Source organism: Anomaloglossus baeobatrachus, chromosome 5 (assembly GCF_048569485.1).
Source record: "Anomaloglossus baeobatrachus isolate aAnoBae1 chromosome 5, aAnoBae1.hap1, whole genome shotgun sequence".
NCBI lineage: Eukaryota > Metazoa > Chordata > Amphibia > Anura > Aromobatidae > Anomaloglossus > Anomaloglossus baeobatrachus.
The window spans coordinates 13,332,118-13,403,292 of NC_134357.1; the positions used below are offsets into that span (position 1 = coordinate 13,332,118).

At 50.9% G+C, this 71,175-nt stretch overlaps 1 protein-coding gene across 3 annotated transcripts; it reads left to right on the top strand.

Moving 5' to 3' along the window:
• The first annotated feature begins 8,534 nt into the window (after nucleotides 1-8,534).
• On the top strand, nucleotides 8,535-52,600 carry XPNPEP1 (X-prolyl aminopeptidase 1). Of its 3 annotated transcripts, none has more exons than XM_075352184.1 (20): nucleotides 8,535-8,612; nucleotides 22,498-22,623; nucleotides 27,152-27,215; nucleotides 30,098-30,202; nucleotides 30,898-30,990; nucleotides 31,141-31,284; nucleotides 32,419-32,514; nucleotides 32,761-32,842; nucleotides 34,225-34,435; nucleotides 34,647-34,736; nucleotides 43,266-43,316; nucleotides 43,695-43,753; nucleotides 44,436-44,513; nucleotides 44,637-44,708; nucleotides 46,455-46,515; nucleotides 46,609-46,678; nucleotides 48,908-49,081; nucleotides 49,398-49,474; nucleotides 51,753-51,851; nucleotides 52,242-52,600. In XM_075352184.1, the coding sequence occupies exons 2-20, from the start codon at nucleotides 22,507-22,509 to the stop codon at nucleotides 52,368-52,370; spliced, it is 1,872 nt and encodes a 623-aa protein (XP_075208299.1). In that variant the 5' UTR covers nucleotides 8,535-8,612; nucleotides 22,498-22,506; the 3' UTR covers nucleotides 52,371-52,600. The 3 variants fall into 3 exon arrangements, with proteins under 3 accessions (XP_075208299.1, XP_075208300.1, XP_075208298.1); XM_075352185.1 differs by lacking the exon at nucleotides 8,535-8,612 and adding an exon at nucleotides 16,296-16,388; XM_075352183.1 differs by lacking the exon at nucleotides 8,535-8,612 and adding an exon at nucleotides 16,432-16,450.
• The last annotated feature ends 18,575 nt before the right edge of the window (nucleotides 52,601-71,175 follow it).

Genomic DNA, 71,175 nt, shown 5'->3' on the forward strand with positions numbered 1-71,175 from the left:
TGTGGGGAGGAGGAGGGGGGATACACCTGTGTGGGGAGGAGGAGGGGGGATACACCTGTGTTAGGAGGAGGAGGGGGATACGCCTGTGTGGGGAGGAGGAGGGGGACACACCTGTGTGGGGAGGAGGAAATACACCTGTGTGGGGAGGAGGAGGAGGATACACCTGTGTGGGGAGGAGGCGGGGGATATACCTGTGCGGGGAGGAGGAGGGGATACGCCTATGTGGGGAGGAGGGAGACACACCTGTGTGGGGGAGGAGGGGGACACACCTGTGTGGGGAGGAGGAGGTGGACACACATGTGTGGGGAGGAGGAGGGGATACACCTGTGTGGGGAGGAGGAGGGGATACACCTGTGTGGGGAGGAGGAGGGGATACACCTGTGTGGGGAGGAGGAGGGGATACACCTGTGTGGGGAGGAGGAGGGGGATACACCTGTGTGGGGAGGAGGAGGGGATACACCTGTGTGGGGAGGAGGAGGGGATACACCTGTGTGGGGAGGAGGAGGGGATACACCTGTGTGGGAGGAGGAGGGGGATACACCTGTGTAGGGAGGAGGAGGGGGACACACCTGTGTGGGGAGGAGGAGGGGGATACACCTGTGTGGGGAGGCAGATACACCTGTGTGGGGAGGAGGAGGGGGACACACCTGTGTGGGGAGGAGGAGGGGGATACACCTGTGTGGGGAGGAGGAGGGGGATACACCTGTGTGGGGAGGAGGAGGGGGACACACCTGTGTGGGGAGGAGGGGATACACCTGTGTGGGGAGGAGGAGGGGGATACACCTGTGTGGGGAGGAGGAGGGGGATACACCTGTGTGGGGAGGAGGAGGGGGATACACCTGTGTGGGGAGGAGGAGGGGGACACACCTGTGTGGGGAGGAGGAGGGGGATACACCTGTGTGGGTAGGAGGAGGGGATACACCTGTGTGGGGAGGAGGAGGGGGATACACCTGTGTGGGGAGGAGGAGGGGGATACACCTGTGTGGGGAGGAGGAGGGGGATACACCTGTGTGGGGAGGAGGAGGGGGATACACCTGTGTGGGTAGGAGGAGGGGGATACACCTGTGTGGGGAGGAGGAGGGGGGATACACCTGTGTGGGGAGGAGGAGGGGGACACACCTGTGTGGGGAGGAGGAGGGGGATACACCTGTGTGGGTAGGAGGAGGGGATACACCTGTGTGGGGAGGAGGAGGGGGATACACCTGTGTGGGGAGGAGGAGGGGGATACACCTGTGTGGGGAGGAGGAGGGGGATACACCTGTGTGGGGAGGAGGAGGGGGATACACCTGTGTGGGTAGGAGGAGGGGATACACCTGTGTGGGGAGGAGGAGGGGGATACACCTGTGTGGGGAGGAGGAGGGGGACACACCTGTGTGGGGAGGAGGAGGGGGATACACCTGTGTGGGGAGGAGGAGGGGATACACCTGTGTGGGGAGGAGGAGGGGGACACACCTGTGTGGGGAGGAGGAGGGGGACACACCTGTGTGGGGAGGAGGAGGGGGATACACCTGTGTGGGGAGGAGGAGGGGGATACACCTGTGTGGGGAGGAGGAGGGGGATACACCTGTGTGGGGAGGAGGAGGGGGACACACCTGTGTGGGGAGGAGGAGGGGGATACAGCTGTGTGGGGAGGAGGAGGGGGACACACCTGTGTGGGGAGGAGGAGGGGGATACACCTGTGTGGGGAGGAGGAGGGGGATACACCTGTGTGGGGAGGAGGAGGGGGACACACCTGTGTGGGGAGGAGGAGGGGGACACACCTGTGTGGGGAGGAGGAGGGGGATACACCTGTGTGGGTAGGAGGAGGGGATACACCTGTGTGGGGAGGAGGAGGGGGATACACCTGTGTGGGGAGGAGGAGGGGGATACAGCTGTGTGGGGAGGAGGAGGGGGACACACCTGTGTGGGGAGGAGGAGGGGGATACACCTGTGTGGGGAGGAGGAGGGGGACACACCTGTGTGGGGAGGACTGCGCTGCCACAACCAAAGTAACCGCAACTTTCTAATGTTCATTGTGTTTCAATTTCTCTCCATTTACAAGATCTCTCTTATACTTCTCCCGGCCGAGGGTTTGATGCTATCACATCTGCAGTCGTTACAGTGTATCGGTGCAGGTGAGGCGTGGATACTTTCTGTGCTCGGTACACCGCCCTATTATAGAGGGGCTTTACATGGTGTTACATATCCACCGTAGTACTGGTGACGGGGGGGGACACTGCCCCTTTGTGTGGAGCCCCCACAAGTCCACCCTCATCACACACATGATGGCTGCCGCCGCCGTCCCCAGATACCTGCTGAAACGTGTATTATAAGGGCACAGCGGCCCCTCCCGGATAATCCCCAAATCCTCCCCGCACCCGCCCCCCGCCCCCCGCCATTGTTATTATTAAGTCACTGTAACCAGAGAAGAGAATTATTGTAACAATATAATATATCACACCTGGGCTCAGATACAGCAGCTCAGCAGACAGTATCACACCTGGGCTCAGATACAGCAGCTCAGCAGACAGTATCCCACCTGGGCTCAGATACAGCAGCTCAGCAGACAGTATCACACCTGGGCTCAGATACAGCAGCTCAGCAGACAGTATCACACCTGGGCTCAGATACAGCAGCTCAGCAGACAGTATCCCACCTGGGCTCAGATACAGCAGCTCAGCAGACAGTATCACACCTGAGCTCAGATACAGCAGCTCAGCAGACAGTGTCACACCTGGGCTCAGATACAGCAGCTCAGCAGACAGTGTCACACCTGAGCTCAGATACAGCAGCTCAGCAGACAGTATCACACCTGAGCTCAGATACAGCAGCTCAGCAGACAGTATCACACCTGAGCTCAGATACAGCAGCTCAGCAGACAGTGTCACACCAGAGCTCAGATACAGCAGCTCAGCAGACAGTATCACACCTGAGCTCAGATACAGCAGCTCAGCAGACAGTATCCCACCTGGGCTCAGATACAGCAGCTCAGCAGACAGTATCACACCTGAGCTCAGATACAGCAGCTCAGCAGACAGTATCACACCTGAGCTCAGATACAGCATCACACCTGGGCTCAGATACAGCAGCTCAGCAGACAGTATCACACCTGAGCTCAGATACAGCAGCTCAGCAGACAGTGTCACACCTGGGCTCAGATACAGCAGCTCAGCAGACAGTGTCACACCTGAGCTCAGATACAGCAGCTCAGCAGACAGTATCACACCTGAGCTCAGATACAGCAGCTCAGCAGACAGTATCACACCTGAGCTCAGATACAGCAGCTCAGAAGACAGTGTCACACCAGAGCTCAGATACAGCAGCTCAGCAGACAGTATCACACCTGAGCTCAGATACAGCAGCTCAGCAGACAGTATCCCACCTGGGCTCAGATACAGCAGCTCAGCAGACAGTATCACACCTGAGCTCAGATACAGCAGCTCAGCAGACAGTGTCACACCTGGGCTCAGATACAGCAGCTCAGCAGACAGTATCACACCTGAGCTCAGATACAGCAGCTCAGCAGACAGTGTCACACCTGGGCTCAGATACAGCAGCTCAGCAGACAGTGTCACACCTGAGCTCAGATACAGCAGCTCAGCAGACAGTATCACACCTGAGCTCAGATACAGCAGCTCAGCAGACAGTATCACACCTGAGCTCAGATACAGCAGCTCAGCAGACAGTGTCACACCAGAGCTCAGATACAGCAGCTCAGCAGACAGTATCACACCTGAGCTCAGATACAGCAGCTCAGCAGACAGTATCCCACCTGGGCTCAGATACAGCAGCTCAGCAGACAGTATCACACCTGAGCTCAGATACAGCAGCTCAGCAGACAGTGTCACACCTGGGCTCAGATACAGCAGCTCAGCAGACAGTGTCACACCTGAGCTCAGATACAGCAGCTCAGCAGACAGTATCACACCTGAGCTCAGATACAGCAGCTCAGCAGACAGTATCACACCTGAGCTCAGATACAGCAGCTCAGCAGACAGTGTCACACCAGAGCTCAGATACAGCAGCTCAGCAGACAGTATCACACCTGAGCTCAGATACAGCAGCTCAGCAGACAGTATCCCACCTGGGCTCAGATACAGCAGCTCAGCAGACAGTATCACACCTGAGCTCAGATACAGCAGCTCAGCAGACAGTATCACACCTGAGCTCAGATACAGCATCACACCTGGGCTCAGATACAGCAGCTCAGCAGACAGTATCACACCTGAGCTCAGATACAGCAGCTCAGCAGACAGTGTCACACCTGGGCTCAGATACAGCAGCTCAGCAGACAGTGTCACACCTGAGCTCAGATACAGCAGCTCAGCAGACAGTATCACACCTGAGCTCAGATACAGCAGCTCAGCAGACAGTATCACACCTGAGCTCAGATACAGCAGCTCAGAAGACAGTGTCACACCAGAGCTCAGATACAGCAGCTCAGCAGACAGTATCACACCTGAGCTCAGATACAGCAGCTCAGCAGACAGTGTCACACCTGGGCTCAGATACAGCAGCTCAGCAGACAGTATCACACCTGAGCTCAGATACAGCAGCTCAGCAGACAGTGTCACACCTGAGCTCAGATACAGCAGCTCAGCAGACAGTATCACACCTGGGCTCAGATACAGCAGCTCAGCAGCCAGTATCACACCTGGGCTCAGATACAGCAGCTCAGCAGACAGTATCACACCTGGGCTCAGATACAACAGCTCAGCAGACAGTATCACGCCTGGGCTCAGATACAGCAGCTCAGCAGATGGTGTCATACCTGGGCTCAGATGAGGAGGAGGGGGATACACCTGTGTGGGGAGGAGGAGGGGATACACCTGTGTGGGGAGGAGGAGGGGATACACCTGTGTGGGGAGGAGGAGGGGATACACCTGTGTGGGAGGAGGAGGGGGATACACCTGTGTGGGGAGCAGCTCAGCAGACAGTGTCACACCTGAGCTCAGATACAGCAGCTCAGCAGATAGTGTCCCACCTGGGCTCAGATACAGCAACTCAGCAGACGGTGTCACACCTGGGCTCAGATACAGCAGCTCAGCACAGAGTATCACACCTGAGCTCAGATACAGCAGCTCAGCACACAGTATCACACCTGGGATCAGATACAGCAGCTCAGCACAGAGTATCACACCTGAGCTCAGATACAGCAGCTCAGCAGACAGTATCACACCTGGGATCAGATACAGCAGCTCAGCAGACAATGTCACACCTGAGCTCAGATACAGCAGCTCAGCAGACAGTATCACACCTGGGCTCAGATACAGCAGCTCAGCAGACAGTGTCACACCTGGGCATAGATACAACAGCTCAACAAAGCAACAATTGCACCTACATAGTATCACACCAAGGATTAGATACACAGCTCAGCACACAGTATCACACTAGATACAGCATCTCAACATAGCAACAATTGCACCTACATTGTATCACACCAAGGATTAGATACACAGCTCAGCAGACAGTGTCACACCAAGGATTAGATACACAGCTCAGCAGACAGTATCACACATGGGCTCAGATACAGCAGCTCAGCAGACAGTATTCCACAGTGTAGGCTTAGATGCAGTGAACACTTTGTGTACATGTTGTGTATCCAGTATTTCTGCAGGCCCCATTCTTAGTCCAGGGCCTGGTTTTCGGGGCCTCGTCCTTGTGTCGCCATCACTGCCGCTCCGCGCTCCTCTCCGCGCTCCTCTCCGCGCTCCTCTCCGCGCTTCTCTCCGCGCTTCTCTCCGCGCTCCTCTCCGCGCTCCTCCCCGCGCTCCTCCCCGCGCTCCTCCCCGCGCTCCTCTCCGCGCTCCTCTCCGCGCTTCTCTCCGCGCTCCTCTCCGCGCTCCTCTCCGCGCTCCTCCCCGCGCTCCTCCCCGCGCTCTGCTCCGCGCTCCTCCCCGCGCTCCTCCCCGCGCTCCGCGCTCCTCTCCGCGCTCCTCCCCGCGCTCCTCCCCGCGCTCTGCTCCGCGCTCCTCTCCGCGCTTCTCTCCGCGCTCCTCTCCGCGCTCCTCTCCGCGCTCCTCTCCGCGCTCCTCTCCGCGCTCCTCTCCGCGCTCCTCTCCGCGCTCCTCTCGCTGTTTTCATTCTTTCTGTAGTTTCACAGTCGTGGGAATTCAGAGATTTTTCCCCAATGAAAATTAAAAGCAGCTTCAGCAGTTTCCTGTTTGGATGAGGATGGATCAATGTGACAGGAGCATCCGCGGCCCTCATCCAGCACCGCCACATAGTGACCACACATAGTGCTGATATATGGACCCGAGAGGAAGCACAAAGAAATAATACCGACATGTGGAGAACGCCCAGAGACCGGAGACAGAGGTGCAGGAGCATCTGTGAGAACCCGAGGGTAGTGCAAGACCCCAACATACCCCCCTATACAGCACACAGAGGAGGCAAGCGCTATACCAGTAAACATAGGGGCAGTATTATAAGTTATGTTCTTGTACATAGGAGCAGTATTATAGTAGTTATATACTTGTACATAGGGGCAGTATTATAGTAGTTATATTCTTGTATATAGGGGCAGTATTATAGTAGTTATATTCTTGTATATAGGGGCAGTATTATAGTAGTTATATTCTTGTATATAGGGGCAGTATTATAGTAGTTATATTCTTGTACATAGGAGGCAGTATTATAGTAGTTATATTCTTCTACATAGGCGGCAGTATTATAGTAGTTATATTCTTGTATATAGGGGCAGTATTATAGTAGTTATATTCTTGTATATAGGGGCAGTATTATAGTAGTTATATTCTTGTACATAGGGGGCAGTATTATAGTAGTTATATTCTTGTATATAGGGGCAGTATTATAGTAGTTATATTCTTGTACATAGGGGCAGTATTATAGTAGTTCTATTCTTGTACATAGGGGGCAGTATTATAGTAGTTATATTCTTGTACATAGGAGCAGTATTATAGTAGCTATATTCTTGTACATAGGGGGCAGTATTATAGTAGTTATATTCTTGTACATAGGAGCAGTATTATAGTAGCTATATTCTTGTACATAGGAGGCAGTATTATAGTAGTTATATTCTTGTACATAGGGAGCAGTATTATAGTAGTTATATTCTTGTACATAGGGGCATTATTATAGTAGTTATATTCTTGTACATAGGGAGCAGTATTATAGTAGTTATATTCTTGTACATAGGGGCATTATTATAGTAGTTATATTCTTGTACATAGGGACAGTATTATAGTAGTTATATTCTTGTACATACGGGGCAGTATTACAGTAGTTATATTCTTGTACATAGGGGCAGTATTATAGTAGTTATATTCTTGTACATAGGGGCAGTATTCCAGTAGTTATATTCTTGTACATAGGGGCAGTATATAGTAGTTATATTCTTGTATATAGGGGCAGTATTATAGTAGTTATATTCTTGTATATAGGGGCAGTATTATAGTAGTTATATTCTTGTACATGGGGGCAGTATTACAGTAGTTATATTCTTGTACATAGGAGCAGTATTATAGTAGTTATATTCTTGTACATAGGGGGCAGTATTATATTAGTTATATTCTTGTACATAGGGTCAGTATTATAGTAGTTATATTCTTGTACACAGGGGCAGTATTATAGCAGTTATATTCTTGTACATAGGGGCAGTATTATAGTAGTTATATTCTTGTACATAGGGGCAGTATTATAGTAGTTATATTCTTGTACATGGGGGCAGTATTACAGTAGTTATATTCTTGTACATAGGGGGCAGTATTATAGTAGTTATATTCTTGTACATAGGGGGCAGTATTATATTAGTTATATTCTTGTACATAGGGTCAGTATTATAGTAGTTATATTCTTGTACACAGGGGCAGTATTATAGTAGTTATATTCTTGTACATAGGGTCAGTATTATAGTAGTTATATTCTTGTACACAGGGGCAGTATTATAGTAGTTATATTCTTGTACATAGGAGCAGTATTATAGCAGTTATATTCTTGTACATAGGGGCAGTATTACAGTAGTCATATCAGGGATCAGTCCTAGTTCAGGGATGGATTTTTTTCACGCACCATGTTCTCTGAGTTTTATGATGATCAGTTCCTCGGGTGTTTATGGGTTTCCATGATTTGTGTTTATGGTTCTGAGCCTCTTCGTTTCCTTAAATTCGGTTGTCACTAATATTATGTTGAATATGAGTTTGTTCTGTAAATTTGGTGACACTGGAGCAGCGCAGAATGTACAGAGGATCCTGCTCTCTACCAGACCTCTGCAGGAAAGTGGTGATATAATGACACTGCGTATACTGTATAGTATCAGGCATCTATGCATTGCTTTATGCTGCCCCCTAGTGTTTGCTCCTGGAGTACACGCTTTCCAGCACTTTTTCTTATTTATAGGCTCCCATTCATCACCAGGAGAGAGGCCAATCTGTGACAACATCCCCTCAGTGGCTGTAAGGTTTCAGCTTTTTGGGGATTCCCGTCCCCCTTTCCTCTCCGTCACTTCTTTGTCACCTAGAATGAGCGGAGACGTCTTTATCACCATAAGGTTATATAAAGTTATGGAAGAAATCTTCAGTCGTGTCCAAGGGTCAGTGCAGCAGCAGAAGACGGGTAAAGTCCAGTCACTGGTGAAGTGAACGCCGAGGATCGGGGACGCGGCTCTTATAGGGGTGAGAATTATCCTCTCGGTTTATATTGATCACATCTGTCCTCAGAAATCCCAGAAGAGCGACCCTACAAAGCGAACCCTCCCATGATGGAAAGTTCTGCACCTTTAGGACAGTTTCTATTTATAACCATTTTCTAGATCTCTGCTTGCTGTCAATGAAAAGGAGCATGCTAGATTATATTCTCAAACTGAAATCCCTTAGTGACGATACTTCTCACAGCTGAGGGTTCGTTACAGTGTACACAATTCCAGGCACACGCGCCTTTGTCTCATTTTACATTGTGTTTTTGCATAGGAAATCTTTTGCTGTATACGATAAAAACTCATCTATGTGACCCACCAGCCCAGAAAATGACAAAAAGAGGCCGTGCTGTATAGACAGGGCATAGACGGGGCAGGGGGCATAGACGGGGCATAGACGGGGCAGGGAGCATAGACGGGGCAGGGGGCATAGATGGGGCATAGACGGGGCAGGGGGCATAGACGGGGCAGGGGGCATAGGCGGGGAAGGGGGCATAGATGGGGCATAGACGGGGCAGGGGGCATAGATGGGGCATAGACGGCGCAGGGGGCATAGATGGGGCATAGACGGGGCAGGGGGCATAGACGGGGCATAGACAGGGCAGGGGGCATAGATGGGGCAGGGGGCATAGGCGGGGAAGGGGGCATAGATGGGGCATAGACGGGGCAGGGGGCATAGATGGGGCATAGACGGGGCAGGGGGCATAGATGGGGCATAGACGGGGCAGGGGGCATAGATGGGGCATAGACAGGGCAGGGGGCATAGATGGGGCATAGATGGGGCAGGGGGCATAGACGGGGCATAGACGGGGCAGGGGTCATAGGCGGGGCAGGGGGCATAGATGGGGCATAGACGGGTCAGGGGGCATAGATGGGTCAGGGGGCATAGACGGGGCAGGGGCATAGACGGGGCAGGGGGCATCAAGAAAGCTCTTTTTTCCCAATTTATAGGTTACTGTGGTTTATTATTTCTACACCCTGCATTGGGCATAGACGGGGCAGGGGGCATAGACGGGGCATAGACGGGGCAGGGGGCATAGATAGGGCATAGACGGGGCAGGGGGCATAGACGGGGCATAGACGGGGCAGGGGGCATAGACGGGGCAGGGGCATAGACGGGGCATAGACAGGGCATAGACGGGGCAGGGGGCATCAAGAAATCTCTTTTTTTCCCATTTTTTAGGTAACTGTGGTTTATTATTTCTTCACCCTGCATTGGGCACAGTTATTTATTGCGCAGTAGTTTTTTTTTCCATAGGAGGTAAATGGTTGACTTATTGGACTATACAGAGGCGACAGGTTCAGATAAATACTGCAGACATACAGTGCACATAAAAAAAAAGTAAACCAAGACTTACCCGCACTGATACAAAGTAACAAACATGTACACTATAGTTCAAAAGTTTGTTCTCCTCCAGACAATTAAGGCTAAGTTCACACTTCAGTTGTTTTGCATCAGTCACAATCCGTAGCCTTGAGGAATTACGGAATCCTGCAAAATATTTTGCAGGAATCCTGTATTTCCCCATAGACTTCTATTAGTGACGGATTGCGACTGATGACCCTGCGTTGCATCCGCTGCGTCGCGGTCCGTCGTTTTTGACTGACCGCCGAGCGGGGAGCAACGCAGAATGTAACGTTTTTCGGGCCGTCAAAATTAACGCGCCGCGCAGGAATCCGTCGCCATCCGTCAAGCTTGTAATGTATGTCTATGGTGCTGGATTCCGTCATGCTCTACTGAGCATGCCCAGCATGTTTGGCACGCCCACTGGGCTGTCCCAAACACAGACGGATCATGACTGATCCGTCAAAAAACGGACGCACAGCGGATGTAACGGACACAACTGATCCGTTTTTTCACAGGATTCCTGTGAAAGGAATCCTGTGAAAAACACATCAGTTGCATCAGTTGACATCTAAAAAACAACTGATCCGTTGCTGACGGACCTGACGGATTGAAAACAACTGAAGTGTGAACTTATAGTCTTTTCCATGAATAATCCTACTTTTATTTACAAATAAGTTGCATAATGAGTAGAGAATATCGTCCAGACAGTGATGAGGTCAGACATAATGATTGTTACATGTAATAATAATTTTCTCTTCACACTTTGCTTTCGGCACAGAACGCTCCTTTGCAGAAATTCCAGCTTTGCAGAGCTCTGGCATTCTAGCTGTTAATTTGCGGAGGTAATCTGGAGATATTTCCCCCCATACTACCCCCCCACAAGTTGGATTGGCTTGATGGGCACTTTTTGCTGCTCCCACAACAGCTCTATAGGGTTGAGGTCTGGTGACTGGGCCCCTCCATTACAGATAGATACCAGCTGCCGGCTTCTTCCCTAAATAGTTCATGCATAATTTGGAGGTTGCTTTACGTCATTGTCCTGTTGTAGGATGAAATTGGCTCCAATCACGCACTGTCCATAGAGTCCATGGCGTTGTAAAATGGAGAGATAGCCTTCCTTATTCACAATCCCTTTTACCTTGTACAAATCTCCCACTTTACCAGCATCAAAGCAACCCCAGACCATCACACTACCTCCACCATGCTTGACAGATGGCATCAGGCAGTCTTCCAGCATCTTTTCAGTAGTTCTGTGTCTCACAAATGCTCTTCTGTGAGATCCAAACACCTCAAACTTCGATTCTTCTGTCCATATCACTTTTTTCCAATCTTCCTCTGTCCAATGTCTGTGTTCTTTTGCCCATATTAATCTTTTCCTGTTATTAGCCAGTCTCAGATATGGCTTTTTCTTTGCCCCTCTGCCCTGAAGGCCGGCATCCCGGAGTCGCCTCTTCACTGTAGATGGTGACACTGGCGTTTTGTGGGTACTATGTAATGAAGCTGCCAGTTGAGGACCTGTGAGGCGTGGATTTCTCACACTAGAGACTGTAATGTACTTGTCCTGTTGCTCAGTTGTGCAGCGCGGCCTCCACTTCTCTCTACTCTGGTTACAGCCTGTTTGTGCTCTCCTCTGAAGGGAGTAGTACACCCCGCTGTAGGAAATCTTCTTGGCAATTTCTCGCATGGAATATCCTTCATTTCTAAGAACAAGAATAGACTGTCGAGTTTCACATTAAGGCTATGTGCCCACGCTAGAATGTCCCTGCGGATTTTTTTGCCTGAAAATCCGCGACTTTCGCGGCAAATCCGCACCCGCGGATTTGCCGCGGATTTTGATGCGGATTTTTTTTTTTTTTTTTTTCCCCATTCAAAGCCAAAAATCCGCACCAAATCTGCACCAAACAATTGACATGCTGCAGATTTTTCCGGATCAAAATCCGCGGCAAATCCGCCGCGGAAAAATCCGCAGCATGGGCACAGCATTTCCAAAATGCCATTGAAATGGCTTGGAAGTGCTGCTGCTGCAGATTTTCGGCAAATCCGCGGTAAATCCGCGGCAAAATCCGCGGTAAATCCTGTAGCGTGGGCACATAGCCTTAAGTTCTCTTTTTCTGTCCATTTTGAGAGTTTAATAGAACCAGCAAATGTAATGCTCCCGATTCTAAACTAGCTCAAAGGTCAGTTTTATAGCTTCTCTAATCAGCAAAACTGTTTTCAGCTGTGCTAACATACTTGCATAAGGGTTTTCAAGGGATTTATAAACATCTATTAGCCTTCTAACACAGTTAGCAAACACAATGATCCATTAGACACTGGAGTGGTGGTTGTTGGATATGGGATTCTATACACCTAAGTAGATATTGCATTAAAAACGAGACGTCTGCAGCCAGAATAGTCATTTACCACATAACAATGTATAGAGGGGATTTCTGTTTAATTTAATGTTTGCTTCATTGAAAAAAATATGGAAATATTTAAGTGACTTCAAACTTTTGAACTGTAATGTAAATATCTAGTATATACAGTACTGTGCAAAAGTCTTAGACAGGGGTTGTCCAATGCTGCAGAGTAAGAAGCTTCTCCGTCTTCAGTATTCAGTGACCGCCCGTCTCCTCCATCCTCAGTATTCAGTGACCGCCCATTTCCTCCATCCTCAGTATTCAGTGACCGCCCGTCTCCTCCATCCTCAGTATTCAGTGACCACCCGTCTCCTCCATCCTCGGTATTCAGTGACCGCCCGTCTCCTCCATCCTCAGTATTCAGTGACCGCCCGTCTCCTCCATCCTCAGTATTCAGTGACCACCCGTCTCCTCCGTCCTCAGTATTCAGTGACCGCTCGTCTCCACCATCCTCAGTATTCAGTGACCACCCGTCTCCTCCATCCTCAGTATTCAGTGACCGCCCGTCTCCTCCATCCTCAGTATTCAGTGACCACCCGTCTCCTCCGTCCTCAGTATTCAGTGACCGCTCGTCTCCACCATCCTCAGTATTCAGTGACCGCCTGTCTCCTCCGTCCTCAGTATTCAGTGACCGCCTGTCTCCCCAGTCCTCAGTATTCAATGACCTCCCGTCTCCTCCGTCCTCAGTATTCCGTGACCGCTCGTCTCCTCCGTCCTCACTATTCAGTGACCGCCCGTCTCCTCAGTATTCAGTGATCGTCCGTCTCCTCCATCCTCAGTATTCAGTGAACGCCCATCTCCTCCATCCTCAGTATTCAGTGACCATCCGTCTCCTCCATCCTCAATATTCAGTGACCACCCGTCTCCTCCATCCTCAGTATTCAGTGACCGATCGTCTCCTCCGTCCTCAGTATTCAGTGACCGCCCGTCTCCTCCATCCTCAGTATTCAGTGACTGCCCGTCTCCTCCATCCTCAGTATTCAGTGACCACTCGTCTCCTCCATCCTCAGTATTCAGTGACTGCCCATCTCCTCCATCCTCAGTATTCAGTGACTGCCCGTCTCCTCCATCCTCAGTATTCAGTGACCGCCCGTCTCCTCTATCCTCAGTATTCAGTGACCGCCCGTCTCCTCTATCCTCAGTATTCAGTGACCGCCCGTCTCCTCCATTCTCAGTATTCAGTGACCGCCCGTCTCCTCCGTCCTCAGTATTAAGTGACCGCCCGTCTCCTCCATTCTCAGTATTCCGTGACCGCCCGTCTCCTCCATCCTCAGTATTCGGTGACCGCCCTTCGCCTCCATCCTCAGTATTCAGTGACCGCCCGTCTCCTCTATCCTCAGTATTCGGTGACCGCCCGTCTCCTCTATACTCAGTGTTCGGTGACCGCCCGTCTCCTCCGTCCTCAGTATTCAGTGACCGCCCGTCTCCTCCATCCTCAGTATTCAGTGACCGCCCGTCTCCTCCGTCCTCAGTATTCAGTGACCGCCCGTCTCCTCCGTCCTCAGTATTCAGTGACCGCCCGTCTCCTCCGTCCTCAGTATTCAGTGACCGCCCGTCTCCTCTATCCTCAGTATTCAGTGACCGCCCGTCTCCTCCATTCTCAGTATTCAGTGACCGCCCGTCTCCTCCGTCCTCAGTATTAAGTGACCGCCCGTCTCCTCCATTCTCAGTATTCAGTGACCGCCCGTCTCCTCCATCCTCAGTATTCAGTGACCACCCGTCTCCTCCATCCTCAGTATTCGGTGACCGCCCTTCGCCTCCATCCTCAGTATTCAGTGACCGCCCGTCTCCTCTATCCTCAGTATTCGGTGACCGCCCGTCTCCTCTATACTCAGTGTTCGGTGACCGCCCGTCTCCTCCGTCCTCAGTATTCAGTGACCGCCCGTCTCCTCCGTCCTCAGTATGCGGTGCTGCACTAAGTTTCCTCGGCCGATCACTGTGCCTGTGGTCTTCAATGTTGCCCATTTCTTGGTACCTCTTCACAAGAGCTTGAAGAACTCGGCTTGAGACCCCAATCTGCTATAAATTGTTGTCCTGGGAGACTGCTCGCTGATGCACTATAACTACCTTGTGTCTTGTTGCTGTACTCCGTCTCTCCAAAGTGTGTTATCTGTGAAATTAAACTGTCTTCCACGCCCTCACCTTTGTTGTAGAGTTTGGCTGCCACTCACCCAGTTTTAAGCCTCCTACACAGCTGTTTCTGTTTCAGTTAATGACTGACTTTTTTTTTTTACTGCACTATTCTAAGTCCTGTTGTGTATAAATATGTGACTCTTCAGATTTTGTGTTATACCATGCCTGATGAAGAGACCTGAGTAGTCTCGAAAGCTTGCAATTATTACCATCTTTTCAGTTAGCCATTAAAAGGTATCAACCACTGAGGACTCTCTGTTCTTTTAAACAATTTTTTTGACTTTACACCTACATATGAAAAATGATCATCTCCTGTTTGGTAGCATTGATTACATATATACATGGCTATGATCCTACATCTGTGACTGCAAGTGATGAAGCTGACGGGCGGTCACTGAATACTGATGGGATTTACATTTCTCCGTCGACCCTGCAGATTATTGCGCTCGAGGGTGTAATGTGGCGTTTCTCCAGTATTCAGTCGCTCGCTCACAGACCTGTAATCAGGTGCAGAGCGCCGGCTCGATGATGCTTTATTTCCTGCTCTTCCTGGAAGGATGAAGTGAAGGTTTTATTATGGGGGATATGTGGCGGTACATGTGTATGCCGCGTCCAGCAGCCCGTGAACCGCCCGCACGTAGCACTATGGAGTGATTCAGGATCAGTGATAACAAGCTTGTGCTGATTCAGGAGACTGATGTAGAGGCTGAGACCCTGATTCCTGTGATGTGTCACTTTCTGTCATTTCCATACAGATGTAGCAGAGTTCAGAATGCTGAGCCCTGTATAACTCTGCCCACACCACTGATAGGCAACATTCTCTGTACAATGTGCATAGGCAGAAAACTGCCAGTCAGTGCTGGGGTGGGGTATATAGAGATACCAAGTCCTGAAGTGATAATCTCCTGCTGATAAAACTCTGATTTTATTAAACCAGCAGCACATAGCCCAGTAAATGACACACCGCTGGAATCAGGGTCTCTGCCCCTACAATCTGCTGCTTTCGGATTACATAGCAAAAACCTGGTGATGGATTCCCTTTAATCCGCCTGGAAATGTCATAAAAAAACACAGCTACGTCCATGTTTCTTTCCTGATCCATGACATATATATTGTATATGTATCCACCATGGGCAGGTGCGTAGCGCAGGCTGTCGTTGCCATGGCAGCCGTAGCCCAACTCCCCCGTTCCGCCCCATAGTCTTCGCCATATTGGTACAGCTGGGGCCGAGATTTTGATTACTTACCGCAGAAAATAAAATAGTAAAAAAAATAAATAAATAAAAAAAAACTTTTTTTCACTGTTAAAAATACAAAAATACTCCCTAAAATAAAAATAAAATGTTTAAAAGATAAAAAAAAGTTAAAAAAAATACAAAAAAAGTTTTTAAACACAAATAAAAGTTGTTTGTTTAAAAAAATGAATAAATAACACAAGACAAATAATGAATCCCCCTCTTATAAGAGTAAAAAAACCAAAAAACATCAATAGAAAAAAAAATATAAAAACAAAACCTCTGTAAGGAAAATAAAAAGGGGCAAAATGGTCAAGAGGGGGTTAATCCGTCCGCACGCGGAATAATGACGCCCCTCCCGGGCTCGCTGAGGCTTGTAGTTCCCCAGCAGCCGGTGTGCGAGGCCCCGGGTATCTCAGCTCCCGGGCAGCAGTCGGTCCCGGCCATAGTCCGCCGCAAACAAGTGACAGGACACGCGGGCGCGATGCACGCCGGGACCTGTAGTTCCGCCTCCTCATTGGTAGATAGCAGTAAGCGGGGAGGAAGATGTACCCGGACTACAGCTCCCGGCAGCCACCGCGATACCGGCCGCGCATAGAGCGGCTCCACTGAGCAGGAGGAAGTCGGGGTGTCGGTGCAGGGTGAGGAGCCGGGGGGCTGCGGACGGGTCACGTGACTGGGGGGGGCTGTACTTTGACATATGGTGGGTGTTAGGGCGGCCTGGTCTATGACTGATATATTTTTGGGGGCCAGTGGACTGACATTTGGGGTCCCATAATGCCTCTTCATTATTAGGAGCCATTGGAAATAATTTGCGCCGTGTCCTCCGCGGAACACGACGTTATCGCTGGAATATGGCCGCCACAGGACGGGCCGCCGGCGGTGTGCGCTGTCACCCTTCCGTATCAGGGGATATGTATATTTTGAGGGATTGTTTTGGAATTTTTTTTTTCTTTTATCCGGCGCCCGGTCGTCTGGGGTTTTCGGTTCGGCCGACGCTCTGGTTCCTGCGCCGGGTTGATGACACTTTCCGTTTGGAGAAAACAAATCTCCAGAAACCGAGTCGAAATCTGTAGCGAAAGACGTCATCTGCCGACCACAGAGCGTCCACAATGGCCGCCATAAGGGCTTCATCCGTCCACAGCCGCTTCAGAGGAAGCACATGAGCTGAGCAGCTTTTAGAGGATCTTTTGGCTGCGTTCACACTCGGCTTTTTAGAGGATCTTTTGGCTGCGTTCACACTTGGCTTTTTAGAGGATCTTTTGGCTGCGTTCACACTTGGCTTTTTAGAGGATCTTTTGGCTGCGTTCACACTCTTGCTTTTTAGAGGATCTTTTGGCTGCGTTCACACTCGGCTTTTTAGAGGATCTTTTGGCTGCGTTCACACTTGGCTTTTTAGAGGATCTTTTGCCTGCGTTCACACTCGGCTTTTTAGAGGATCTTTTGGCTGCGTTGACACTTGGCTTTTTAGAGGATCTTTTGGCTGCGTCCACACTCTGCTTTTTAGAGGATCTTTTCCATGCGTTCACACTCGGCTTTTTTTTAGGAGCTCCTCAGAAACTCCTCAGAAACGCCGGGGAAAACTTTTCCAATTAATTTTGATAACAAAACACATTTGCTCTTCATATGAGTAAGCTTGTATTTTTTCTCCTTTAGAGGTTTTTTAGAAACTGCTGGTGAAAGGAAAAAAACAAAACAAAAGTGTCGGTCACTGCTAGAAAGCGGCACCTCATGGAATCTGCTCCAAACCATGCGCTATCCAATCAGAAGGCTGCAAAAAAAAAAATGAACAAAATGCTTCAAAAAACTTCTCCAAGGATAGAAGCGTTTCCGGATGGAAAAACTCACGGTGTTTGAACGTCTTAATATATTTAGTTTGCACTTAGTCTTTCAAGGAGAAAAAAAAATAAAAAATCTCATATGAACTGCAGAGGTGATAATGTAGAGTTTTCCAAGGATTTTTGAAGCAGCTTCTGATGAGGATTTTGTAAAGAATCCGGGCCCAAAAACTCTAGCCATACGGAGTGTTCACACATTTTGAGCTGAAAGTTTCCAAAAAGCACGAGTTGTGATAGAGTTGGAGAATTTCTGCTCTAAAAACGCCGCAAAAACCCTACAACTCAGCAAAAAAACCCTGAAACTCAGCAAAAAATTCCCAAACAAACAAAACTCAACGACTTCAGGGAGTGAGCACAGGATTATTGAAGCTGTCAAAGCAAGTTTTCTACTGGAAACCGCTCCAGGAAAGGCTCCTTCTCTGGGAGGTTTTGAAGAGTTTTTCAAGTTTTGTGGCACTTTGTTCTGATCTTAAACTCTGTTTTCTTTACACTTTTTTTTGCACAGAAAATCTTCATTTATTGCAAAGTGCATGCAATTGTATGGAAACTCCATTCTTCTGCGCCATGGAAAAGTGCGTCTTTTTTGGTTTTTATTACTCCTATGAGCTTCTCTGTAGAGTCTGGAAAAACACCGATAAGAAAAGCCGTTTCTGTTGCAAAATGCACCGAAAAACACACAAAGAAAAGCTGCTTCATATCTGCAGCAAAAATTCATAAAAACCCCACAATAACTGAAGAAGATCGCTATTACATGCAGAAATGAAAATGCTGGAAATAAGGACCTGGAAGGATTTTTTTTAAGGGCAGGTTTGCAGCTCTCTGATTGGACAGCACCCAGTTTGATGGGATTTCCTTCAGGATCTGCTTCAGAGAAGTGACGTCAACTTTCTTTTTTTCTACCGAGAATTTTTCAGGACTTTCAGCAAAGAAAAAAATTAGCTCAGAAGAGCATACGTTAGGACCAGGGAGGTGGTTTTACAATTGAAATATAAAGGAAGAGTCTAAGTGTTTTTCAGGTGTGTTTTTGTTTTTTTTTGGGTTGGACCTGTGAGAACGAAGAGCGAACGCGAAGCTCTGCGTCCTGATATTGCTGTGCATTATTTTCATTCTTTGTAGATTTTTTTTTGTTTGTGGGTTTCAGGCAAAATCAGCTTGAAAAACAGATTCTGCTCCAAAATCCACATGAAAACCTGTTCAGATCTTCCATATGCTTAGAATAAGCTTCTAATTTTAAATATAAATTAAAATTTTAAATTTTTCTCCACTTGGAAAATGGATTTTCTGCTTTTCAAAACATTTCAAATTTGACTTCTGAATCCATTAGGGAAAAAAAGATCCTCATACACAACAAACGTATAAAAAAAATCCGCTCCCCCAATTTTTTTTTTTTTTTTAGACCAGGCGTTTTTTTTTTTTTTTTTTGTATATGGAGTTTTTCACTCTGAAAAAATCACGACAGAAAACCCTTACGTTTTTTTTAGGTTTTTTTTGAGAATGTTCTGAAAGTGAATCATCTCCAAAATCCTCCTCAGCGACTGCTTCCAAAACTCTTGAAAATCTCTTCCTACTCCTCTCTTTGGGGATTTCACTTTGCTGTTTATGTAATGTCTTTTATTTTTTTTTCCTAAGGTGTTTTGGAAAAACTCCTGGTGGGGAAAAAAAAAGAAAGTGTCGTCACTTTGAGAGGGTCCTGATAGAACTCGCTCCAGGCAGTATCCAATCAAAAGGCTACAAGAAAAAAAAATCTCTTCCAAAACGCTTCAAAACCCAAATATGTTCACATTTAATTTTTTGCAGATTTTTTTTCAGTTCTTAGAGAAGTTTTGCGTTTTTGAAGAGTTTCTGTTCCAGAAAGGCTCAGTGAGGACATCCCCCAAGGATTGATGTTCCCTGAACCATTTTCCACTTAAACTCGTCATTATTGAACCCTTCATAAACTCTCTTATTCCAGCCTTAATTCTGACAATCTTTTTCAAAATCCATTTGAGGAAATGTTACTTTTTTCTTTTGTTTTCTTGGGAAGTGATTTTTGAAAAGTTTTTGAAGCATTTTTTTTCCAGTCTTTATTTTGCAGCTTTTTGAATTCAGAGTCAATTTTGGAGTCCATGCCAAAACGTCATCGAATAAAACCCCCAAATATTTCTATTGTAAAGAATTCATGAAGTTTTTGATGTGATTTTTGGACTGAATCCATATTAAAATCCTTCTGAAATTATCCACATAATCTCATAAACTTGCTGCACCTTTGGGCCGCCTGTGCAATTTCTACCCCCTCCCGTAATTTCCCTCTGTGCAAAAAAACAATATATATAAATAAATGCTCACCAGCTATGGAGCCGATAGGTTCATCTCCGGTGTGCATTTTTTAGAAAAGGTTCCATCAACATTTTGCGGATTTTGGGTATAAATTCCACTTAATTTCCGAGACCTTCTTGCAGTCGCTGAATGTGCATTTTTTTTGCACCTTCTTTCATTCATAAACATCTGGAGGATAAAACCCTGTACAGACCTAATACTGTACTTCTGACAGCTGAGGGTTTGTTGCAATTGTATGTGGGGTAGAATGTGCTCATATTTCCAGGAGCAGTGGAATCTCTCATCTCCTGATAGTTTGTTACATTGTATCAACCTGGAGCAGTGGAATCTTTTGTGTTCTGATAGTTGTTACATTGTATCGGCCTGGAGCAGCAGAATCTCTCGTCTCCTGATAGTGGTTACATTGTATCGTCCTGGAGCAGCAGAATCTCTCGTCTCCTGATCGTTTGTACATTGTATTGTTCTGGAGCAGCAGAATCTCTCGTCTCCTGATCGTTTGTACATTGTATTGTTCTGGAGCAGCAGAATCTCTCGTCTCCTGATCGTTTGTACATTGTATCGGTCTGGAGCAGCAGAATCTCTCGTCTCCTGATATTTGTTACATTGTATCGGTCTGGAGCAGCAGAATCTCTCGTCTCCTGATAGTTGTTACATTGTATCGTTCTGGAGCAGCAGAATCTCTCGTCTCCTGATAGTTGTTACATTGTATCGTTCTGGAGCAGCAGAATCTCTCGTCTCCTGATAGTTGTTACATTGTATCGTTCTGGAGCAGCAGAATCTCTCGTCTCCTGATCGTTTGTACATTGTATCGGTCTGGAGCAGCAGAATCTCTCATCTCCTGATAGTTGTTACATTGTATCATTCTGGAGCAGCAGAATCTCTCGTCTCCTGATAGTTGTTACATTGTATCTGTCTGGAGCAGCAGAATCTCTCGTCTCCTGATCGTTTGTACATTGTATTGTTCTGGAGCAGCAGAATCTCTCATCTCCTGATAGTGGTTACATTGTATCTGTCTGGAGCAGCAGAATCTCTCGTCTCCTGATCGTTTGTACATTGTATTGTTCTGGAGCAGCAGAATCTCTCATCTCCTGATAGTGGTTACATTGTATCATTCTGGAGCAGCAGAATCTCTCGTCTCCTGATAGTGGTTACATTGTATCATTCTGGAGCAGCAGAATCTCTCGTCTCCTGATAGTTGTTACATTGTATCATTCTGGAGCAGCAGAATCTCTCGTCTCCTGATAGTGGTTACATTGTATCGTTCTGGAGCAGCAGAATCTCTCGTCTCCTGATAGTTGTTACATTGTATCGTTCTGGAGCAGCAGAATCTCTCGTCTCCTGATAGTTGTTACATTGTATCGTTCTGGAGCAGCAGAATCTCTCGTCTCCTGATAGTTGTTACATTGTATCGGTCTGGAGCAGCAGAATCTTTCGTCTCCTGATAGTGGTTACATTGTATCGTCCTGGAGCAGCAGAATCTCTCGTCTCCTGATAGTTGTTACATTGTATCGTTCTGGAGCAGCAGAATCTCTCGTCTCCTGATAGTTGTTACATTGTATTGTTCTGGAGCAGCAGAATCTCTCATCTCCTGATAGTTGTTACATTGTATCGTTCTGGAGCAGCAGAATCTCTCGTCTCCTGATAGTTGTTACATTGTATCGTTCTGGAGCATATACAAGAATCAGAGAAATTCAGATAAAAGAATAAGTCTTTATTGAAACAAAGTAAAACCAGGGCAGGGGTGTAATTACATAACAGTGCAAAAGGTGACGCCCCCCTGACGAAGGCTAGCGCCGAAACGTGCGTAGGCGGGACCTGGCGTCATTTCAGCGGTGAGTGTAAATGTTGTCCGGTGATATACCTCTCTTTATATATTAGTTCCTTGAGGGATACTACCCACCATGGGGTGCACAATCTAGCTTATCCCTGGTACTGGGCTCCCTTGAGGCTATAGTGAGCTGATTGTTTATACATTTAACCGGACATTAGGATTTTCCTCACTGCTCATGCACGCCACCTTTTGCACTGTTATGTAATTACACCCCTGCCCTGGTTTTACTTTGTTTCAATAAAGACTTATTCTTTTATCTGAATTTCTCTGATTCTTGTGTGTGAATCGGTTCTATAATCATTCGAGTCAGTTTTATATCCATTTACTGTAATCAGGGTGGTGGTACTATTTTGTACTTTGATGGACCATAAAATTTTCCCTCTTTGATTACCCTTTGCTGGTTGTAAATTTGTATCGTTCTGGAGCAGCAGAATCTCTCGTCTCCTGATAGTTGTTACATTGTATCGTTCTGGAGCAGCAGAATCTCTCATCTCCTGATAGTTGTTACATTGTATCATTCTGGCGTTTGCTTGCCCTCGTCGGTTTTTCTTATTTTCTTGGGCTCCTCTGTGTTTCTGGCGATATTCCGGTAATCCAGCACGGTTGGATCTGATTATACAACTTCTGAATTATTGGAAGCGGGTGACCTGTCAATCCGTCATGGACAGATGAGCAGGATTTGTTGCCGGATTATAGGAATTTCACCGGATCAGCGGACGGATTTGCTTACACTCCTTTTATAGAAACGTTTTTTCTTTATTTCAGGCATTAAGAATGGCGCCAAAGATAACGACCGAGCTCCTGCGCCTGCTGCGCCAGACCATGAAGTCCCCCAGGAGCGCTGCCGAGCCCATCCAGGCCTACATCGTGCCATCCGGGGACGCACACCAGGTACTGGCCCCCTGCGCCTCGTTTCTGCGGCCTGTGAATTTAAAGGGACCTTTTTACCAAACTAAAGGCTACTTTACATGCTGCGACATCGCTAGCGATCTCATTAGCGATGTGAAATTCTAGAGCGCAAGTGCGATCTTTCGAGATCATACATAGGTCATTTTACGCCTGTGCGATCTCGACAGGTCGCACTTGCGATCTAGAATTTCACATCGCTAATGAGATCGCTAGCGATGTCGCAGCATGTAAAGTAGCCTTAAAACAACCCCCCCCCCCCCCACCCTCCCGTGTGCTGTTATGATAAAAATGCAATACTGCTGCACGGTTATAACTCAACCTTTTCCATGCTCCTGAATGGCAGCGCTTTTCACTTAGACATGCCCAGCTACTAAATCAACAGTAACTAGGCTGATTTACCATTCAGTTTCCTGGGAAAGCTGGGTGGTAACCTCCTATGAAAGCTGTACTGTAACTAACTTTGCATTATTTCTCAGCTTGTACAAGCTCCTGAGTAGCAAATTGTCTGGCATAAAATAGTAAATGTGCAAGTATAACATTCAGGAGTCTGGGAAAGCTGAGTGAAAACCCCAGTGCAAGCTCTATAGCATCTACTTTGGATGCCACCCAGCTCTACAAGATTCCTGCAGCCTTCTTAGTTGTAATGCAGGGAGATGAAGGTCTGCCTTGCAACAATGGCATTCAGGGGTCTGGGAAAGATGTGTGACGACCCTTGTGGGAGGATTACCATTAGGCTTATTCATTGTCAAACAACTTTTCCAAACTTCTAGGCATAATCTTATTTTGGATAAACTGTTTGACATTCAGGGGTCTTGGAAAGCTGATCCGCAGCCCATAAGGAAGCTATATAGGCTATCACTGTGATTTTTCACCCAGCTTTTCCTAAGCCTTGGACCTGATTACTTATGCAGTGAGGTGTGAGTATAATTATCACTGCCGGGTTCATAAGATTTCATATTCAAGAGCCTTGAAAAGCTGGGTGACAACCAATATGGACACCATGACTACAACGAGGATGGTCATCCAGCTTTCCCTGACTCCTGAATGTGAATTCTTCTTAGTTATGCTCGCTCTCCTTCATTGCCCAAGTATCACTGTACACACACAGTACAGACCAAAAGTTTGGACACACCTCATTCAAAGAGTTTTCTTTATTTTCATTACTCTGAAAATTGTAGATTCACATTGAAGGCATCAAAACTATGAAGTATCACATGTGGAATGAAATACTTAACAAAAAAGGGTGAAACAACTGAAAATCTGTCTTATATTCTAGGCTCTTCAGTAGCCGCCTTTTGCTTTGATTACTGCTTTGCACACTCTTGGCATTCTCTTGATGAGCTTCAAGAGGCAGTCACCGGAAATGGTCTTCACTTCACAGGTGTGCCCTGTCAGGGTTAATAAGTAGGATTTCTTGCCTTATAAATGGGGTTGGGACCATCCGTTGTGTTGTGCAGAAGTCTGGTGGATACACAGCTGATAGTCCTACTGAATAGACTGTTAGCTGTTTTTTTTCTTGCCATAATACAAATTCTAAGAAAAACGAGTGGCCATCATTACTTTAAGAAATGAAGGTCAGTCAGTCCGAAAAAATTGGGAAAACGTTGAAAGTTTCCCCAAGTGCAGTGGCAAAAACCATCAAACGCTACAAAGAAACTGGCTCCATGAGGACTGCCCCAGGAAAGGAACACCAAGAGTCACCTCTGCTGCGGAGGATAAGTTTATCCGAGTTACCAGCCTCAGAAATCACAGCTTAACAGTAGCTCAGATTAGAGACCTGGTCAATGCTACACGGGGTTCTAGCAGCAGACACATCTCTACAACAACTGTTAAGAGGAGACTTTGTGCAGCAGCCTTCATGGTAAAATAGCTGCTAGGAAACCACTGCTAAGGACAGGCAACAAGCAGAAGAGACTTGTTTGGTCTAAAGAACACAAGGAATGGACATTAGACCAGTGGAAATCTGTGCTTTGGTCTGATAAGTCCAAATTTGAGATCTTTGGATCCAACCACCGTGTCTTTGTAGAAAAGGTGAACGGATGGACTCTACATGGCTGGTTCCCACCGTGAAGCATGGAGGAGGAGGTGTGATGGTGTGGGGGGGCTTTGCTGGTGACACTGTTGGGGATTTATTCAAAATTGAAGGCATACTGAACCAGCATGGCTACCACAGCATCTTGCAGCGGCGTGCTATTCCATCCGGTTCGCGTTTAGTTGGACCATCATTTATTTTTCACAGGACAATGACCCCAAACACACCTCTATGCTGTGTAAGGGCTATGTGACTAAGAAGGAGAGTGATGGGGTGCTACGCCAGATGACCTGGCCTCCACAGTCACCAGACCTGAACCCAATTGAGATGGTTTAGGGTGAGCTGGACCGCAGAGTGAAGGCAAAAGGGCCAACAAGTGCTAAGTACTGGGAACTCCTTCAAGACTGTTGGAAGACCATTTCCGGTGACTACCTCTTGAAGCTCATCAAGAGAATGCCAAGAGTGTGCAAAGCAGTAATCAAAGCAAAAGGTGGCGACTGTGAAGAACCTAGAATATAAGACATATTTTCAGTTGTTTCACACTTTTTTGTTATGTATTTCATTCCACAATCTGTGAATCTACAATTTTCAGAGTCCTGAAAATAAAGAAAACTCTTTGAATGAGGTGTGTCCAAACTTTTGCTCGGTACTGTAGGATTTTTGGAAAGCTGGGTGAATACGAGTACGGATGTCACAATTCCAGGCTTCTCCAGACTCCCGAGTGTGAAATCTTAGTTATGGAGTGATGCTGCTGCTCGCACGCCTTGCACACTTAGGGGTCTGAAAAACTAGGTGATGACCCCTATTGGAGTTGTGGCGGCTAAAATAGCGGTCACCCAGCTTTTCCAGAAAGACGACCTGGAGAGTTCTTAGATTTTTTTTTTTTTTTATATTTACTTTTACATTTCCTAGAAAGATCATTATTATCCTCCTCATCGTCAGCGTCCGGTTACACACCGGTAAAGTTGTCCGAATAAATTAAAGAACCAGTAAAACCAGTATGTGGATCGGGGATATTGCCAGGTTCTCCGGGGCGGGGAGAGCGCAAGGTTTCTGCCAATTTTTGCATTTTTTTTTTATATTTTGCATAAAAATGATAAGGGCTTGTAGGGGGGGCCCTGATAATCTGGCATCCGGGGGCCGGTCCGGGGCGGGAGGATGGGAGATTCTGTAATCTTCTATATATACTTGTGTTTATGGGATTTTCTTCTATTTCTGACACATTTGCAATGACGTTGTATAAGTAATGGCGCCCTGCGCGTCTCTTTATACTGAACTCCTCTTTTCTGATTTGTGACCGCATTAAATTCTTCAGAAGAGAAGCGAGTTACAGACCCTCCCCCCCCCAGAATAAGCTCACTGACGGGGTCTTAGTTACCTCGATGTGCAAGGAAATTAACAGTCCGTAAAAGCAGAAGGGGTAAAATATGTCATAAAACCCAACAGCAAAAAGTATTGTTAGCCCAAGATACAAGCACTTAAGGGATTGTGCATTACTAGAGAGGATCTTATCAATGGCTCCAGGGGATAAATGGAGTAAGAAACCGTAGACTGACCTCCTGCACATAATCCGTATCATGTACCTGCATTGTCTGAGAGTGGCGCCACTGCATGAGGTGCGTATGGGGACCGCTAGCGAGGCGCTGTTTCTGGTTGAAGACCATTGGCCTGTTGCTCTTCCCGATGTGGACTGCTAGCCTGCGCTCTTCCGCTTGGTGACTGCTGGCCCGACGCTCCTCCTTTTTGTTGGGGGCCGCTGGCCCGACGCTCCTCCTTTTTGTTGGGGGCCACTGGCCCGACGCTCCTCCCTTTTGTTAGGGGCCGCTGGCCCGACGCTCCTCCCTTTGTTGGGGGCCGCTGGCCTGACGCTCCTCCCTTTGTTGGGGGCCGCTGGCCTGACGCTCCTCCCTTTGTTGGGGGCCGCTGGCCTGACGCTCCTCCCTTTGTTGGGGGCCACTGGCCCGACGCTCCTCCCTTTGTTGGGGACCGCTGGCCCGACGCTCCTCCCTTTGTTGGGGGCCGCTGGCCCGACGCTCCTCCCTTTGTTGGGGGCCGCTGGCCCGACGCTCCTCCCTTTGTTGGGGACCGCTGGCCCGACGCTCCTCCTTTTGTTGAGGGCCGCTGGCCCGATGCTCCACTGGTTGGGGACCGCTGGCCCGACACTCCTCTCTTTGTTGGGGACCGCTGGCCCGACGCTCCTCCCTTTGTTGGGGGCCGCTGGCCCGACGCTCCTCCCTTTGTTGGGGGCCGCTGGCCCGACGCTCCTCCTTTTTGTTGGGGGCCGCTGGCCCGACGCTCCTCCTTTTTGTTGGGGGCCGCTGGCCCGATGCTCCACTGCTTGGGGACCGCTGGCCCGACACTCCTTTCTTTGTTGGGGGCCGCTGGCCCGGCGCTCCTCCTGGTTGGGGACCATTACTCCGGTCGGTCCGGGATGTCGCAGGGCGCGCAGTCTTATCTCTCGCTTTCTCCTCTTTGCAGAGTGAATACATCGCCCCCTGTGACTGCAGGCGGGAATTCATCTCCGGGTTCGATGGTTCGGCAGGTGAGTGCAGTGCATGATGGGAAAAACTGGGGTTTCGTTTAATGGAGTTTTTATAGTAAACATTTCTGTAATCCGGTTGTTCGTCCTGTGCAATAGACCCAGAAATGCCCGATAATCCGGAAAGGCTGTAGTGACCCTCAGCATCCCCCCCTTCTCCGATATTACACTCACAGGCGTCCTGGAAGCTGAGCTATGCAGAGCGCTCTATCCTTACAATATACAGCCTGGAAGCTGAGCTATGCAGAGCTCTCTGTATACAGCCTGGAAGCTGAGCTATGCAGAGCTCTCTGTATACAGCCTGGAAGCTGAGCTATGCAGAGCGCTCTATCCTTACAATATACAGCCTGCAAGCTGAGCTATGCAGAGCTCTCTGTATACAGCCTGGAAGCTGAGCTATGCAGAGCTCTCTGTATACAGCCTGGAAGCTGAGCTATGCAGAGCTCTCTGTATACAGCCTGGAAGCTGAGCTATGCAGAGCGCTCTATCCTTACAATATACAGCCTGGAAGCTGAGCTATGCAGAGCTCTCTGTATACAGCCTGGAAGCTGAGCTATGCAGAGCTCTCTGTATACAGCCTGGAAGCTGAGCTATGCAGAGCTCTCTGTATACAGCCTGGAAGCTGAGCTATGCAGAGCTCTCTGTATACAGCCTGGAAGCTGAGCTATGCAGAGCGCTCTATCCTTACAATATACAGCCTGGAAGCTGAGCTATGCAGAGCTCTCTGTATACAGCCTGGAAGCTGAGCTATGCAGAGCTCTCTGTATACAGCCTGGAAGCTGAGCTATGCAGAGCTCTCTGTATACAGCCTGGAAGCTGAGCTATGCAGAGCTCTCTGTATACAGCCTGGAAGCTGAGCTATGCAGAGCTCTCTGTATACAGCCTGGAAGCTGAGCTATGCAGAGCTCTCTGTATACAGCCTGGAAGCTGAGCTATGCAGAGCTCTCTGTATACAGCCTGGAAGCTGAGCTATGCAGAGCTCTCTGTATACAGCCTGGAAGCTGAGCTATGCAGAGCTCTCTGTATACAGCCTGGAAGCTGAGCTATGCAGAGCTCTCTGTATACAGCCTGGAAGCTGAGCTATGCAGAGCTCTCTGTATACAGCCTGGAAGCTGAGCTATGCAGAGCTCTCTGTATACAGCCTGGAAGCTGAGCTATGCAGAGCTCTCTGTATACAGCCTGGAAGCTGAGCTATGCAGAGCTCTCTGTATACAGCCTGGAAGCTGAGCTATGCAGAGCTCTCTGTATACAGCCTGGAAGCTGAGCTATGCAGAGCTCTCTGTATACAGCCTGGAAGCTGAGCTATGCAGAGCTCTCTGTATACAGCCTGGAAGCTGAGCTATGCAGAGCTCTCTGTATACAGCCTGGAAGCTGAGCTATGCAGAGCTCTCTGTATACAGCCTGGAAGCTGAGCTATGCAGAGCTCTCTGTATACAGCCTGGAAGCTGAGCTATGCAGAGCTCTCTGTATACAGCCTGGAAGCTGAGCTATGCAGAGCTCTCTGTATACAGCCTGGAAGCTGAGCTATGCAGAGCTCTCTGTATACAGCCTGGAAGCTGAGCTATGCAGAGCTCTCTGTATACAGCCTGGAAGCTGAGCTATGCAGAGCTCTCTGTATACAGCCTGGAAGCTGAGCTATGCAGAGCTCTCTGTATACAGCCTGGAAGCTGAGCTATGCAGAGCTCTCTGTATACAGCCTGGAAGCTGAGCTATGCAGAGCTCTCTGTATACAGCCTGGAAGCTGAGCTATGCAGAGCTCTCTGTATACAGCCTGGAAGCTGAGCTATGCAGAGCTCTCTGTATACAGCCTGGAAGCTGAGCTATGCAGAGCTCTCTGTATACAGCCTGGAAGCTGAGCTATGCAGAGCTCTCTGTATACAGCCTGGAAGCTGAGCTATGCAGAGCTCTCTGTATACAGCCTGGAAGCTGAGCTATGCAGAGCTCTCTGTATACAGCCTGGAAGCTGAGCTATGCAGAGCTCTCTGTATACAGCCTGGAAGCTGAGCTATGCAGAGCTCTCTGTATACAGCCTGGAAGCTGAGCTATGCAGAGCTCTCTGTATACAGCCTGGAAGCTGAGCTATGCAGAGCTCTCTGTATACAGCCTGGAAGCTGAGCTATGCAGAGCTCTCTGTATACAGCCTGGAAGCTGAGCTATGCAGAGCTCTCTGTATACAGCCTGGAAGCTGAGCTATGCAGAGCTCTCTGTATACAGCCTGGAAGCTGAGCTATGCAGAGCTCTCTGTATACAGCCTGGAAGCTGAGCTATGCAGAGCTCTCTGTATACAGCCTGGAAGCTGAGCTATGCAGAGCTCTCTGTATACAGCCTGGAAGCTGAGCTATGCAGAGCTCTCTGTATACAGCCTGGAAGCTGAGCTATGCAGAGCTCTCTGTATACAGCCTGGAAGCTGAGCTATGCAGAGCTCTCTGTATACAGCCTGGAAGCTGAGCTATGCAGAGCTCTCTGTATACAGCCTGGAAGCTGAGCTATGCAGAGCTCTCTGTATACAGCCTGGAAGCTGAGCTATGCAGAGCTCTCTGTATACAGCCTGGAAGCTGAGCTATGCAGAGCTCTCTGTATACAGCCTGGAAGCTGAGCTATGCAGAGCTCTCTGTATACAGCCTGGAAGCTGAGCTATGCAGAGCTCTCTGTCCTTACAGTATACAGCCTGGAAGCGGAGCTATGCGGAGCAGTTTGTGGAGTCGCCTCGCTGTAACATTAGGGAGCAGAGTAGGCGCTCACCCCCCATGCGGCCGTCCTCCCCGTCACAGCTGCCCCGCATCTCTGCTTCCTTCTGCGTATTATACCACCTTATTCCTTACATTTGATGCCTTTTGCTCTTGGAGGAGATGATCTGACGGGTGTTGTTTTGTCGGGGAAAACAGGCACCGCAATAATTACAGAACAGAACGCAGCGATGTGGACGGACGGACGCTACTTCCTGCAGGCGGCTCAGCAGATGGACAACAACTGGACGCTGATGAAGATGGGTGAGGTGCATCGTCAGCCGCTCTGCCCCATCCGGGGGGTGTCTTTATGGATTAGGAGTATTGCTATTATATCAGTGGGAATATGACCCTCCCCCCGAACCCCCCAGTGTGGCTCATTGCCTCTGGTCTCCCACCTCCCCTCCACCAGACCCCCGGAATCCCTCCAGTGTGGCTCATTGACTCTGGTCTCCCACCTCCCCTCCGCCAGACCCCCAATGTGGCTCATTGCCTCTGGTCTCCCACCTCCCCTCAACCAGACCCCCGGAATCCCCCCAGTGTGGCTCATTGCCTCTGGTCTCCCACCTCCCCTCAGCCAGACCCCCAGTGTGGCTCATTGCCTCTGGTCTCCCACCTCCCCTCCGCCAGACCCCCAATGTGGCTCATTGCCTCTGGTCTCCCACCTCCCCTCCACCAGACCCCCGGAATCCCCCCAGTGTGGCTCATTGCCTCTGGTCTCCCACCTCCCCTCCGCCAGACCCCCAGTGTGGCTCATTGCCTCTGGTCTCCCACCTTTCCTCCGCCAGAGCCCCAGAATCCCCCAGTGTGGCTCAGACCCTCAGCAATCCAACATGTCAGGGAAGTCTTCCTCCGGAGCCCCCTTTAATATCTCCCGCTCTCATTCCTGTCCTCTGTAACGTTCGGATTATTTTTTCCATTTTGTATCTGGATTATAATCTCATTGTTACCAATTTCAGGCCTGAAGGAGACCCCGACGCAGGAGGACTGGCTGGTCAGTGTGCTCCCCGAGGGCTCGCGGGTCGGGGTCGACCCATTTATCATACAAACCGGTAATAATATAGCGGTCTCGGCCCGGTGTTATCCGGCAGTTGTCTGTTAGCACAACCCCCGGCTCAGCGAGGGGCGGCCCACCCCCGACTGAGCACTATTTAGCTGGACAACCCCTTTAAGACTTTAGAATGTGATTTCTTTCCCTGCAGATCAGTGGAAGAGCATGTCCCTGGCCCTGAAGAACGCCGGCCACCTCCTGGTACCGGTCCAAGAAAACCTGATTGATGCCATATGGAGCGACCGTCCCGAGAGGCCCTGTCTGCCGCTGATCACGCTGGGGCTCCACTACACGGGTTTGTATACGCCGCCGTCCCCTCGGGTTCTGTTCACACAAACATGGCGGCTGCCGTCCATATCCAAGTCACTATAATGGCCGGCCGATCCCACTAACTTTTATAGGAAACGCCGAGCACCCACGTACACATCTGTATTCTGCTCACTTCTCAAGATCTCTGCTTGCTGTCTGAAAATTAAATCAATCTGGGGCTGATAATATTTATTTCCTCCATAAAACTCTCTCCTGTGTTCTGAGTGTTTTGCTACAATGTATCAGTCTGGAGCGCAGCACAGGAGGATTGTGTGGACTGGGGATAATTGGAGGAAACCCTTTTAAGGCCAGGATGAGCCTTTTGATGAAAAAAAAAAAATAAAAATAAAATACAAATTGTTTGTCTTTACTGACAGCAAGCAGAGATATTGAAAATAGTGAGAAAACGAAACACAAAGGGCTCAAGTCATAATTTAAGGGTTTTTTTTTGTTGTTGGTGACAATTTGACTCTTTTTGCTTCAAATTCTTCAAAATGACGCACGAGGTTCGTGAATTTTGTGCAAACTCAAAAATGCTCTTTTTACACTTTTTTTTTTTTTTTAATCGCAATTATTCGCATGTTGTGCTAAAAATGAAAAAAAAAAGTTGAAGTCACTCTTGGGGTGAGGACTGGAGAACATCTATCTCGCCAAAAATGTTGCGACTTCTTTTTTTAAAAAAAAAGTTGCAATTTATGAATCGGCTGCAAACGTCTGAGTAAAAAACCCCCGCCAACAATAAAAACAAACAAACATTCCAAGACATAAAAGAGATTTGGAAAAAAAAAAGCGCAAATTATATAAAAAAAATGCGCAAATTATAAGAAAAAATTTTTTGTAAATCAAACACAGGAAAAACAACACTCAGTAAGTTAAAAAAAAAAAAGGAACAAACGCAGCAATGAGTCAAACAAAAAACCCCACTAAAAGCTACAGTGAAAAAAAGCAACAAAAATCTACTTTTTATGATTCAGCTTCGTCTACATAACACTAGGACCCCTCCTTACAGAGATTGTGGCCCCTGCAGGTGTCGGGGCCCCCGGTTGGGTCCATCCTGCGATTCAGACCCTGGGGGTTTAAATTCTCTAACAATGTAATGCATATTGTCCTGTATCCGCAGGGATCTCGTGGCAGGACAAGATTGTGGCGCTCCGAGCTAAGATGGCGGAGAGGAGAGCCGCGTGGATCGTCCTGACGGCGTTGGACGAGGTTGCGTGTAAGCGGTGATATTACGTTACTGAGTTATATTCTGTGTATTCTTATATATAAAGCATGACGGGTAAATCCTTTTATTTTTCTCATTATTTGCACATTTTTTTCCTTATTGTTTAGTTAAAAAACAAAGTTACAAAAATGAATGAAACATCCCGCGAATTCCTCCAAATGCCCCCTCTCTATATGTCCTTACAGTGAATAGTAAACTAAAGGGAGTTTAATCTTTTAGCTTCTCCTTTTTGTTCAGGGCTCTTTAACCTCCGAGGCTCGGACGTGGAATATAATCCGGTCTTCTTTGCTTACGCCATAATAGGGACGGATACGATCAGGTGAGATTCCGCTACAGACCGCGCTGCTGATTATCTTGGGGATGTTAATTCACGTGAGATTTTTAAGGTTTGGAAATTGAAGAAAACTTATATTTAACATGTTAAAAAAAAAAAAGCAAAACAAAAAACGGTTCGGGACCGGAATTAATTCCAGATATCTGCCCAGACATCAATCCCCATATAAGTCTATGGGGACCTGATTCATGCACTTTAAAATGGTGATAGAAGGGGATAGAGGGATTAGAGCAGGTGCATTATACTTACCAGTCTCTGTAAGGCTACTTCTGGGACCGCTCATTATCCTTCATACATATTCACTGCTTCCCCCACCCACCAGCAGTTCTGGTGTCTGTGATTGGTTGTAGTCAGACGCGCCCCCACCTTGTGTGACAGCGCATCTGACTGCTTTGAATCACAGGCACTGTGTGCATCTCTATAGTGCTGTAAAAATAAATAAATTGGCATAGGGTTCCACCATATTATGATACCCAGCACAGATAAAGTATACAGCTATAGGCTGCAGCCCCCAGCCGTGCACTTATCTTGGCTGTGTATCAAAATAAGAGGCACTGCATGTGGCTTTTTTTTTTTAACTATTTAAATAAATATTGTGTGCAGTCCCCCTCCCCCAATTTTGATAGCCAGCCATGATAAAGCGGACAGCTGGGGGCTGGTATTCTCAGGCTGGGGAGACCCATGTCTATTGGGCCCCACCAGCCTAAAAATAGCAGTGACTATGTATGAGTGTAATGAGCGGCCCCGGAAGCAGTGTTACAGCCACGTGGGAGACTTGATAAATATAACGCGCCTGCTTATTCTTACTTCTTTTTTTTTTTTAAATTTATCCGGGTGGTCGAATCTGGATAATTACACGGAGTTCCCTGAGTCCTCCGGGTCCGGGGTTGGCGCACTCATTCCAGGTATCCTGCGCGGATCCAGATTTTACAGTCCGGGTTCGCCCATCACTAGTCATAAATATAAACCCGCTCCCCAGGCTGCGACTCCTTCCTTTGCGTCCGTGTTTGCCACACGTTCCTGATGATCTTTTTATCACAACTGCTTTTGCTCATTTTATTTAGTGCATTCTTTTCCTAATGTATTCACCCCTTCATGTAAAGTGTGTGCTGAACAAGCCGTGCTGCAGTGTAAAGCAAGGGGGAGACAGATGGCATGAGCCATTGACGATTTGTATTCCATTAGTAATAGACATTATAATGAGCCGGTTGCTGGATAATATCGCTCTTTGGGTGATCGGGATGCTCCTTCAGTAAGATTTGTGGATGATTAGGACTGAACCCACGCGTTTCACCTGATGAGATAACATTTTGGTAACTTTTTTCCTAATGTCAGATATAATAAATCTCCCTCTTCCCCACATTTAGGTTGTTCTTATCAGGCGAGCGGGTGCGGGATCCGGTGCTCAGACATCACCTCCTCCTGGACTATTCTCCTCCCTCCGAGTTTAGCATCCAGCTGGATCCGTATGAGTCCGTACTGAGCGCCCTCCAGGGTATATGTGCTGCGCTGCCCCCGAAGGAGAAAGTGTGGATCAGCGACAAGGCCAGCTACGCGCTGTCCGAGACCATTCCCAAGGTACAAATGATCGGACGCTGAGACCCCGGTACTGGGGGTCCCCACATTCTAACCCTACCGGAAATGGTGTCACCCACCAGTGACAGTGCACAGGAAATAGTTTCCATTCACTTCTATGGAGAGGTTTCTGAGCACCTACAGCCAGCAGCGGGTGCCTCCTTGTTTAGATGCACGTTTTGTATTATTTCTGTATGTTTTTCTCTGTGCACAGATGCAGCGGTACCTGTCTCCATACACACCTGTATGTCTCTCCAAAGCTGTGAAAAACGCCAGAGAGGTGGACGGCATGAGGCGGGCGCACGTGAGTACAGCAAGGGTGCAGCGTGAGTGCTGGGAGGGGTCCACGTGAGTGTAGGGAGGGGTCCACGTGAGTACAGCAAGGGTGTAACATGAGTGCAGGGAGGGGTCCATGTGAGTACAGCAAGGGTGCGGCGTGAGTGCAGGGAGGAGGCCCCGCGTGAGTGCAGGGAGGAGGCCCCGCGTGAGTGCAGGGAGGAGGCCCCGCGTGAGTGCAGGGAGGAGGCCCCGCGTGAGTGCAGGGAGGAGGCCCCGCGTGAGTGCAGGGAGGAGGCCCCGCGTGAGTGCAGGGAGGAGGCCCCGCGTGAGTGCAGGGAGGAGGCCCCGCGTGAGTGCAGGGAGGAGGCCCCGCGTGAGTGCAGGGAGGAGGCCCCGCGTGAGTGCAGGGAGGAGGCCCCGCGTGAGTGCAGGGAGGAGGCCCCGCGTGAGTGCAGGGAGGAGGCCCCGCGTGAGTGCAGGGAGGAGGCCCCGCGTGAGTGCAGGGAGGAGGCCCCGCGTGAGTACAGCAAGGGTGCAGTGTGAGCGCCGGGAGGGGTCCACGTGAGTACAGCAAGGGTGCGGCGTGAGTGCAGGGAGGAGGCCCCGCGTGAGTGCAGGGAGGAGGCCCCGCGTGAGTGCAGGGAGGAGGCCCCGCGTGAGTGCAGGGAGGAGGCCCCGCGTGAGTGCAGGGAGGAGGCCCCGCGTGAGTGCAGGGAGGAGGCCCCGCGTGAGTGCAGGGAGGAGGCCCCGCGTGAGTGCAGGGAGGAGGCCCCGCGTGAGTACAGCAAGGGTGCAGCGTGAGTGCAGGGAGGAGGCCCGCGTGAGTACAGCAAGGGTGCAGCGTGAGCGCCGGGAGAGGTCCACGTGAGTACAGCAAGGGTGCAGCGTGAGTGCAGGGAGGAGGCCCGCGTGAGTACAGCAAGGGTGCAGCGTGAGCGCCGGGAGAGGTCCACGTGAGTACAGCAAGGGTGCAACATGAGTGCAGGGAGGAGGCCCCGCGTGAGTGCAGGGAGGAGGCCCCGCGTGAGTGCAGGGAGGAGGCCCCGCGTGAGTGCAGGGAGGAGGCCCCGCGTGAGTGCAGGGAGGAGGCCCCGCGTGAGTGCAGGGAGGAGGCCCCGCGTGAGTGCAGGGAGGAGGCCCCGCGTGAGTGCAGGGAGGAGGCCCCGCGTGAGTGCAGGGAGGAGGCCCCGCGTGAGTGCAGGGAGGAGGCCCCGCGTGAGTGCAGGGAGGAGGCCCCGCGTGAGTGCAGGGAGGAGGCCCCGCGTGAGTGCAGGGAGGAGGCCCCGCGTGAGTGCAGGGAGGAGGCCCCGCGTGAGTGCAGGGAGGAGGCCCCGCGTGAGTGCAGGGAGGAGGCCCCGCGTGAGTGCAGGGAGGAGGCCCCGCGTGAGTGCAGGGAGGAGGCCCCGCGTGAGTGCAGGGAGGAGGCCCCGCGTGAGTGCAGGGAGGAGGCCCCGCGTGAGTGCAGGGAGGAGGCCCCGCGTGAGTGCAGGGAGGAGGCCCCGCGTGAGTGCAGCAAGGGTGCAGTGTGAGCGCCGGGAGGGGTCCACGTGAGTACAGCAAGGGTGCGGCGTGAGTGCAGGGAGGAGGCCCCGCGTGAGTGCAGGGAGGAGGCCCCGCGTGAGTGCAGGGAGGAGGCCCCGCGTGAGTGCAGGGAGGAGGCCCCGCGTGAGTGCAGGGAGGAGGCCCCGCGTGAGTGCAGGGAGGAGGCCCCGCGTGAGTGCAGGGAGGAGGCCCCGCGTGAGTACAGCAAGGGTGCAGCGTGAGTGCAGGGAGGAGGCCCGCGTGAGTACAGCAAGGGTGCAGCGTGAGCGCCGGGAGAGGTCCACGTGAGTACAGCAAGGGTGCAACATGAGTGCCGGGAGGGGTCCCGCGTGAGTGCTCTAATGGTGTTACATCAGGACAACCTCATCAGTGTGCGTAATTATAGCCAACATTGGGGTCTCTGTGTAATGAGACCACCCCCAGGTGTCGGGGCTTCTTAACCTCACTTATTTCTTTTCCTTCCCGATTGGCTCACAATGGCGGCCGTTACGTGGGAGGAGGTTGCCCAAGTTTCCCAGACACCTGATTACAAAAACTGCGCACAGATTTATGATATTTCCTATGTGGGTCATTCCATGTCAAGTGGACCAGTTTTAAGAATCGTCCCCACTCGACCTTCTCCGATTTTGCTGAAAATGTATAAGGATGTACATGTATGTTTGAAAAGAGGTTCTGTAAATTTTTAGGGCCAGATCTCAAATACATTGGGCACTGTTGACCTTTCACTGGAGGTTCCACCGAGCCTGCGGCTTCAGCTAAGAGGATTTTGCAGACTTTGGCACATAGCCATTAGAGTTCTATACTGGCTATGATGCTGAAATTTGGCATACTAGCTCAACTTTTGCTGCTAAACACAATAAAATTATTACCGGCTATGAGAAAACAATATTTTGGCCGCAATTTTGTGTCAAAGTAGCTTGTAAAACGCCTCGCATAAAATTTATGCCAAACTTTGCCCATATATAACTCAAGACCAAAAACCAATAGTAACTGGTGCTTTGCCCTGTACACCAAACATCTACATGACTGTGCATTGCTGCAATATCACGGTCACAGCATATGTATTTGTCGAAATATTCACACCCACATATGATGACAAACTTTAAAAAAAACAATTTGACCTATTTTTAGGTCAAATTTCTCAAAAAGGGTCCCCCTAAAATATATTAATTCTGTTATCATTAGAAAGAGCACATTTTTCTCTACAAGGATCATTGGTTTTTTGGAGTCTCTCAGTTTAAGAAAAGAAAAATGCCACTGAACCTGGTGTTATTTATTACTACGCATTGAATGGTAACTGCACTATTCAAACCCTTGCGTTGGTCCATGGTGGTTATATCACAACCAATTCCCTAAGAAGTGGTCTTATAATCCTATTAGGAAATGTAATAATGCTGTCTTTCGAGAATTGGCAGCCCCATCGCCTAGGAGCCATGGCCGATAGCCGTGCAAGGCAAGTCGCGGGCGGTCTCTTTATCGCAGGTTCCAAAGCCTGAGGGTGGGGTCTTTGCCTAGGATCCCAAGCCTAATATTGGGGATCTTTTATTGGTTCCCAAGCCATAATGTTCAGTCTAAGTAAGTGGTCTGGAATTGTTGCTTCAGCGATGGATCTGCAGCTCAGTACAAAAATTTCAAACATTTTCTCAACTTGTGCCACCACAATGCTGATTTCAATATCAGCGCTGAATGGAATTTTTTTGGTACCAGTCATGGAAAGTCGCCCTGTGATGGGATTGGAGGGACAGTAAAGAGTTTGGCAGCTCGTGCCAGTCTTCAACGCCCAACTGAAAACCAAATACTGACCCCGGTGGATTTACTCAACTTTTTCAACGAGCAACTGCATGGAAGTTTTGGTTTTTTTTTGTTTTTTTTTTTTTTGTTCCAAAAGAAAAAATTGACGAAATACGGGTAGTTCAAGAGGAAAGGTTCAAAGATGGACATACAATTGCTGGAACAAGAGAAAATCACCAGTTTGTGCCAATTGATGACAAAAAGATTGGCATTTCAAGGGTGTGAAATGAGCCATCATCTGTCATTGCCCATGTAGATGGATCTGTCAGATCAGAAATGCCTTTTGTGCCAATTTCAAACCTCCGGCCAGGGCAATACATTGCCTGCATTTACCATAGGAACTGGTGGATTGGAAATATTTCTGAAATTTCAGTCGACGACCATGATGCATTAATACATTTTATGCATCCTCATGGAGCAGCTTCTGTCACTGGCCTGTGAGAAATGATACATGCTGGATTCCCGAGCAGTCGATCATTGCAATAATTCCAGCACCAGCTGCAACAGCAATGGGCCGACAATACAGCTTCTCTGAACCGATTACCGTATGTTGCAAATTCAGCAACAATTCCAGACCACTTACTTAGACTGAACATTATGGCTTGGGAACCAACAAAAGATCCCCAATATTAGGCTTGGGATCCTAGGCAAAGACCCCACCCTCAGGCTCCGGAACCTGCGATAAAGAGACCACCCGCGACTTGCCTTGCACGGCTATCGGCCATGGCTCCTAGGCGATGGGGCTGCCAATTCTCGAAAGACAGCATTATTACAATTCTTAATAGGATTATAAGACCACTTCTTAGGGAATTGGTTGTGATATAACCACCATGGACCAACGCAAGGGTTTGAATAGTGCAGTTACCATTCATTGCGTATTAATAAATAACACATGTTCAGTGGCATTTTTCTTTTCTTAAACTGAGAGACTCCAAAAAACCAATGATCCTTGTAGAGCAGGGGTGGGGAACCTTTTTAATGCCGAGGGCCATTGGAATTTTCTACCAACCTTCGGGGGCCGCACAAAACTATCAACTTAAAATTACCCTGCTATACTTAGTCAAACAATTAACTCATCGTGGCGGCTGAAGCTTCTTGTTTTTGGTGCGGCTATATTATTCAATATTGATCTTATTGCTTCTCACAACTGTTTTTCCACGTTTGTGTCAGCTGGGGACTGCTGTAAATACATCACAGGAGATGCTGAGGGCATATACATCACAGGAGATGCTGAGGGCATATACATCACAGGAGATGCTGAGGGCATATACATCACAGGAGATGCTGAGGGCATATACATCACAGGAGATGCTGAGGGCATATACATCACTGGGGAGGGCTGGAAGGAATATACATTGCTGGGAGGACTAGACATCACTGGGGAGGGCTGGGAGGACTAGACATCACTGGGGAGGGCTAGGAGGACTAGACATCACTGGGGAGGGCTGGGAGGACTAGACATCACTGTGGAGGGCTGGGAGGACTAGACATCACTGGGGAGGGCTAGGAGGACTAGACATCACTGGGGAGGGCTAGGAGGACTAGACATCACTGTGGAGGGCTGGAGGACTAGACATCACTGGGGAGGGCTGGGAGGACTAGACATCACTGGGGAGGGGCTGGGAGGACTAGACATCACTGGGGAGGGCTAGGAGGACTAGACATCACTGGGGAGGGCTGGGAGGACTAGACATCACTGGGGAGGGCTGGGAGGACTAGACATCACTGGGGAGGGCTGGGAGGACTAGACATCACTGGGGAGGGCTGGGAGGACTAGACATCACTGGGGAGGGCTGGGAGGACTAGACATCACTGGGGAGGGCTGCGAGGACTAGACATCACTGGGGAGGGCTGGGAGGACTAGACATCACTGGGGAGGGCTGCGAGGACTAGACATCACTGGGGAGGGCTGCGAGGACTAGACATCACTGGGGAGGGCTGCGAGGACTAGACATCACTGGGGAGGGCTGCGAGGACTAGACATCACTGGGGAGGATTATATATCACTGGGGAGGATTATATATCACTGGGGAGGATTATATATCACTTGGGAGGGCTGGGAGAAATATAAGGACATTGCTAGGGGTTCTGACATACCAGGGGGGCACAGGCAGCAGTGTGGAGGGCTGGGAGGACTAGACATCACTGGGGAGGGCTGGGAGGACTAGACATCACTGGGGAGGGCTAGGAGGACTAGACATCACTGGGGAGGGCTGGGAGGACTAGACATCACTGTGGAGGGCTGGGAGGACTAGACATCACTGTGGAGGACTGGGAGGACTAGACATCACTGGGGAGGGCTGGGAGGACTAGACATCACTGGGGAGGGCTGGGAGGACTAGACATCACTGGGGAGGGCTGGGAGGACTAGACATCACTGGGGAGGGCTGGGAGGACTAGACATCACTGGGGAGGGCTGGGAGGACTAGACATCACTGGGGAGGGCTGCGAGGACTAGACATCACTGGGGAGGATTATATATCACTGGGGAGGATTATATATCACTTGGGAGGGCTGGGAGAAATATAAGGACATTGCTAGGGGTTCTGACATACCAGGGGGGCACAGGCAGCAGTGTGGAGGCCGCAGGGGCATAGGCAGCAGTGTGGAGGCGACAGGGGCACAGGCTGCCGTGGGGGAGAGTGAGGAGCACAGGCTGCCGTGGGGGAGAGTGAGGAGCACAGGCTGCCGTGGGGGAGAGTGAGGAGGATGAGACGCTGCACGGAGCACAGGCTGCAGTGGGGGATGCGCAAGGTGGATGGGACGCTGCACAGAGCACAGGCTGCAGTGGGGATGTGCAGGGGCACACACAGGCATGGGAGCACAAACACACCTGTCGGACGCTGAGGTAGTAGCTTCTCTTCTGTGGAAAAAGAGCGAGTTGAGCGCTTACTCCACCCACAAAGTACGTCCTCACGCTAGCATGAGGACGTAAGCCATACAGGGTTTAAAGGGCCAGCAGCAAGCAAGACGCTGCTGCCTCCCGAGCTCTGTGGACTGTGGAATGTGCCCGGGGGCCGCAGAAAAGGGTCATGGCGGGCCGCATACGGCCGCGGGCCGGAGGTTCCCCACCCCTGTTGTAGAGAAAAATGTGCTCTTTCTAATGATATCAGAATTAATATATTTTAGGGGGACCCTTTTTGAGAAATTTGACCTAAAAATAGGTAAAATTTGTTTTTTTTTTTAAGTTTGTCATCATATGTGGGTGTGAATATTTCCACAAATACATATGCTGTGACCGTGATATTGCAGCAATGCACAGTCATGTAGGTGTTTGTTGTACAGGGCAAAGCACCAGTTACTATTGGGTTTTGGTCTTGAGTTATAGATGGACAGAGTTAGGCATATATTTTATGCGACACGTTTTACAAGCTACTTTGACACAAAATTGCAGCCGAAATATTGTTTTGTCATAGCCGGTAATAATTTTATCGCGTTTAGCAGCAAAAGTTGAGCTAGTATGCCAAATTTCAGCATCATAGCCAGTATAGCACTCTAATGGCTATGTGCCAAAGTTTGCAGAATCCTCTTAGCTGAAGCCGCAGGCTTGGGGGGGCCTCCAGTGAAAGGTCAACAGTGCCCAATGTATTTGAGATCTGGCCCTAAAAATTTACAGAACCTCTTTTCAAACATACATGTACATCCTTATACATTTTCAGCAAAATCGGAGAAGGTCGAGTGGGGACGATTTTTGAAACTGGTCCACTTGACGTGGAATGACCCATGTGCGAATATCGCTGTAAACTTGTCAGATTTGAAATGCAGAAGTGGAGGAAGAAATATTAACTGTAGAGAAGAGGAAACATGATGTATGTACTGGCATGTGCTTTATGTGCGGCCACGGGTTCCACGTTGGGGGTCACTCGTTCTCATCATCTCCTGGCTGGCGGACCCTGGTCTGCGGGGCCACTCTGGTCTCGTGGCTGGGAAGGGGTGGCATGCTTTGGTTTCATGGCAGGGGGCACTCTGGTCTTGGGGTTGGGGGCTCCTCTGATATTGTGGCTGGGGAGGGGTGGTCTCAAGGTTTGGGAGGGTGCTCCGGGCTTGGTGAGGGGGTGGGCAGCCGAGAGAGAGGGCTCAGGGCTAGGGGCCTTTCTGGTCTCGTGGCTGTTGAGGGATGGGATGCTTTGTATCTAGGATGGGGAAGACGCTCTCTGGGCTGGAGGCCTCTCCAGCCTTTGCGGTTGGGGAGGGGTGGGATGATTTGGTCTTGAGGGTGGGGTGGCCTCGGGGAGGGGTAAGTGCTTTGGGGGAGAGGGCTTGGGGCTTCTCATCTTGTGGCTGTTGAGGGATGGGATGCTTTGTTTCCGGGGTGGGGAGGACGCTCTCTGGGCTGGAGGCTTCTGCAATTTTTGCGGCTGGGGGGGGGGGGGGGAGGTTAGTGGGATGATTTGGTCTTGAGGGTGGGGTGTGGTTCTCTTGTCTCGGGGAGAGGACTTGGGGCTTCTCATGGCTAGGGAGGGTGGGATGCTTTGGTTACGTGGTGGGGAGGCACTCTGATTTCGAGACTGGGAGCTGCTTTGATCTGATAGGGGGTGGGCACTCTAGTCTCAGGGCTGGGGGCTGCTTCAGTCTTGTGGTGGTGGGGCGCTCTGGTCTCACAGTGGGGGAGCATTCTGGTCTTGTGGCTAGGGGGCACTCTGGGCCAGGGAAGGGTGGAATGCTTTGGTCTCAAGGGTTGGATGGTGCTCTGGGCTTGGTGAGGGGTTTGGCACTCAGGGGGAAAGGGCTCGGGGCTAGAGGCCTTCTCTGGTCTCGTGGCTGTTGAGGGATAGAAGGCTTTGGCTTCAATGGTGAGGAGAGGGCACTCTTGTCTCAGAGCTGGAGGTTTCCCTGGTCTTTTGGCTGGGTAGGGGTGGGATGTTTTGGTTCCCTGGCGGGGATGGGGCACTCTGGCCTTGAAGCTTATGGGAGGAACTGTGGTCTCGGGGTTACAGGTCACTCTGGTCTTGTGGCTGGGGAGCGGTGGGATGCTTTGTTTCGTGGCGGATGAAGGGTGAGATGCTTTGGTTCCATGGCGGGTAGAGGGCACTCTGGTCTTTTGTTGGGGGGGCACTCTGGTCTTGTGGCTGGACAGCGGTGGGATGCTTTGGTCTCGTGGTGGTGGGCAGGGGGGCCGTACTCTTACGGCTAGAGTCCTCTCGTCTTCAGTAAGCGGCTGCTGATCCTGCTGACTCCTCTGATACTTCCATCATTATTAATTCTCTTTGCTTCCTCACAGGTGAAGGACGCCGTTGCACTTTGTGAATTTTTTAACTGGCTGGAAAAAGAGGTAAAAATACAAAATGCATTTCCTGCTCATTTCTAGTCATTTCTACGCCGACTTCTTATCCTTATACACAGAAACCAGTCTGAACAAGCAGCACTGCAGTGTAAAGAATGGGGGACGGACAAATCTGTGACCTGAGCTGTCACCAATATCTAATGCGAAACATCAGCTTTAATGCTAAAGAAAAGAAAATCTGCAACACGGGACTAAAAATATAGAAAAAGCTGCAAATAAACGTATCTCACATTGGTCAGATGATCGGAGACGCCTGGAAAATATTTAGAATGTTTAGTGTTTCGAATTTCAAATTTGAATGTTTAGAATTTGTTGAGACTCCGCCTCTTCCTCTTCCATTAATATTCCGTTATTTTCCCATGGCAGATCCAGAAAGACACGGTGACAGAAATATCGGCTTCCGATAAAGCGGAGGAATTCCGCAGGTAAAACGCTTACGATGTCACCGTGACAATATAACAGAGAGAGGAACATCGCTGGTCCGTACTGGTCAGATCTGCAGGACAGAGTATAACTTTTTCGTCTAATTGTCTATTTTCCCACCTTTCGGCGGCATGTTATACAGCAGAAGGAGTTGAGCAGATTGATATATAACATACTGGAAAGGTATAATTTGTCATTTATTGAGCCAAATTCCTGCTTGCTCTGGGATTATGAGTTGGTCATTGAGTAACTCCGCCCACCAGACTCATAAGCCCAGAGCAAGCAGGAATTTAACTCAAAAAGTTACACCTAAGCTTTTTTCCAGGGAGTTGTATATCAATCTTCTCAGATTCTTTTGCTCTAGTACCCGCTCCTTGGTTTTAGTGATTGTTGGGGGTCCAGTAGTCGGATCCATCCCATCAGAACTTTATTGAATGCGGTGGTCACATAGGAGACCCCTGTGATGTTAATGACTGGGGTATGCTCCATGGTTTTGGCAGCTTTGCGTCCTAGAGAAGACCCCAGGGAGGGACGGCTGGTCTGAATGACAGCGATGTGATAATAATTGGCAATAAAAACATCAAGTTGAAAAATCTAAAAACAAAACCCAAATGAAAAAGAATCACAAAATGTCACAATGTATCCAGATCTTGTAAACAATGTATCGTCCTCCGTCCCTTTCAGCCAGCAAGAAGATTTCGTTTCCTTGAGTTTTGCGACCATTTCGAGCTCAGGACCCGACGCCGCCATCATTCACTACAAGTGAGCAAGCTTTTTTTTAATTTTTTTTTAATTTTTTTTAATTTTTTTTAATTTTTTTTTTCCAAGCTTTATTAAAAAAAAAATAATCATTTTTTTTCTTTCATTGTTGCTTGCGTTTTACAGGCCGGTCCCCGATACAAACAGGAAGCTGAGCGCGGATGAGATCTTCCTCTTGGACTCCGGAGCTCAGTACAAGTAAGGAGGACGCACGGCTCCGGATTATTATTGATTTCGCAGTCAATATCAGCTCTGATCGCAGGATAGTCCCCCTATCCATTCATATCCGTATCTTCGCGTTCCGTTAAACGGTCATTTTTGCAAAAAGAAAAGTGACAGCCATATCTGCAGCCATATTGGTTGTCACTTTTGCCAATTACTGATGGTACAAAATGGGTATTGATCCTTTATTATTTGTTTCATTATTTCCCATGAGACCTCACGTCTCACCCTAGACTACTGAAATCTGCCCGATACTGATAATCACATAGAATACTGTTATTTATATACTAGAAGGTGGCCCGATTGTAACGTATTGGGTAGTCTAGAATGTGTATGTAGGTTAGCAGAGGGAATAATAAGGTAATGAATGGAGGGGTTCGGTGTAATTTAATCTTATAATTGTTTATTGGTTTTAAAATGACAAACAACAGAAGGAACAGTGTTAATAGAGGAGTGTAATGTTTAGTGATGTCCATGGCTTGTAATGAAAGAAGGCCATGAACAGTGTAAAGTTAAGTAAAAATATGCTGTTGCTGTGATGTGGCCCAATGCTGCTATGTGCCCCCATCGTGGTGCAGCCACCATCCTGCGGGGTAATGTGTCCGGGGGGCGGAGTGCGGGGAGGGGGGGGTGTGGAGCCGAGTGGGGCCATGGCGCTGAGGACGTCAGTGCCGGGGACTGCATGGCTGGGGACAGGTGACTATCCAGGCGTGTGTGTGTGTGTGTGTTACATGCAGAGTGTGGAGGGGGGGTGGAGCCGAGCGGGGTAATGTGTGCGGGGGGCGGTGTATGGGGGTGGTGGAGCCGAACGGGGTAATGTGTGCAGGGGGCAGAGTGCACGAGGGGCGGAGCTGAGTGGGGTAATGTGTGCGGCGGCTTAGTGCGGGGGTGGAGCCGAGCAGGGTAATGTCTGCGGGAGGGCGGAGCCGAGCAGAGTAATGTGGGCGGAGTGCGGGGGGGGGCAGAGCTGAGTGGGGTAATGTGTGCGGGGGCTTAGTGCGGGGGTGGAGCCGAGCGGGGTAATGGGTGCGGGAGGGCGGAGCCGAGCGGAGTAATGTGGGCGGAGTGCGGGGGGACGAGGCCGGGCGGGGTAATGTGTGCGGGGGGGGCGGAGCCGGGTGGGGTAATGTGTGCAGTGGGTATGTGTCGGCTGGGTTGCTGGTGTGGGCTCGTGGGGGGTGCAGCACTCGCCGGGGCTCCGTGTGGGTGCGGGTGCGGGGAAAGGTGTTGGGCATCGTCCTGTTGGTCCGTAGTTCGGGCTGGTCAGTTAGCTGAGCCGTTGGTCGCAGCCTCTTTAGCGTGTGCGGTGTGGTGACGGTTGTCACTGTAATGACGTCATTTTGGAGCAAGACAGACAGAATAAGGCAATATATATATAAGAGAGAGAGAGAGAGAGAGATTTATATCACTTTGCTGTGACGGCCGGGATGAGAGGTAACTCTGATGTTGGCTGCTTAACCCCTCAGATGCTGCGGTCAGTAGAGGTTTAGGTATTGACGCGGTTAGATAAAGGGAATGGGGCAACATTTGTGATGCCATCACCATCGCTTAGAGGGGAAGTCTAGGATTGGAAACATATAATTGCTTTGTTTTACAAACAGTGCCACACCTGTCCTCAGGTTGCTTGTGGTATTGCAGCTCATTCTGGCTCACTTGTTTATCGCGTTTTTGATCTGAAATTTCTAAAAAAAAAAACTCACCTTTTTCTTTATTTCCCTGAAGGGACGGAACGACGGATGTGACCAGAACCGTGCACTTTGGAACGCCGACTGACTACGAGAAGGTGAGTGCATCCTCGCCCCTGCAGCTGTGTGACCCCCGGACTAACTGTCCTTCATGAAGGGCTGTGTGATATCTGTCCTCTTCCTTCCTATAGGAGTGCTTCACGTATGTACTGAAAGGACACATAGCCGTCAGCTCCGCCGTGTTTCCCAACGGGATCAAGGGTGAGTGCAGCGCAGTGACCGCTCCGCGCCGCGCTGTATGCAGCTCCATGTAGTCCGATCCACCTGGTGTTGTCTCTATAGACATAGGACCAGCTTGTCTTGTGCTGTGCTCGGCCGGCGGACACACACACCGACGTGCAGGAACATTCAGGCGGTTCTCGCTTTCTCCCGCTACTTTCTGACTTTCACGCCTTCTGCCTCGGGCGTTGTAGCGTTTTAAATATGGTGAGAAAACAATTAGGACAACGGCTGTGAACTAATCACTGCCTAATTAGGACAGGAGCCGCGTACACGGCGTCTCCCAGGATCTCATTACATCCGAGGCGGAAATCAGTCTCCAGAACAATAAGTGTATCGCCAATTATCACAACGTTCATTTCTCTGATTACGGTCCGCCGCGCTCGCTGAGACGTGACATGTGTCCTCACCGGCTCTGCGCCTCCACGGGCTCTCTCCCTCCGCGCCTCCCCGGGCTCTCTCCCTCCGCGCCTCCCCGGCCTCTCTCCCTCTCTGCGCCTCCCCGGGCTCTCTCCCTCTCTGCGCCTCCCCGGGCTCTCTCCCTCCGCGCCTCCCCGGGCTCTCTCCCTCCGCGCCTCCCCGGGCTCTCTCCCTCCGCGCCTCCCCGGGCTCTCTCCCTCCGCGCCTCCCCGGGCTCTCTCCCTCCGCGCCTCCCCGGGCTCTCTCCCTCCGCGCCTCCCCGGGCTCTCTCCCTCCGCGCCTCCCCGGGCTCTCTCCCTCCGCGCCTCCCCGGGCTCTCTCCCTCCGCGCCTCCCCGGGCTCTCTCCCTCCGCGCCTCCCCGGGCTCTCTCCCTCCGCGCCTCCCCGGGCTCTCTCCCTCCGCGCCTCCCCGGGCTCTCTCCCTCCGCGCCTCCCCGGGCTCTCTCCCTCCGCGCCTCCCCGGGCTCTCTCCCTCCGCTCCTCCCCGGGCTCTCTCCCTCCGCTCCTCCCCGGGCTCTCTCCCTCCGCTCCTCCCCGGGCTCTCTCCCTCCGCTCCTCCCCGGGCTCTCTCCCTCCGCTCCTCCCCGGGCTCTCTCCCTCCGCTCCTCCCCGGGCTCTCTCCCTCCGCTCCTCCCCGGGCTCTCTCCCTCCGCTCCTCCCCGGGCTCTCTCCCTCCGCTCCTCCCCGGGCTCTCTCCCTCCGCTCCTCCCCGGGCTCTCTCCCTCCGCTCCTCCCCGGGCTCTCTCCCTCCGCTCCTCCCCGATTGCTCTCTCCCTCCGCGCCTCCCCGGGCTCTCTCCCTCTGCGCCTCCCCGATTGCTCTCTCCCTCTGTGCGCCTCCCCGATTGCTCTCTCCCTCTGTGCGCCTCCCCGGGCTCTCTCCCTCCGCTCCTCCCCGGGCTCTCTCCCTCCGCTCCTCCCCGGGCTCTCTCCCTCCGCTCCTCCCCGGGCTCTCGCCCTCTGCGTGCCTCCCCGATTGCTCTCTCCCTCTGCGTGCCTCCCCGATTGCTCTCTCCCTCTGCGCGTTTCCCCGATTGCTCTCTCCCTCTGCGCGTTTCCCCGATTGCTCTCTCCCTCTGCGCGTTTCCCCGATTGCTCTCTCCCTCTGCGCGTTTCCCCGATTGCTCTCTCCCTCTGCGCGTTTCCCCGATTGCTCTCTCCCTCTGCGCGTTTCCCCGATTGCTCTCTCCCTCTGTGCGTTTCCCCGATTGCTCTCTCCCTCTGCGCGTTTCCCCGATTGCTCTCTCCCTCTGCGCGTTTCCCCGATTGCTCTCTCCCTCTGCGCGTTTCCCCGATTGCTCTCTCCCTCTGCGCGTTTCCCCGATTGCTCTCTCCCTCTGCGCGTTTCCCCGATTGCTCTCTCCCTCTGCGCGTTTCCCCGATTGCTCTCTCCCGCTGCGCGTTTCCCCGATTGCTCTCTCCCGCTGCGCGTTTCCCCGATTGCTCTCTCCCTCTGCGCGTTTCCCCGATTGCTCTCTCCCGCCACGCCTCCCCAGAGGGCGCTCTCCATCTGTAACCAGTTGGTGCCGCCTTCACCTCATGTGATGGTCACTGCCCTCGAGGGCTTTCTGGGGGCAATTAGTGTGTGTGGGGGGGGGGGTCTTAAGATCTCTGCTTGCTGCTAGTGAATGAAAGTATTCTATCTAGTTTACATCCAGAGACCTTACAGTCCTTTTTGGCCCAGCTGAGGGTTTGCTACAATTGCATCCAGTGTAGACAATCATTACCAAGTTTCTCCTGAATTTGCCGAGTCTCTGGTGTCCCGTGACCTCCAGTGACCTCTGTCTTGCAGGACATCTCTTGGACTCTTTTGCTCGCGCTGCATTATGGGAATCGGGTCTGGACTATCTGCACGGCACCGGACACGGCGTGGGCTCCTTCCTGAACGTCCATGAAGGTCCCTGCGGCATCAGCTACAAGACGTTTGCGGACGAGCCCTTAGAGGCCGGGATGGTTCTGTCCGATGGTGAGATGAGCCACATACACTGCCACGTCTGCGCTAGCCACAGCCACGCCAGTGTTCACCCTGCAGTCCCCACGTGTACGGGGCATGCTCCGCTGAGGTGTCTGCTGGGAGATGTAGTCCTCACATCCCACACATTGGTATGAAGCAGAGAACTACATCGTCCAAAGTGCAATGCAGCCACTGGAGATCATTGCAGAGTTTACTGTAGCAGAATTGTGAATGCAGCTCTGGCTGTGATTGCAGATGATCCAGAAAGCAAAGTGATTTCTGAGACCAGAAGATCATGCTTTTATTTTTTTTTTTATAAACTTTTTAGAGCCAGGCTACTATGAAGATGGATCATTTGGGATCAGGATTGAGAATTTGGTCCTTGTGGTTTCTGCCACCACCAAGGTGAGACATAAGTAATCTGCCCCATGATCCTCGGACTTAAAGGAGTATTCACATCGCAGCAAGGGATGGTAGAGGGAGGAGGACAGAGGAGTCTGGAGGCTAGGAGGAGGAGGACAGAGGAGGAGTCTGGAGGGTGGGAGGAGGAGGACAGTGGAGTCTGGAGGTGGGGAGGAGGAGGACAGTGGAGTCTGGAGGTGGGGAGGAGGAGGACAGTGGAGTCTGGAGGTGCGGAGGAGGAGGACAGTGGAGTCTGGAGGTGGGGAGGAGGAGGAGGACAGTGGAGTCTGGAGGTGGGGAGGAGGAGGAGGACAGTGGAGTCTGGAGGTGGGGAGGAGGAGGAGGACAGTGGAGTCTGGAGGTGGGGAGGAGGACAGTGGAGTCTGGAGGTGGGGAGGAGGAGGACAGTGGAGTCTGGAGGTGGGGAGGAGGAGGACAGTGGAGTCTGGAGGTGGGGAGGAGGAGGACAGTGGAGTCTGGAGGTGGGGAGGAGGAGGACAGTGGAGTCTGGAGGTGGGGAGGAGGAGGACAGTGGAGTCTGGAGGTGGGGAGGAGGAGGAGGACAGTGGAGTCTGGAGGTGGGGAGGAGGACAGTGGAGTCTGGAGGTGGGGAGGAGGAGGACAGTGGAGTCTGGAGGTGGGGAGGAGGAGGACAGTGGAGTCTGGAGGTGGGGAGGAGGAGGACAGTGGAGTCTGGAGGTGGGGAGGAGGAGGACAGTGGAGTCTGGAGGTGGGGAGGAGGAGGACAGTGGAGTCTGGAGGTGGGGAGGAGGAGGACAGTGGAGTCTGGAGGTGGGGAGGAGGAGGACAGTGGAGTCTGGAGGTGGGGAGGAGGAGGAGGAGGACAGTGGAGCCTGGAGGTGGGGAGGAGGAGGACGAGGACAGTGGAGCCTGGAGGTGGGGAGGAGGAGGACAGTGGAGTCTGGAGGTGGGGAGGAGGAGGACAGTGGAGTCTGAAGGTGGGGAGGAGGAGGACAGTGGAGTCTGGAGGTGGGGAGGAGGAGGAGGACAGTGGAGTCTGGAGGTGGGGAGGAGGAGGAGGACAGTGGAGTCTGGAGGTGGGGAGGAGGAGGAGGACAGTGGAGTCTGGAGGTGGGGAGGAGGAGGAGGACAGTGGAGTCTGGAGGTGGGGAGGAGGAGGAGGAGGACAGTGGAGTCTGGAGGTGGGGAGGAGGAGGAGGAGGACAGTGGAGTCTGGAGGTGGGGAGGAGGAGGAGGAGGACAGTGGAGTCTGGAGGTGGGGAGGAGGAGGACAGTGGAGTCTGGAGGTGGGGAGGAGGAGGACAGTGGAGTCTGGAGGTGGGGAGGAGGAGGACAGTGGAGTCTGGAGGTGGGGAGGAGGAGGAGGACAGTGGAGTCTGGAGGTGGGGAGGAGGAGGAGGACAGTGGAGTCTGGAGGTGGGGAGGAGGAGGACAGTGGAGTCTGGAGGTGGGGAGGAGGACAGTGGAGTCTGGAGGTGGGGAGGAGGAGGACAGTGGAGTCTGGAGGTGGGGAGGAGGAGGACAGTGGAGTCTGGAGGTGGGGAGGAGGAGGACAGTGGAGTCTGGAGGTGGGGAGGAGGAGGACAGTGGAGTCTGGAGGTGGGGAGGAGGAGGACAGTGGAGCCTGGAGGTGGGGAGGAGGAGGACAGTGGAGTCTGGAGGTGGGGAGAAGGAGGACAGTGGAGTCTGAAGGTGGGGAGAAGGAGGACAGTGGAGTCTGGAGGTGGGGAGGAGGAGGAGGACAGTGGAGTCTGGAGGTGGGGAGGAGGAGGAGGACAGTGGAGTCTGGAGGTGGGGAGGAGGAGGAGGACAGTGGAGTCTGGAGGTGGGGAGGAGGAGGAGGACAGTGGAGTCTGGAGGTGGGGAGGAGGAGGAGGAGGACAGTGGAGTCTGGAGGTGGGGAGGAGGAGGACAGTGAAAATAAGCAATGTGAGCACAGCACTTCAGACATCTCATTGACTTTGCTGGCTTCAGGATAGGCATGCAGATTTTGGTGCAGATTTTGGTGCAGATTTGTCAAAAAACGCATAAAAAAAAAAAAATAATCACACCAGGTGCTCGTAGCCTAAGATGAGATTTTGCAGTGAAAATTCCCAGCGCCGACCATTTTCGGTCCAGACTTTGTCCTGTGCCCGGGGATAAGATTTGGTAAAATATCGCCCCCTTTGTAGCTTGTGTTATCGGCTGCAGATTTTTCACCGTGAATTTCCAGGCGGAATATCTGCAGCCCTTGCACCGCGTGTGACCGGTGACGACACACGGCGCCATTCTCGGGTTTATTTATTTCCTTTCCTTGCAGTACAATTTCCGGGACCGGGGAAGCCTGACCTTCGAGCCCATCACCCTGGTGCCGATCCAGACTAAGATGATCAATGTGGACTTGCTAACCGAAAAAGAGGTGAGACCCGCCGCTGCCACATGTGGATTTAAAGGGATTGTCGACAGCTGGACGAACCAATTTTAAATGTCTCCATTTTGGTGAATAAATGAAAAAAACCTCCTTTTTGCCTCCTGACCCGGAGCCGCTCCTCCGCTGCGAGTGCTGCGCCCCCCGGTGACAGGCGCGGAGCCAACCGGGGCCTATAGATTCATTCTAATTTGTGCCAGAATATGGTAAATTGGAGAACTCATCGTGGCTTAAGGAGGACCACGATCCTCTAATTAACCATTTGGGTGCCATTGCTTTTGGTTTCATTGTTTGCCTCCTTGTGTCAGCGTTATGTTACATCTGCTGCACCCTATAAAGGCTTCACCCCTAAACGTCACCCCCGTCTTCTGCCTCCTCCAGGTCCGCTGGGTGAACGACTACCATAACAAGTGCCGGGACGTCATTGGAGCCGAATTAGAAAAGCAGGGACGCCAGGGCGCCCTCCAGTGGCTGATAAAAGAGACGCAGCCCATCTGCAAATCTAATTAATATTTTTATACTATGTTGTTTTTTTATTTTTTTGTAACCCTTTCATTGACAGTTTTGGGATTTGATCTGAGCCAAGAAACAGACACATCTTTATCACAGTTTCATAGATTACATGTTATTGGCTTTACAACCTCAGGGCAGAAGGCGGCGGAGTCTCCTCCAGCGTGCAGTGATCCGACAAGTATACAATGTAATGTTATGGAAAATTAAAGGAAAAGTAATTCATTGTTTTCCTTTATTGCTTTATTACTATCCTGTACTATACTCCAGAGCTGCACTCACTATTCTGCTGGTGCAGTCACTGTGTACATACATTACTAGTGATGAGTGGGCACTATCATGCTCGGGTGCTCGGTACTGAGCATGGTAGTGCCCACTCATCACTAGTTACCAGTACAGAGCACCTGAGCATGGTAGTGCCCGCTCATCACTAGTTACAATTACAGAGCACCCGAGCATGGTAGTGCCCGCTCATCACTAGTTACCAGTACTGAGCACCCGAGCATGGTAGTGCCCGATCATCACTAGTTACTAGTACAGAGCACCTGAGCATGGTAGTGCCCGCTCATCACTAGTTACCAGTACTGAGCACCCGAGCATGGTAGTGCCCGCTCATCACTAGTTACCAGTACAGAGCACCTGAGCATGGTAGTGCCCGCTCATCACTAGTTACCAGTACAGAGCACCTGAGCATGGTAGTGCCCGCTCATCACTAGTTACCAGTACTGAGCACCCGAGCATGGTAGTGTCCGCTCATCACTAGTTACCAGTACAGAGCACCTGAGCATGGTAGTGCCCGCTCATCACTAGTTACCAGTACTGAGCACCTGAGCATGGTAGTGCCCGCTCATCACTAGTTACCAGTACAGAGCACCTGAGCATGGTAGTGCCCGCTCATCACTAGTTACGAGTACTGAGTACCTGAGCATGGTAGTGCCCGCTCATCACTAGTTACCAGTACTGAGCACCTGAGCATGGTAGTGCCCGCTCATCACTAGTTACGAGTACTGAGTACCTGAGCATGGTAGTGCCCGCTCATCACTAGTTACCAGTACAGAGCACCTGAGCATGGTAGTGCCCGCTCATCACTAGATACCAGTACAGAGCACCTGAGCATGGTAGTGCCCGCTCATCACTAGTTACGAGTACTGAGTACCTGAGCATGGTAGTGCCCGCTCATCACTAGTTACCAGTACTGAGTACCTGAGCATGGTAGTGCCCGCTCATCACTAGTTACGAGTACTGAGTACCTGAGCATGGTAGTGCCCGCTCATCACTAGTTACCAGTACTGAGCACCTGAGCATGGTAGTGCCCGCTCATCACTAGTTACCAGTACTGAGCACCTGAGCATGGTAGTGCCCGCTCATCACTAGTTACGAGTACTGAGTACCTGAGCATGGTAGTGCCCGCTCATCACTAGTTACCAGTACTGAGCACCCGAGCATGGTAGTGCTCACTCATCACTAGTTACGAGTACTGAGCACCCGAGCATGGTAGTGCCCCTCATCACTAGTTACGAGTACTGAGCACCTGAGCATGGTAGTGCCCGCTCATCACTAGATACCAGTACAGAGCACCCGAGCATGGTAGTGCCCCTCATCACTAGTTACGAGTACTGAGCACCTGAGCATGGTAGTGCCCGCTCATCACTAGATACCAGTACAGAGCACCCGAGCATGGTAGTGCCCAGTCATCACTAGTTACCAGTACTGAGCACCCGAGCATGGTTGTGCCCGCTCATTACTAGTTACGAGTACTGAGCACCTGAGCATGGTAGTGCCCGCTCATTACTAGTTACGAGTACTGAGCACCTGAGCATGGTAGTGCCCGCTCATCACTAGTTACCAGTACTGAGCACCCGAGCATGGTAGTGCCCGCTCATCACTAGTTACCAGTACTGAGCACCCGAGCATGGTAGTGCCCCTCATCACTAGTTACGAGTACTGAGCACCTGAGCATGGTAGTGCCCGCTCATCACTAGTTACCAGTACAGAGCACCCGAGCATGGTAGTGCCCAGTCTTCACTAGTTACGAGTACTGAGCACCTGAGCATGGTAGTGCCCGCTCATCACTAGTTACCAGTACAGAGCACCTGAGCATGGTAGTGCTCGCTCATCACTAGTTACCAGTACTGAGCACCCGAGCATGGTAGTGCCCGCTCATCACTACTTAGTTTACTTTTCTTTGCAGCTACACGTCCCAGCATACCTCTGCAGTTATCCGCACACTGCCCTCTAGTGGTGATGATGCAGAGGTGCAGTTTTCAGGCATAGAAGACACAAGGATTAAGGATGATCCCGGTGGATTTGGTGTCTGTGATCTGATTGTTGGCCGGTTTCCTTTCTGTGACCTCTTCAGTTTCCTCCTCTTCAGTCATGGCCGGGTTATTGTAGATGAAATACACCTGGGAGTGGAAACTGGAGCGGTCCCGATTCTTGAGCAGCGCTAAGGATTTATGGAAGCTCCGCACCCGCTTCACCCCGGTAATGCTGAGCGGCGTCCTGTTCTCACTGCTCTTAACTCTGTCCTCGTAGTCACACGCTCTCCTGTACCGCCTGCACAAAGCAGAGACAACATGACGGGACAACGACACTGACACACGCAGGGTACGGGACAACGACACTGACACACGCGGGGTACGGGACAGCGCCACTGACACACGCAGGGTACGGGACAACGACACTGACACAGGCGAGGTACGGGACGGCGCCGCTGACGCGCGGGGTACGGGACGGCGCCGCTGACGCGCGGGGTACGGGACGGCGCCGCTGACGCGCGGGGTACGGGACGGCGCCGCTGACGCGCGGGGTACGGGACGGCGCCGCTGACGCGCGGGGTACGGGACAGCGCCGCTGACGCGCGGGGTACGGGACAGCGCCGCTGACGCGCGGGGTACGGGACAGCGCCGCTGACGCGCGGGGTACGGGACAGCGCCGCTGACGCGCGGGGTACAGGACAGTGACACGCGGGGTACAGGACAGTGACACTGATTATAACTTTTGTGCGATTAAAGACTAGGAAATTTAGTGATATCCAACAGGTGTTATTTTACATGGTGGAATATAGTAATTGAGGGGATGTCTGAATAGCGGATGACCCCCCCCCCCTCCATGACTCTGCTCCCCCAGTATTCAGTTGTTTATCCCCACTGTGTCATGTCGGATGGTAGCGTGCCCTCCACGCTCAGTGTCATGTCGGATGGTAGCGTGCCCTCCACGCTCAGTGTCATGTCGGATGGTAGCGTGCCCTCCACGCTCAGTGTCATGTCGGATGGTAGCGTGCCCTCCATGCTCAGTGTCATGTCGGATGGTAGTGTGCCCTCCATGCTTAGTGTCATTTAGGATGGTAGTGTGACCTCCATGCTCAGTGTCATGTCGGATGGTAGCGTGCCCTCCACGCTCAGTGTCATGTCGGATGGTAGCGTGCCCTCCACGCTCAGTGTCATGTCGGATGGTAGCATGCCCTCCATGCTCAGTGTCATGTCGGATGGTAGTGTGCCCTCCATGCTTAGTGTCATTTAGGATGGTAGTGTGACCTCCATGCTCAGTGTCATGTCGGATGGTAGTGTGCCCTCCATGCTCAGTGTCATGTAGGATGGTAGTGTGCCCTCCATGCTCAGTGTCATGTCGGATGGTAGCGTGCCCTCCACGCTCAGTGTCATGTCGGATGGTAGCATGCCCTCCATGCTCAGTGTCATGTCGGATGGTAGTGTGCCCTCCATGCTTAGTGTCATTTAGGATGGTAGCGTGCCCTCCACGCTCAGTGTCATTTAGGATGGTAGTGTGCCCTCCACGCTCAGTGTCATTTAGGATGGTAGCGTGCCCTCCACGCTCAGTGTCATTTAGGATGGTAGTGTGACCTCCATGCTCAGTGTCATGTAGGATGGTAGTGTGCCCTCCATGCTCAGTGTCATGTCGGATGGTAGTGTGCCCTCCACGCTCAGTGTCATGTTGGATGGCAGCGTGCCCTCCATGCTCAGTGTCCTGTTGGATGGTAGCGTGCTCTCCACGCTCAGTGTCATGTAGGATGGTAGTGTGCCCTCCATGCTCAGTGTCATGTCGGATGGTAGCGTGCCCTCCACGCTCAGTGTCATGTAGGATGGTAGTGTGCCCTCCATGCTCAGTGTCATGTAGGATGGTAGTGTGCCCTCCACGCTCAGTGTCATGTAGGATGGTAGTGTGCCCTCCATGCTCAGTGTCATGTCGGATGGTAGCGTGCCCTCCACGCTCAGTGTCATGTCGGATGGTAGCGTGCCCTCCATGCTCAGTGTCATGTCGGATGGTAGCGTGCCCTCCACGCTCAGTGTCATGTCGGAGGTAGCATGCCCTCCACGCTCAGTGTCATGTAGGAGGTAGCGTGCCCTCCTCGCTCAGTGTCATGTCGGATGGTAGCGTGCCCTCCACGCTCAGTGTCATGTCGGAGGTAGCATGCCCTCCACGCTCAGTGTCCTATCGGATGGTAGCGTGCCCTCCACGCTCAGTGTCATGTTGGATGGTAGCGTGCCCTCCACGCTCAGTGTCATGTCGGATGGTAGCGTGGCCGCCATGCTCAGTGTCATGTCGGAGGTAGCATGCCCTCCACGCTCAGTGTCATGTCGGATGGTAGCGTGCCCTCCACGCTCAGTGTCATGTCGGAGGTAGCATGCCCTCCACGCTCAGTGTCATGTAGGAGGTAGCGTGCCCTCCTCGCTCAGTGTCATGTCGGATGGTAGCGTGCCCTCCACGCTCAGTGTCATGTCGGAGGTAGCATGCCCTCCACGCTCAGTGTCCTATCGGATGGTAGCGTGCCCTCCACGCTCAGTGTCATGTTGGATGGTAGCGTGCCCTCCACGCTCAGTGTCATGTTGGATGGTAGCGTGCCCTCCACGCTCAGTGTCATGTCGGAGGTAGCGTGCCCTCCACGCTCAGTGTCATGTTGGATGGTAGCGTGCCCTCCACGCTCAGTGTCATGTTGGATGGTAGCGTGCCCTCCACGCTCAGTGTCATGTCGGAGGTAGCGTGCCCTCCACATTCTCATTATATAAAGCCTTAGCGCAAAGTGTCTATGTCTGGCCTCAGCGTTGTTAGTGTTCATCTTTCTCAGGTGGGCACAAAAGTGCAATTGACCACGCCTTTGTGCACCCCTCAAGGTGGACACTGCCAGAAGTGAGGTTAGACAAAGCACAAAGTCACCCCGTCTTGTCAGTTGTGCTTGAATCCTATATTTCAGGGTTTCATAAATGGAGCAACTGACATGTGGTAAAAACACAATGTGAACACCGCCTTAAGGCGACATGTCACAAACTAATAATAAAATGTGCTGTTGGTTAATTGGGGCAATTAAAGGTATTCGGGGACGGTTTTAGTTTGTTTTTCTTAAGGGGCTAAGATCGTACAGGCGTGGAGTCCCTAACTACCTGCCTGCTCTGCACAGCGCTAATCTGTGCCAGCTCAGAGCGATCACTGACCGCTGCTGCCAGTCATTCTGCGGCTTCATTTCACCTGACTGTTGAGAAAGGTGAGAGTGTCGCTTCTCATGATTTCAGCGGAACAATAAGACGACTATTCTCTAATTCCTCCCATTAAACAAAGCACAGTATTCTTACATATATTTTCTCTAAGGGTTCGGTTCCACGAGAGCATTGGAGGCGATACGCTAATACCCTCTGCTGCGAGTGTCACGCGACTGTGATGTGATCTTTGATCGGGTCACGGCCTTGGAAAAGATGGAGGGAGCACTGTCTCCTCATCTCCTCCGCTGTCTGTCTCCGCTGTGATGCGTACATCACCCTGCAGTCGGATGACATACGAGTGCAGTGCAATGTTTCACAGGCTCCCATAGACTTAGATGGGGGTGCGTGAGCCGAAACTCGCTACCAAACACAGCATGCTGTGATTAATTCCGCATGCTTGTCCGAAAAGAGCAAAGTCCTGCACTACACGTGCATACCTGTTACCACGTGGGCTCACTCACAGGCAGGACAACACAGCTCCAGCTGGTCATACGGAATCCGGATCAGCGTGCAGGTCAGGCAAGAGAAGAAAGTCCCAGTAATCCAAGATGAGAAGAAATAGACCGCACAATGGCTGCTTTACCGGTAACCGGGACCCACAGAAGCCTAATTACAGGCGAAACGGCCGTCGTCCGCAGCGAGGGGCCGCATCCAGGTCTCCTCCCGCCCGCTTATATCCTGCACCTTTTGGTTATGGAATAGAGTTACCGGTAAAGCAGCCATTGTGCGGTCTATTTCTTCTCATCTTGGATTCATTCCGCATGCCGCTATGGTATGAGAAAGCAATCGCAGATGGACGCTGCCCCATAGTTTTGCACTAGCGTGAGAGCAAGCTGATGTTTTATCAGATTACACTCGTCCGTGCAAAACAGAAGTAGAACCGAACCCTACGTCCGGAGTTCCACTTGCGTGTGACTCGTGTGAGTCTCGCATCGGTATCACCGGCACGGCGCACGCTCTGCAGACACGAGCGCCTCAGCTGCATGGAAATACATGCAGCCGACCACTCCTTTCAGGAGAGTGCGCGCCGTGCCGGTGATACCGATGCGAGACTCACACGCAAGTGGAACCGAACCCTAAGGCCAGAATCACACTTGCTAGTGCCTCGCGTGTAACTCGCGCGAGTCTTTCATGGTAGAACCCGGCATGGCCGCACACTATGCATACAGGAGCGGGTTGGTTGCATGTATCTCTATGCAGCTCAGACGCTCCTGTATGCATAGTGTGCGGCCAAGCCAAGTGATTCAATGAGAGACTCGCGCGAGTTACACGAGGCACTAGCAAGTGTGATTCTGGCCTAAGGATGAGATCCGTTAGATTGGATCCTGCAGAGATCTGTTGGCAAAAAGTTCTGCAAACACAACCTTTTTTTTGTCCACTGTTAAATAACGGATTTCTGCAAGATCTGTTGGTTGTTTTTTTTTTTTTAACATTGGAGTTTATGGAGAATGGATCCGTTAAGAAAAAGCTGTTTGCAGAACTTTTTTCCCAACGGATCTCTACAGGATCCAATCTAAGGGATGATTACTGGACATGTGACCTCAGCTCAGTAGAGCGGATCTGCCACGTCTGAAAGGTAATGCTGCTTTAAAATAGAATTTTGTAGTTTAAATATTCAAATTTTAAATGTAACACAACGAAGTTTGCATTTATATTTGAATTATTTGGACATATATATATATATATATATATATATATATATATATATATATAATATATTATATATATATATATATTATATATATATATATAGTTTCTAACACAATGTGGTCGGTGGAGCTGAGTGGGTGCGGTTGGGGGCGAGGATCAAAAATAAATTTGCGGCGATGCGCGTCATAATCTTTGTCCGTCTTTCGCTTCTTTATAAGTTGTGAGATTTGTGATTTTATCGCCCCGACCTGTTTGTGTTTCCTCGGCCCGGTATAACTGCCACTTACCTGTGATGTTTGTGGTAGGAGATGAAGCATGTGATGACTGACATGATAAAGAGGATCAGCGCGAACGTGACTCCGCTGATACTCAGGACCTTATACACTGAAACAGAACAGGATGCATTAATGTTCAGATTTCATTTTTTTTTCTATTTTGTTACAGAATCATTACTTGCAGTCCTATGTAACTCCACAGGTAACACAGTGATATCTCTGAGTGCAGATAATGTAGTAATGTCACCTGCAGTCCTATGTAACACCATAGATACAGTCATATGAAAAAGTTTGGGCACCCCTATTAATGTTAACCTTTTTTCTTTATAACAATTTGAGTTTTTGCTATTTCAGTTTCATATATCTAATAACTGATGGACTGAGTAATATTTCTGGATTGAAATGAGGTTTATTATACTAACAGAAAATGTGCAATCCGCATTTAAACAAAATTTGACCGGTGCAAAAGTATGGGCACCTCAACATAAAAGTGACATTAATATTGTGTAGATCCTCCTTTTGCAGAAATCACAGCCTCTAGTGGCTTCCTGTAGCTTTTAATGAGTTCCTGGAGCCTGGATGAAGGTATATTTGACCATTCCTGTTTACAAAACAATTCCAGTTCAGTTAAGTTTGATGGTTGCCGAGCATGGACAGCCGCTTCACATCATCCCACAGATGTTCAATGATATTCAGGTCTGGGGACTGGGATGGCCATTCCAGAACATTGTAATTGTTCCTCTGCATGAATGCCTGAGTAGATTTGGAGCGGTGTTTTGGATCATTGTCTTGGTGAAATATCCATCCCCTGCGTAACTTCAACTTCGTCACTGAATCTTGCACATTATTGTCAACAATCTGCTGATACTGAGTTGAATCCATGCGACCCTCAACTTTAACAAGATTCCCGGTGCCGGCATTGGCCACACAGCCCCAAAGCATGATGGAACCTCCACCAAATTTTACTGTGGGTGCAAGTGCTTTTCTTGGAATGCCGTGTTTTTTTGCCTCCATGCATAACGCCTTTTTGTATGACCAAACAACTCAATCTTTGTTTCATCAGTCCACAGGACCTTCTTCCAAAATGTAACTGGCTTGTCCAAATGTGCTTTTGCATACCTCAAACGACTCTGTTTGTGGCGTGCTTGCAGAAACGGCTTCTTTCGCATCACTCTCCCATACAGCTTCTCCTTGTGCAACGTACGCTGTATTGTTGACTGTATTGTTGTATTGATGCACATTGACACCATCTGCAGCAAGATGATGCTGCAGGTCTTTGGAGGTGGTCTGTGGATTGTCCTTGACTGTTCTCACCATTCTTCTTCTCTGCCTTTCTGATTTTTTTCTTGGCCTGCCACTTCTGGGCTTAACAAGAACTGTACCTGTGTTCTTCCATTTCCTTACTATGTTCCTCACAGTGGAAACTGACAGTTTAAATCTCTGAGACAACTTTTTGTCCTTCCCCTGAACAACTATGTTGAATAATCTTTGTTTTCAGATCATTTGAGAGTTGTTTTGAGGAGCCCATGATGCCACTCTTCATAGGAGATTCAAATAGGAGAACAACTTGCAAGTGGCCACCTTAAATACCTTTTCTCATGATTGGATACACCTGCCTATGAATTTCAAAGCTCAATGAGGTTACAAAACCAATTTAGTGCTTTAGTAAGTCAGTAAAAAGTAGTTAGGAGTGAATCAAGAAATTGATAAGGGTGCCCTTACTTTTGCACCGGTCAAATTTTGTTTAAATGCGGATTGCACATTTTCTGTTAGTACAATAAACCTCATTTCAATCCAGAAATATTACTCAGTCCATCAGTTATTAGATATATGAAACTGAAATAGCAAAAACCCAAATTGTTATAAAGAAAAAAGATTACCATTAATAGGGGCGCCCAAACTTTTTCATATGACTGTAACACAGTGATATATCTCTGAGTGCAGATAATGTAGTGGATGTCACCTGCAGTCCTATGTAACACCACAGATAACACAGTGATATCTCTGAGTACAGATAATGTAGTAGATGTCACCTGCAGTCCTATGTAACACCACAGATAACACAGTGATATCTCTGAGTACAGATAATGCAGTAGATGTCACCTGCAGTCCTATGTAACACCACAGATAACACAGTGATATCTCTGAGTACAGATAATGTAGTAGATGTCACCTGCAGTCCTATGTAACACCACAGATAACACAGTGATATCTCTCTGAGTACAGATAATGTAGTAGATGTCACCTGCAGTCCTATGTAACACCACAGATAACACAGTGACTGATAATTTAAAGTTACTAAACTTTGAAAACCTTTTCTTTACCTATCAGTTCGTTACTCCGCTCCTCCGGCCCCCCGGGGTCCTCTGCGCCCGTCTTGTTACCAGCGAGGAGATGCACTATTTCTGACCGGTTGCCGCTCATCCTACCTAGGAGTTGGGAGCCGACCGTCGCTTTCATTTTGGGGACAAATCATGTGACTTACTTGGGTTTAAAAGGGGTTTCCATGACATCAACCTTTGTGTTAAAGTCCTTTTATTTCCGTTCATTAGTTGTGTACTTATTTTAAAGGGACAGGAGCTTAAAATGTCCTCAGTGCTGCAATCATTACAGGGGAGAGACGGCACAAAAGTTCCAGTGTAAATATATATATTCTAAATAATTGTATTAGTTAATTTCCAATGGGGATATACATTACAAAATGGAACCCCAATAACCCCCACTACGGTTTCATCGTGACTGCAGAGAGAATCTTATCATGTGTCTCTTTATACAGGGAGCTCCCCCTAGTGGTGACTGCAGACAGGATCTTATCATGTATCTCTGTATACAGGGAGCTCCCCCTAGTGGTGGCTGCAGACAGGATCTTATCATGTATCTCTGTATACAGGAGCTCCCCCTAGTGGTGGCTGCAGACAGGATCTTATCATGTATCTCTGTATACAGGGAGCTCCCCCTAGTGGTGACTGCAGACAGGATCTTATCATGTATCTCTGTATACAGGGAGCTCCCCCTAGTGGTGACTGCAGACAGGATCTTATCATGTATCTCTGTATACAGGGAGCTCCCCCTAGTGGTGACTGCAGACAGAATCTTATCATGTATCTCTGTATACAGGGAGCTCCCCCTAGTGGTGACTGCAGACAGGATCTTATCATGTATCTCTGTATACAGGGAGCTCCCCCTAGTGGTGACTGCAGACAGAATCTTATCATGTATCTCTGTATACAGGGAGCTCCCCCTAGTGGTGACTGCAGACAGAATTTTATCATTTATCTCTGTATACAGGGAGCTCCCCGAGGGGTTGCTGCAGACAGGATCTTATCATGTATCTCTGTATACAGGGAGCTCCCCCTAGTGGTGGCTGCAGACAGAATCTTATCATGGATCTCTGTATACAGGGAGCTCCCCATAGTAGTGGCTGCAGACAGGATCTTATTATGCATCTCTGTATACAGGGACCTCCCCCTAGTGGAGGCTGCAAACAGAATTTTATCATGTATCTCTGTATACAGGGAGCTCCCCCTAGTGGATGACTAGAGAAATATTTCTCATAACCAGGGGAGGACTGTAACAGTGTGTCCCTCCCCCGCCTGTGCTCATGGTGTAATAGTCTGTCTCTCCTTGGCTGTCCTGTATGTACTACTGGTGGGAGATTGTTTGTTTGTTCTTTTCAACATGGGACTTCTCCAATCCACAACTGAGTAAACAGAACAGAGCCAGGAGTCTAAAGTCCATTCTTGTATCAAGTGCCCAGGCGGAGTTGGACTCTTCTGCTCACCTTAGGGGCTGATCCCAGGAGAGAAGAACAATGAGACCCATGTTAGGTCAGTTAGTTGGATCTCGGCTAGAGAAGGACTAGGATCTATAGCTGAGGCTGGATCCTAGGGCCTGTGTATGGACTGTTACAGACTGGAGATCAGTGGCCACGTGGGATTGTGTTTCATTGTTCCCCCTGTTGGACTCAAGGAACTCATATAAGGACCATTGCCCTATTTTCCCTGGCGTTGGAATAACGGGAGGCGCTCATGGATCTTTTGTTTTGTTGTGGACTCCTTGCAGACTTTAAGGATTAATATTTATATTTGGTGCTTTATCTTTGTGGTTCTAATAAAGCCCTTTGGATTGTTCCTTGGCCTGGAGTCCCTCACTGCTCTGTCGCATACCCCGTCACAAAGTGGTTGGCAGCGGCGGGATCAGAGCAGAAAGAATGGAGGACAACGGCCCATCAACGTCTGAAACCAGAACCTCAGGATACAGGAACTGGACTATGTCGAACCTCAAAACAAAAGGCCTGTGAATTAGGAGTCGGCTACAAAGGACTCTCGAAGGAGCAACTAATTGAGGTGTTGGAAAACGCTTGCCTGCAAGATGGTTCCGAGTAACAATTTCCACAGCAAGGGGAGGAAAGATGGGAGCTGGAGGTAAATACCCAAAAAAGTCAATGGGTTGTTTGGTTTGAGGAGGAGATGGCACTGCTTGGAGATGAGGTCACCATTGAATATAACATGGATGCCATTCGCAGAGCTCAAGAGAGGGCATTGCTGGAGAGGAGGCTTGCTGTGGAAGCAGCTAGAGGCTCCAGACAGACTGTAACCACAGCACCAACTATGAGGGAATTCTCCAGAGTGTCCCGCAAGGACTTTAAACCATTTAATGAAGCTGCAGGCGACATTGAGGGCTTCTTCCAGGACTTTGAGCATCAGTGCCGATTAATGGAAGTCCCAGAAAGAGAGCGAGTCAGACACCTGGTGGGCCTCTTGGAGGGTGGAGCTGCCGACGCCTATAGAGCTATGGACCCTCAGTGGAATTGTGAGTATCGGGAGATAAAACAGACCATTCTAGAACATTATGCCGTGAGCCCAGATACTTATAGGACTCAGTTCCGTACATTAGCCTGTGATGGGGAAGTGTCTTTCAAGATGTATGCCCACAGACTGAAACAAGTATGCCATCGCTGGCTGGAGGGAGAGGGGGCCTTAACTTGGGAGACGTTTGTCCAGGTCATCCTAAAAGAACAGTTTTATGCCAAGTGCCCTACTGAGATCCGGGAATGGGTGCGCGAGAGGAGACCAGAGACAGTGGAACAAGCTGCTGCTCTAGCTGATGAGGTGCTCACTATCAAACCTCAGTGGAAGAAGCTGCTAGTGGAGGGAGAAAAAATGACCAGCTCCCCAACACCAGAGGTTCCTTGTCCTTCAGTGCCCAATGTTCCTCAACCTCCTAGATCACCACCTCATGTGGATACCCGTGTGTATGTGCCTCCAGTTGTTTCTACCACATTTTCTTTAATGCAACTGTCGCGGGCGGAGGAGGGGACGCTGCGCTCTTGCACTGCTCGGGTCCTGCCGCGGCTGCTGCAGCTGCGGCTGCTTGGTGGTGGCTCGAGCGGTGGGCCGGATCCTGGGGACTCGAGCGGCGCTCCTCGCCCGTGAGTGAAAAGAGTGGGGATTGATTGTGGGGATTTGAGATTGTCCGTGACGCCACCCACGGTTGTGGTGAAGTTGGTGACACCACCGCTGCTCTGGACGGGGATCCCGGGAGCGGTGACAGGGAGCAGCTTTGATGTTAGTTCTCCCCTCCGTGGGTAGGGGGTTGGTTGTCCCGGGGCCCGGTGATGGAGTAGGGATGGATGGCAGGCAGGTTACGGGGCCTGGTGAGGTGCAGGGTCGCGGGGGCAGCACTGTGCCGCATGGCACGGTGGTACTCACTCAGCCAATGATGAGGACACAGTTCTCGGTAAAACACACGGCTGGATGGGCGGGTCCCACAGACGGCTGCGGTGTTGTTTCTCCCGGCAGGTTGATGGTGACTGCCTTTCCCTGCACCTATGTAGTGTAACGGTTCCAATGGGTTCCCACCGGTAACCCGCTCCCCAGCTTGGATGGGTGCTGGAGGAGCCCCTTTTGCCCGCAGGCTCTGGCCCTGGGAACTTCAGCCTTGGCGGTGACTGTGTTTCCCTCTCTCGGTTGGACGGTTGCCTTCTGTCGGGACTTGGCTGCTGGGAAACCCAGGAGGTTCCCTTCGCTAATGGATTTGGCAAATTCACGGCGACTCCTAGCCTTGCCGGGGTCCGTAAGCCCCTGCCGGATGGTGCTGGCTTCTCTTTGCATACCGGTCTGGTACCGCCGGGCCACCGCCCGTCCACGGTCCTTACGGTTAGCTCCAATAGGCCACTCCTGCAGACGGTCACCACCGTCTGCCAACCTTGCTGATCCGTCCGGGCCACACACCCGGACCAACCTCAGTCTGCTCCACTACCACTTTCCTTCCTTCCACTTTCCACTCTCAAACTGATCTGCTCACTTTTCCCGCCTCCAGGACTGTGTACTCCTCGGTGGGCGGGGCCAACCGCCTTGCCCACCCCCTGGTGTGGACATCAGCCCCTCGAGGAAGGCAACAAGGGTTTTTGTCTGACTTTGGTGTGCCTGACCGGGAGTGTGGGGTGTGTAGGTATTGTTCTCTGCGGCCCCTGGCTTGTCCAGGGCGCCACATTCCCCCTTAGTAAAATGCAGACCGTCCACGGTCTGCCCGTCCATCACCGGTTTTATTTTCACAAACTGGAAAAACTAAAACGGTAACCTATTACAAGCATAATAACATCTTCCGACATCGGGAGGTACTCTTACTTAAACGTTGCAAATGGTAACGGCTTCCGCTCTCTTCCACCCAAGTAACCTAGCCCTGATGCTGCCCCTAAGCAAACAGGCAGCACCCCTTGACCCCAGTCCAGCACAAGTTACCCGAGCGGGTTCTGTCCTTTTCAGGGGACCCACGTCCATGGGGAACCCTCTGAAACCCCCAGAGGATTGCCACCGGTTCCGGTGGTGGCTGGGCCCCAGCCTGCTCCACTGCGGGCCTTTCCTCCAATCTGCCTCTCCGGAGGCGACCACGGTGAAAGCCATAAACATAATTATTTACAAGCCACAAGTTCATGGTTGCCTTGCTAGTTCTCAGGCTTGTCCATAAGGAGTCCCTTATGCAAAACTTGTAAGCAGTCCCCACGGGGACAACGGTGCCGGCAACGACCGGTCTCAATCAGGCTGACAATCAGGTAAATCTTTGGTTAATCATCCACTTATCATTCTTTTAAACGGAACTTTTAACACTGGTGGTCCCAACGGGGGACAATTGCAACCGGACTCCGCTGCCATCACTGCTCACCTTCCCCTGAGGTGGCCTCATCCTCTGCCACCAACATATCGAACATGCAGTGACAGGCCTGCTGGGAGAGGGGTGCTCGGTATCCATTCCCACTGGTGCGCGGGGTGTAATAAACCACCGGCTCTCCCTCGTAGCGGAGACGCTCACTCGCCTTCTCAAATTCAGAGGTGGGCTCGGCGCCGGAGCTGGAATCGCTATTACTTGTCTCTGCGCCAGGCGGGTTGCTGCCAGCTGCCGCAGCTTCCAGGCCACCGACATCCAGCGCATCAGATTCAGCTGTAGTCGCACGGGGCAGCAGATCAGGTTGGTCAACACTGAGGTGCCCCACGAGTAACGGCAGGGACGACGGGAGGGCCAAGACAGGACCGGGCCCCCCAGCCGCAGTGGCCGGTCCTGTCAGGACATGGGGACGTGGGTTACCCGTCGGCTCCGTCACATCTGCTCCCATCCCATACATTGGGGCAGCTGCAACCAGCATTTCCACCTCATGGGTCCACTGCTCCATCATGAGATATATCTGATGTTGCTGGCGCTGATTGAATTCGACTACTCTGGCCTTCAGCCACGCCACAGTCCCGGTCTCGGACACAGCGCCTGGTGCCATCCTGGCCGGGGCCTCGGATACATCTTCATAAAGGGGCCGCGGCCTCGGCGGCTCCCATAGGAGCTGTTCAGGGCGGCCTTGAGCGTCTGCAGCCGGTCGGTCCACCGGGGCGGATTGGCAGGGTATCGCTACCGGTTGGATGGGTAGCGGGCCTAGTGGCGGGACGGCAGCAGCTAACACAGGTAGTGGGGAGGGAGGCAGGGTGAGCGGGTGCAGGCCAGGCTCCTCAGCTGCAGTGGCCGATCCCTCGGGAATACAGGGGCGTGGGTCTCTTACCCGCTCCTCCAAATCCTCTTCCACCTCGCATCTCCGCATAGCAGCCACCACGTCCGCCATGTCGGTCTCCCTCTCCTCCAGGAGGAGCTGCATGTGGGCTTGCAAACGATTACTCAGCGGGGCGGTCTGGTCCCTCAGCCACGTCGCCGTGCCGGGTGCGGGAGCGTCATCATTGGTAGTCGGGCTGTGCATCTTGGCAATGAGGTTTTCCAGGAACCCAGTATTGCTGCAGAGTCCTGGCGTCCCTGCTTTTATAGCCGCGGGCTACATGCGGCCAGACGCCATCAGTCCCCCTTAGTCTCTTTTCGGCCCTCCTCTACAGGGGCGGGGTTTTGGCCTTCGCGCCTCAGCTACTCGAGGAGACGCTCGAGCGGGAACTTTTTGCGCTCAAGATGGCGGCTTCTCCAATTTTTCGGCTGGACACCTCCGGCGGTAACAAGGCGCACCTCTACCAGACGGCAGAGCGGTAGGATCCTGTTCGTGACGCCAAGTTGTCGCGGGCAGAGGAGGGGATGCTGCGCTCTCCCACTGCTTGGGTCCGGCCGTGGCTGCGGCTGCTCGGTGGTGGCTCGAGCGGTGGGCCGGATCCCGGGAACTTGAGCGGCGCTCCTCGCCCGTGAGTGAAAAGGGTGGGGATTGATTGTGGAGATTTGAGATTGCCCGTGACGCCACCCACGGTTGTGGTGATATTGGTGACACCACCGCTGCTCTGGACGGGGATCCCGGGAGCGATGACAGGGAGCAGCTTTGATGTTAGTTCTCCCCTCCGTGGGTAGGGGGTTGGATGTCTCGGGGCCCGGTGATGGAGTAGGGATGGATGGCAGGTGGGTTACGGGGCCTGGTGAGGTGCAGGGTCGCGGGGGCAGCGCTGTGCCGCACGGCACGGTGGTACTCACTCAGCCAATGATGAGGACACAGTTCTCGGTAAAACACACGGCTGGATGGGCGGGTCCCACAGACGGCTGCGGTGTTGTTTCTCCTGGCAGGTTGATGGTGATTGCCTTTCCCTGCACCTATGTAGTGTAACGGTTCCAATGGGTTCCCACCGGTAACCCGCTCCCCAGCTTGGATGGATGCTGAAGGAGTCCCTTTTGCCCGCAGGCTCTGGCCCTGGGAACTTCAGCCTTGGCGGTGACTGTGTTTCCCTCTCTCGGTTGGACGGTTGCCTTCTGTCGGGACTTGGCTGCTGGGAAACCCAGGAGGTTCCCTTCGCTAACGGATTTGGCAAATTCACGGCGACTCCTAGCCTTGCCGGGGTCCGTAAGCCCCTGCCGGATGGTGCTGGTTTCTCTTTGCGTACCGGTCCGGTACCGCCGGGCCACCGCCCGTCCACGGTCCTTACGGTTAGCTCCAATAGGCCACTCCTGCAGATGGTCACCACCGTCTGCCAACCTTTCTGATCCGTCCGGGCCACACACCCGGACCAACCTCAGTCTGCTCCACTACCACTTTCCTTCCTTCTACTTTCCACTCTCAAACTGATCTGCTCACTTTTCCCGCCTCCAGGACTGTGAACTCCTCGGTGGGCGGGGCCAACCACCTGCTTCACCCCCTGGTGTGGACATCAGCCCCTGGAGGAAGGCAACAAGGGTTTTTGTCTGACTTTGGTGTGCCCGCTGGGAGTGTGGGGTGTGTAGGTGTTGTTCTCTGTGGCCCCTGGCTTGTCCAGGGCGCCACACAATGAGAAGAGAAAATAGAAGAGCGAAGATGTTATAGCTGTGGGCATCCCGGGCATCTGCGGGCCACATGCCCATCTATACTGTGGAGTCATCCTCCAAATCGACAACCACCTCCAGCACCTGCACCTCCCTATCAGTCACCAAGGTCTCCTACCTACTTCTCCAGAAGCCAAACTGGAAGGAGTGAGACGTAGCGCAGATGTTATAGATGTGGGCAGCCTGGTCATCTGCAAGCTCACTGTCCCGGTGTTCAGAGGCAGAACAGCTGCAAACCACGTTTGCCTGTGCATTATCTACAGACACCCTCAGCAGGAGAAGAGCTGGATTCAGGCCCTGATGATTTGCCAAGTGACTCTGATATGTTGACTTCCCTACCAGGAGTCTATGGGGTGCGAGACACAGCCACCCGTTCTTATGATCTTCAGCATAAACATCTACAGGAGGTTGTGCTGGATGGCCAAAAAGTGGTTGGCTTTCGTGACACTGGGGCTTTTCTCACCATAGCAGATCCCCGAGTAATTCAACCAGAAGCAATTCAAAAGGGACCAGGAATTGCCATTTAATTGGCTGGAGGTACTCAAAGATACATTCCAAGAGCGAGTGTATCCCTGGATTATGGCTTTGGGGCAAAACAATGCATAATCGGTGTGATGAGCGGCCTTCCTGCAGACATTCTCCTAGGCAATGATGTGGGAGATATACAATGCCAATTTGTGGGTGCAGGAAGCAGAGTTTAAGTGAAGGAGGATACAAACTGGAGCCAAAAATTCAACCCTACATCTTCATCATACACTAAAGAACCTGGAGCCAACACCCAAAATGCAGATGGATTGTCCAGACAGGAGGAGCCCTAAGGCGGGCTTTGCACACTACGACATTGCAGGTGCGATGTCTGTGGGGTCAAATTGAAAATGACGTACTTCCGGCATCGCATGCGACATGGTAGTGTGTAAAGGCTCGATGATACGATTAACGAGCGCAAAAGCGTCGTAATCGTATCATTGGTGCAGCGTCGGCGTAATCCATAATTACGCTGACGCGACGGTCTGATGTTGTTCCTCGCTCCTGCGGCAGCACACATCGCTGTGTGTGAAGCCGCAGGAGCGAGGAACATCTCCTACTGGCGTCACCGCGGCTTCCGTAGAATATGCGGAAGGAAGGAGGTGGGCGGGATGTTTACATCCCACTCATCTCCGCCCCTCCGCTCCGATTGGTCGCCTGCCGTGTGACTTCGCAGTGATGCCGCACGACCCGCCCCCTTAATAAGGAGGCGGGTCGCCGGCCAGAGAGACGGTCGCAGGGCAGGTGAGTGCATGTGAAGCCGGCGTAGCGATAATTTTCGCTACGCCAGCTTTCACAAGATATTGTACCTGCGACGGGGGCAGGGACTATCGCGTGCGACATTGCAGCATCGGCTTGCGATGTCGCAACGTGCAAAGCCCGCCTAAGTCAGGGTCGGCATGTTTAATGTTTACGTGTACTTGACAAGCAAACTGTTGAGGTCACTAGTCCGTACACAAATTGAGGGGGGGAAAGGGGTTGTAACAGTGTGTCCCTCCCCCGCCTGTGCTCATGGTGTAATAGTCTATCTCTCCTTGACTGTCCTGTATGTACTACTGGCGGGGGATTGTTTGTTCTTCTCAACATGGGACTTCTCCAATCCAC

Excerpts from the sequence above, each read along its gene's own strand:
- XPNPEP1 (XM_075352183.1), top strand. Across the intron at positions 32,843-34,224 it reads ATAGGGACGGATACGATCAG|GTTGTTCTTATCAGGCGAGC; the intron begins GTGAGATTCCGC and ends CCCCACATTTAG. Across the intron at positions 49,475-51,752 it reads TGGTTTCTGCCACCACCAAG|TACAATTTCCGGGACCGGGG; the intron begins GTGAGACATAAG and ends CTTTCCTTGCAG.